The sequence below is a fragment of the Pseudopipra pipra genome, chromosome 3 (assembly GCF_036250125.1).
Source record: "Pseudopipra pipra isolate bDixPip1 chromosome 3, bDixPip1.hap1, whole genome shotgun sequence".
Classification (NCBI taxonomy): domain Eukaryota; kingdom Metazoa; phylum Chordata; class Aves; order Passeriformes; family Pipridae; genus Pseudopipra; species Pseudopipra pipra.
Genome location: NC_087551.1, coordinates 27,967,560 through 28,039,648, shown reverse-complemented (window position 1 = coordinate 28,039,648; position 72,089 = coordinate 27,967,560). Strand labels below are relative to the sequence as shown.

Here is a 72,089-nt window from a genome sequence, read left to right as displayed (position 1 = left end):
AAGTAAACATGAAGATTATTAGGAAGTTTAGTTTTTTTTTTTCCCCCAAGAGCAAATTAAACAGCTGGAAGTTACTTTTTCTTTTTTAAATATTGACAAGCCATTACCAGGCGCAACATAAAGCATTTGGCTGCACACACAGCCCTGCAATGTTTTGCTGGGCTGATACAGCAAAATCAAGGAGCTTGTGCCTTGCACCCAGCTGCAAATGCCTGAGAGGCTCCTGAACACCACCAATTTTATGGCAACTGTCACACCAGAAGAGCTGATCCTCCTAGACAGTGGAAGTACACAATTAGGTCACATTAAACATTGATAAAATACCACAGAGGTTCCACATACCAACAACAAGTGAGTGACACACTGGAAAACAGCTCCTAGCTGGCAAAAACCAGCTCCCAGCATCAGTGCATATTTTCTGCTAAGAGTTTACAGATGAAGTCTGCGGGTGCAGAAGCGTGAGCAATCATCCGAACAGAGGGAGTCATAACATTTTCCCACTAGGCGGAGAAGCGAGACAGGCAAGCACCACAGACAGGTTTATTCCCCTGGGAAGTCGCCACTACCTCTGAGTTCACAGAAGTGGAGGGGCCGGGGACCACGCTCCTTCAGGAGGGTTTCCTTTAGGATCAGAATGGACAAAATGAAACAGTGGTGCTCATGGCTGAGGCTTCAGATTTGGGCAGGATTTTTTTTTCCTGTGTACAGCCACAAGTGCAACAACTGGAGCTCCTAGCCCTACCACAGAAGGAAAAAGTGTTTGCACTGTCTTTTATCATTGCACCCACACGCTACAAAGCCTGTCCTTGGCCAGAAGTGAACTAGCAAAAAAAAACATAGCCCACTCGGCTTACAGAGAGTCTTTTGCATCCTGTCAGCATCACCTAATTATGTTCAGATGAGTCCAGACTTTAAAAGCCAAAATGAAAGTTAGTTGTCATTTTGGCAATCAGCTCTGCCACAGATAACAGACACTCTGTTGCACAACATTTGGTGCTCACCACAAACTGCACTGAAAGACTTCTATGCCATTGTCACACCAATCATAATTATTTAAAACACTAACAAAAGAGCTCTGTGCAAGACCTCAAAAAGAGGGCAGTGCTGCATGGGGAGAGAACAGACCATAAAATATAAAATTCAACACTGTGAGAAGAGTCAGTCTATGCCTTTTTACTCCCGTGTACCTTGAAGTTACTTGTGGAGCCCATTGATTACAAAATATGTTTAATTTTGCCTGTGATCAAACACATGCCCATGATGCAGCAGCACACCTCAGGGAAATGTCACGCAATTTTTGGGATGGTGAGTGGGCAGCACAGCTTTCTCAGCACATGAATTAACACCTCAATTCTTTAAAAGTTTCCATTTTTCCATTTCTTCACCAGGCTTTTTCAGTAGAAACACTAGTTGTCACGATCAGCACTCCTGTTGCAATATCTCCTCTGTGTGCATCCTCACAGAGCGTTCCCACAGCTCCCTGCCAAACACAAGAGCAGGGCTATTCTTCACACTTTCAAGCCAGCAGGTGAAAAGTGCTCCTTAGCCCATCTCATCCCAAAAGCAGCTGTCAGAAAGGTGCAGGCAGAGATGCATGCAGGAAGCAAGCTCCTGAGGTTTTGCTGCTGCTGAGGTGCTCATGACCAGGGTCTGATAACAAAGCCACACGCCAGCACACACTAAAAACTAAGCTGACCACTTAGAGGAAACAACCAACCTCCAAAATATTTTGAAGTGGGAAATTTAATCTAGGTTCCACCTCAGAACAAAGATGGTCAAATTATGATACCCTCACAAATCTGATTTGGTATGGTCTGTCATGGCACAAGATCACAACGTCACGCTTTCAGAGGATGGTTAAGATTTGAAAGGGACCACTGGAGTCATCTAGTCCCTGTCAAGCAAGGATCCCCAAGAGCATGTAACTGAGGCTTGCATCCAGATGGCTTTTGAATATCTCCAAAGAGGGAGACTCCACAACCTCTCTCGACAGCCTGTTCTAATGCGCAGTCACCCACACACTAGAGAAGTTCTTCCTCATCTTCAGGTGGAACTTCCTGGGCATCAGCTTCTGCCCATTGCCTCTTGTCCTACTGCTCAGCATCCCTGAGAAGAGCCTGACTCCATTCTCCTGGCACTGCCCCCCTTCAGATACTTATGGACATTGATGAGGTTCCCCCTCAGTCGCCTCTTCTCGAGGCTGAACAGGCCCAGCTCCCTCAGCCTTTCCTCATCCATGTGGTGCTCCAGTCCCCTAACCATCCTCATAGCCCTCCGCCGGACCCGGAGCTCCATGTCTCTCTTACTGAGGAGCCCAGAATTGGACACAGCGCTCCAGACGCGGCCTCACCAGGGCCGCGCGAAGGGGCAGGATCACCTCCCTCCACCCGCCAGCATGGCCCCCTTCCTCGTCGGGAAGGAGGAGGAGGCCTTTGGGCGCAGCCCCCCGGTCACGGCCGGGGGGGCCAGGCGGGAGCGGGGACGGCGGGCGCTGGCTCGGCTCTGGCTGCTCCCTCTCGCGGCTGCCGGGCCGGCAAACCCGGGCAAAGCCTGGCCCTGGGCGACCCTCCGTCCGGGCCGCCCGGGGCACCACCGCCGGTGTGGGAGGGCCGGGGCTGGGCTCGGCTCCCGGGGCACAGCCCCGCTGCCGCCCGGCCCCCCGCCCCGGCTACACCACAGCAAGCCATAGCTGACAGCTGGGCTCCGACACGATCGGGGAGCGCAGCGAGCTGGAAAAAGGGAATCAAATCGAAACACCCCCCTACACACACACTCCAAAGCTGTGGGGTGGTCTGTTGAGAACAAGAGCTCATCAAAACGGGCCCAGCCTAACCTGGGGGAGACCTGGGACAGAAGAGCTTGGATATCTGACACCTGGCAAAAGCAACAAAAAACTATAACCAAAACAGATTCGTTTTTCTTTAGCATAACCTTTCCTCCCTAACTCCTCACGCACGCCATCCCCACAGCCCCAGCCTGCCCTGGGTTTCGTGCAGCAACTTGTGTGCCCCATGTTTCTGACCAGATCTCCTCTACTGTAAGCACTGCGATATGTTAGCATAACCCAGCGAGAGCAATGGCTCCAGCCCACAGACACCCAAGAAAATCTAAAATTTCTTTGCTGTTCGTGCAGTTCTCTCAGACTGTTTGTCAAAAGTTATTGGTGGCTATTTTTTAAATGAAAGGAGTAGGGAGAAAATAACTTTGCGGCATATTGGGCTAGCAGATTGTTCAGGCACTGTACAGTGACAATAAAGCCTTTAAGATCCTTTGATTGACATATGTAATGAATGTAGCTGTCAAACTTTTGTGCAGTAATTTTACTTTGTATTGACAAGCTATTTCACTGGCCAGGGTTTTGCATAAAGGGAATAATTCACATTGTTGTGGTGCTGCTATTTACAGAGCCCGGAGGACAGTGGCATTGCTAGAATATAAATATTAATATCCAAATTTCTTTTGAAATACATAACTCTGTATGCAACCTATACTACGTGCACATCTTCATACAGGGAAAGAGGCATTGTTCTGCAGAGAGGAGGGGGCCTGGAGCTGCTGGAGGTTGTTGTTCATTCACTGATTCATTATGTGGCCCTTGAAAAGGCACTTAGTCATTCTGCAGTTTAGTGTTTCTCTCTGGGGAGAGGATAACAAAGCCCCAACACAAACTGTGCTTATTGTTATCAGTCAGAGTGGCAGAGGGCATAGACAGCGTGGGGTCAAGGGGCTGCTCTGAGCAGCCCTTGTGTGCACAAAGCCTAGGATGGCTGTGCTCTTCTGAAACAGCTTCTTTCTCCTTCCAAAACAGTGGCAGGGTCAGCTTGGGCTACCTAACACAGCAGTTGCTGCTTGCCCATTACCTTACTTTGGTTATGAGCAATAACTTGCCATGAAATCACTAGCCTTGGAGAACACAGGCAGAAATCAACTCAGAGTGCAAAGCAAAACAAAGGAGAGAAAAAAAAAATCTACGTAAGCAAGGATGACTTCCACCCTGCATTTGCTACACAGTCAAGCCCACAAGTGGGTTGTGTATCTGAAGGTGGAAATACAAAGACATGTCCTGTTCCCTGGGGAAAGGTAAAGCAACTTCTGAAATTATTTTTAGAGGCTATTATTAGCCCCACACTAACACTGATGTATCCTGTGCCCAAAGCCACAGCACATGAACATTGTCTCTGTAAAAAGAGATATTCACAGCTCTGCAGCTCATAGAAGTGCTGGGCCCATGCTCTGGTACTGGTATAATTTGAGAAAAAAGGCTGAGTAGCAAGTGAGGGCATGGAAAGGACTTGCACAGCACAAATTTGGAAAGGGCATGATAATCCAGCTTGGGATGCTGAGTTCAATGGGCACATCATTTTTTAAGAGTGCAACAGCTTTGTTTGTTCAGTCATTCTTATATTCATTTTCATTTTAAAATATCATGAAATTTTAGAGACAGGAACTTCATCGTTTCATCTCTACCCCCAAAATAATAGTCTGAGACAAAGCCAACTTCCCCCAAAACTAAGGGGAGCCACAGCTTTTCCCACCTCATTTATTTGCCAAAGCATTATATACAAGAAGGAAGGAGAACAGGAGCTTCTTGTTCCTGTTCCTTGGGTCCTAAAACCAGAAAGGAGCCAGGGCACAGAGCAAAGAAGAGGGGGAGCCTTGTCCTCATTCACTTCACAGACCTGTGAGGCTTTAACCCAAAATATACAACTATATGGTGAAACATCCATGGGGGACACTTGTTTGTCACAGAATGATTCTGCAGATGGACTTCCAAGATGGGAAGTGAGCATCAAGTTGGCAATACAAATGGCTTCAGGCCAAACTCCAATATACACCTATAGATTCCACATATAGATCCAGCCTTAAGCCCAATACAGGAGCAATACAGGTGGAGAGGAGGGCGTGTAGGTGATTTAAAGGGCAGATTTAAGTAAGTAGCACTGATGCCTCTGGGTTGCTATGTTCATTAGTTAAGATTAAGGTAAAAACCACAGAGCACACAAGCCCAGGGATGTTCCTTGCTGGCTTCAAGATGACAGTTTCCTAAAAGAAGCACTTGTTGGTTGGTGTTGGTTTGCTGTGCCACCTCCCCTTCCTGCTGCCATGGTGCTCAGCCTTCCCCAGTGTCAACAACAGAAAATGGTACGTTATTCAACTCTGGCAAACTGTAGCACTAAGAATTTGATTCCAAACCATTTGGCATCTGCATCAGCCAAAACAATTCAGCCATTTCCAGGAATATTATTAAAGGAAAAATATACTGCTTGGCACATGTTAAATAAATCCAGGCAACTTTTTATGTGAGGATCTATAGCTTCAGAAGGGGAATTTTGAAATTTGGCAGAGAGGTGGCTTTTGTGGTAGAAATGTGTCTATCCCTATTAAAATCTACCCAACTTTGGCCAGATTACAGAGCAAGGAAAAACTGCAGTTAAGGGCTCACTAAAGACTTCTGAGAATTGCAGTTACCTGCTATTTCTGCTGTGGGCAAGATGTCCCTACCTCCTGCAGAGCTGCAGGAACGCAGCTTGTGCTCACGCAGTACCTTGGCCAGTTACGTCTGCACAGTTCCTCCACAGCTGGATGGTGAAGGTACGGAGCCAAGGGTGGTCTGGAGAGACCAGCATTCCATCTGACAACTCCATATATTTCCATATTTTTCTGAGACTACACAGCCCCATCTGCCACACAGCCAAGGATCAACGTCAGCGTCACAAGTGCTTAGCAGGCAAGGGGATGCTGCAGAAAACAAACTGCAACCAAATAAATCAGGGCAATTACAATACATAGATGTACAGCTGGAAGAATTAAATGTCAAACAGACAATCTTATTGCAGATATCCCCTAATAATGAAGCCTTAAACGTGCTGTCTCAGTAAAACTCTCTAAATGAGGTGCGTGTGCAGTATAAGGAGAGTTTCTGGAAGAAATATAAATATAGGCTCTCATTCTGCAAAGTTTCACAGACCCAAACCCTTGCATTTAGGTACCATCTCACTGACTTTGCTGCAAAATCAAGGCCATTCACCTTAAAGGTGAAGACAAGAACATCTGTTCAAACTGATGTGTTTTAACTATATTAGTTAATTTTCCAGAAAAGTCTTCTTATGTCATGTTTGAACACTGGCAGATAAATGCTTTTGCATCGAAAAAGAAGAAACCAGTATTTTCATTGTATCTCTGGCATGAACAGGAGTGATGGTCTATGATTGGAAGCCCAGCAGCCCACCTATTCATCTCTTACAAGTAGGGGTTAAGAGGATTTACAGATTTACAATGAAAACACTCACCCAATTGATAATATTGAAGCATTTCAGTAATTCTTCAGTCTTGGCTCATGAAGAAAGGACAAAGCCAGTATTCCTCCATCTGAATTAGCTTGTTAAGAAGAGTTTATCTAGACCATGCTGTTCCCTCATCATTGCTCCCAGGGATTTACAGCCCAGCACACCAAGGAAATGGTTTCAAGGCAAGCAGAAAGATCTGTGGAGGAAACACCCAAAGCAGCCATCAGAAAAAAACACCTCACCTTTCACACAAGGGTATCTTCTCCCTCATCTTCGGCAGACTATGCAGTCCTTTGGCATGGGATCTCAGGAGTAATTTACCATATATTGAGAACTGGCATGTCATCATCATCCTAGAGAATTATTTCAGTTCATTAAGTGCTGCTAGGAAAAGGATTACTATTCCTTTTACCAAAAAACTCAAGTGGCCAGAAAGGAGGAGTCCAAGGAAAAGTTAACATACCTCTTAATTCCTCTCTTCAGGATATCTCTGTCATCCTCTTTCTTCACCCACAAAGCAGAAGCAACACAGAACTTACATATATATATGTATATATATTTCAGTATAGATATATACATATATATACACACACTTCAGGTCTGGCTAAAGCACGGCGGTGAGCAGAGGGACTCTGGTTCTTCCATTCCAGGGGAGAGGGAAGCCATACCTTCTGCAGAAGACAAAGTATCCATACAGACTGCAAAAAGCACTCAACAAACATTTTTGCTTTGTCAGACTCAAGTGCTTGGTTAATGATTCACCCTAAACAACCAAGCAAGGAATAAGTGAGCTTGTTCTCCGTACGTGTATTGGCTGCATTGAGGAGAAACAGCTCAATGTGGAGCCAGTGCAAGGGAGAAATTTCACATCCTGCAGTGCTCCAGTAAACTCTTCCCTGGAGAATAAACTAGATTACATATCACACCAGCAGGTATAGCTGGACGTTTGGAGCCAATCTAGCAACACACGGACCTTGTGTTACGTTTTTCATTAGCCAAACCCAGATCATTTACACAGTAAAGTTTTCTCCCACATGGGAAAATAGGCATAGAAAGCACATTTGGGTGACTTCCTGATGGGCAGAGCCACAGACACAGCTCAGATCTCCCCCAGCCACATGCTTAGAGTGTCTGCAAAATCCTTCTTTCCTCTTACAGCTCTGAAAACTGTCTGCATGGTTAAGGCAACACGGTTAGCCATTTTACAAGGGATTTCACGAAAACAACATGCTTGTTGTTTACATGTTTATGCCCATGAGACAACTTTGATATGCTTTGTGAAACACATGCTTTCACAGAAATCTGAGGAGGAAAACCACATAACCAAGAAAATTAAAGTATTGTTCAGTTTGGAACAGACAACTCTAACAAGACTGTTTTAATGGGAAGAGGATTTGGTAGATATTTTAAAATGCTGGCAGCAGTTTTTGCTAGACAGAATTTTATGATATCATTCATCAGATAGATTTCTGTTATGCAAAAACCCAGCAAAGACCAGGTTAAGGATACAGAAGTCGCCTTGCACAGATTTTCATGTGCAGTTTCAGAGACTGTGGCACAAGGTCAGGCCATTTTTGACTGTAAGTTCTCCCCAGTACTTAATTCTTCCAGGTGACACTCATTCGTGCCATTTGGCTGCTTGAAGGACAACTCAGTCTATTACGATGCTTCCACAAAGGACTACACAAAATAATTGTGCTCTCCTTCCCCTTTAAGAGTTGCATAAGAAGTTAAGTGATTCCATGTTCCATAACTAATACTAAGATTCCCTCTGCCTGTAGCCTCCTTCAAGAATGTGGCTAGTCTGCTTGAGAAACCACATCCTACTCTACATCCTATGTGGATGTCACTCTGTCAATAGAGAGAGAAGGTTCAGCAACCTTCCAGGACTGCTGCTGATCTCGAGAGTCCACAGCAAACATTTCTTTACAGTCCAACAATCTGGATCAGATCTGATGAGTTATAAAATCTCACATCACTCAGGAAAGTGTATTGGACCCAGGGGTGCATTTATGGGCCAGATATACTCAGCATCCTCTAGGAAAAATATCTCTCTTTCCTAGTCAGAGCTTCTGGACAACTATTGTCCATGTTTTCCTAGGACTTCTGTGTGTCCAGAAGTGGCTGAAACTACCATGCAGTAAATCCACTCAGGCTTACCAGGAAACTGGGAATCCAAGGCACATATACTATAGTGCATGTACCCTGCCTCTGCTACAGGTATTACAACAACTTTGGAAAGTCTTACTTGAGATCTTGTTCAGGGCTGCCCAGTGGATTTGCCTGAGTCTGATCCTGCCAGATCCTGTCCTATTGAGTAGGTACAATTCACACACATATAGCCAAGGACCTCTCAAAGCATCAGATAACCCATGTAGCACCTAAGCCATGGTCCCAGCTTAGGCAAGGGAAATCTAACATTTCTTGGATAAAGTCCTGTATTTGCAAATTCAAAAACATATTAACACAGGCAGTAGTAGGACTATAGAGTGCATTTCCAGACCCAGCTCCTTGAGATACCTTCAAACTATTCTTTCTCCACCTCCTACATGCCTCAGCACATGAGAAAATCAGATTGAAGTGTCTGACTTCTGCCTTGGTTTGCGCAGACCCAAGTGCTCTGCCATCAAGAACCTCCCAGAGCACAAGCAGGTGTTCTCCAGTGTTGCTGACATGGACAGGCAGGCAAGGTGGGCAGTTGTGTTGGTACTGCAGTGACAGATCCACTGGGTCTCACCACGCTTCACTTAGAGGATGTTTCATGGGTGCTTTGACTTGAAGGTGATCTTCACCCAACCTGATGAGACCAGCAACAAAGCCTGTACAAACATCTCCTGGGAATCAGTCAAGCAGGTTTTTACTATGGAAAAGAAGCCTGATTCTGAAGTCTGCCCTAGCATTCAGTAGCAGAGTGCACCTTCGATGCACAGGCTAAGGCATCACGTCATGAACAGTCTCAGTCAAACATGCCTATTTATGGTGGCAGGCTAAAGGTGCTATGAGTCAGGTGCCTGAACAGGGATCTCTAATAATACCTTCCAACTACGTGTAATATGTAAATATGCTATGTGGGCAGGAAATGTATGAAATAAGAAGGCATTTATTATAATTATTTTAAAGTAGTTTTAAAAATATTCAAGTATTTAAACTTTATTTACAGCATGGTAAAAGCTTCTGGGAAGAGAGCTGGAAGTGGATAAACTTTTCTCCAGCTTTCTTACTGGTCACTTGTCAAGACAAAGTGAATGTCACTTTTCTGTCTCAGTTTCTTTATTTTTTACAGCCATACCAGGCAATACTGAGCTATTCAATAAACTGATCTGAGTTTTGCTGATGGAAAGGAATTTATAGAGCCTGGTGTGATTTATAACAGTGTAATACAAAGGTATTTAAACTGTGGCTTCTCTGACAAAGTGGACAAATTCCTGGAGTTCTTGATTGGTGTTTATAGCAAATTAACCTACCAGGAAAAACACTGGAGTGACAGCAATGAGGAGCAGAGCAAAAAGGCTGCTCATAGCTCTTCACAAAGGGGGTGAGCAACAGAGGTGGGATGGCAGCTCCTTGGGCTGGCACGTGCCCTCAGGAAAGGGTCCAGGACAGTGGTGACTCACACAGTGGCCTGCACATGACATACACTTCTGTCCACTGTGCTCTGGGGTGAGATCACCACATGTGCCCAGCACTGGCTGGGCCACTGGTCCCTGGGGACAGCCTGCTCCTCTGTCTCCAGCTCTGACTTGGGAGCCTGCAATGTAGGATATGCCTATGCAAGCTCCAGGAAAACCGTCGAAGGTGGTCACAACATAGCGGCCTGACCAGAAGGGGACTTCCCAATAATGGAGCTGAAAATATTCAGGAGTATTTTAGAATCATCTCTATAAGAGCGGTGCAAACCTAAGGGATGGTTTTGGACAGTGACTCATGGTGCCCAGTACACAGCTGGAACAGGACTGCACATACAATTACAGTTATTAAAGTCAGCCAGCTATAAAAACCCACTGCTTCAAAGTGGGATATGAGAAACCAAAATTATTTCCCTTCCAAACTGTAGGAGAAAAATGTGGTATTTTTTGGTACCAGCATGCAGCACTGTTTGCAACAGCTGTACATGTTCAACTGAAAGAGAAATTATGTTTTCCGACATTAAAAGTCTAGTCAGTACTAGAAGATCCATCAGCCATGAAACATAAGTGTTATAAATGCAACTGTGAGTCCTTCACTGTCTGGGCAGGCTTTGGACCAGTGATGTATCCATAACTGTGCTAAAGTACCATTTAGCAAACCTGTGTCATTTGTCCCTTCCTTTCTAATTTACAGGGGGAATAAAACTCACTGATACAATTACAACTTTCTAAAGGATAAAATAAATGCTCAGAAGTTGGGAACAGCAAAAAATTTGAGGAAAACAACTGTTGAGGTAAACTCTCAAATCAAGCAGAGAGAACCTTTGACAGCAACTGTCGCTCAAGGCTCCCAAGACACTGGGAGAAGCAGTGAAGCAAACAGTCTTGTGCTTGGCTTATTTCCTGACATGCATCTGGGAACTCCTTGGATGGGGCTGGCATGAAACCTTCATGGCTCAGAGACCTTCCAGGAAGCACACTACAGAGAAAAAAGCTGTCCTGTACTCACTGCATGGATCAGATGGACCGGTCAGTCCGGAGGGATACAGAGTCCTCTCAAGGGAGAGGATTAAGAGCAAGGAGCAATTACATCTGATGTCCTTGGGCCAGCTAAGCTGCAATGCTCCTTGTCTAGTGGGTAACTGCCCCAACATTTTGGATCTTAGGAGTTTTAAACAGTCAGTTAAACTGAGGTGGGGCAGGGTAGAATAGCCTGAAATAACACTTAAGTGTATATGATGCTTTCCCGTTCACTCTGATAGCAAAATGACCTCTTTGGAAGGTTTACTACTTCTACTAGCTCAAAAAGCTGGCTAAGTACAACAGCTACCAAGCTGGGTCATTTCCCCCCATCAAATTTGTCCAGAATGTGACTTTGCCTTGCTGGAATCACACAGCTGACAAGCAAAGAAAACTTGGAGCTTTGAGAGAGGCTATTCCAAGGCACCAATAGGAGATGAGTTCCTCAGAGCCTCTGGACACTGTGGTAACACACTGACTTTGCTGGAGCAATAAAATCTGCACCCATTCAGCAGTCCCCAGCTTCTGTTAAGGTTTCTCAAAGAAGCTTGGGTGTTTGTGGATTTGAATTATCTCTGAATTCAGAGGGAAAAAAAAGCAAGCTGTTGACAGCATTTAGATCATGTAGCCACCATAAGAGAGTCAACAGCAATCCTACACCAGCACTGTATCTCTGCTTACCTACACATTTAGCATTCTCCTCTACTTCAAAGCATTCCAACACATCTCTAAGGGTATCTTTTAATTTAATCATTCAGATTCTGCTCTTTAAGGTATCAAGCCTGGAGTTAAATACAATTTTTACGTGATAAATTCAGTATTTTCAGGCCTCTCTTGCTTCAGGAGAGACTTTAAAAATCTGCAAACAATGCAGATTGCTTTAAAAAAATTTTTAAAGCCCTCAAATCTGAAAAATATACTATTGAGGTTTGGTCTCCTCAGAAGTAACCAAAGTTAGATCAGTCTGACTTCCTTCATTATCACAAACAAAATTCAATATAAATATGATACATATCTGACTATTATACCTAGCTCTGATAACAGAAAGACTGTTTGGTTAATAGATTTTTCTTTTTTACCTTCTACAACACAAGGCACTACAGTACTCTCACTAGTTTTCATGTGTCTCTTTACAGATTATAAACCTTTCAGGTGTTGCCATTGAGGGACATTACTGTTTCACATAATAAATTGAATTTATGAATGGGAGATTCCATCCCAAAATGAGTAGTCACATTATGAATGGGAATGTGGGTATGTCCCAGTGTGCAGTGTAAAGCTCTAATGTCACGATGTATACTAATTTATAATATTTAAAAAAACAGTTTCTGAAGGTTTTCCCCTCTGTATCCAGGCAAAATAACTTCTAAATAAATCTTAACTAAATAGATTAAAAAAAAAAAACCCCAAACCAACAAAAAATCCCAACCAGCAACAGAACAGCAGATCTGGTCTGTCTAAATTTCAACAATCATGATACGAAAGAAAAGGCAGTGAATTACTTACACTGTTTGCCTCCGTGCCAGCTTCAACAAAAAAAAAAATCCAAGTTAGTTTTTAAATATGTCTACATTTTTAGTTGTAATTACACACACCAAGCACACAGACTCATAGGACCTCGTTCAAGTGACAACATGTGTGAGCGAATTCCCACGCTCCATGTTTGTGCAACCCATTTTAATCATCTTTGAGAAGATGAAGAGCCTTTCCATTGCACAAGTGATTGCTGGGATCATGATCAAAAAACTCTTTAAGGTATGTCCTGAGGGAGATATTTATACAATGAACAGTTACCTGCCACATTCCCTGCATCTGGTTTCCCTTCCTGGAACTTTTTGCCATCTCACTACTGTCACAGCATGAGCTGAGCATGAGGCCTTTGCCGTGGACTAATGACTGCTTTTGACAAACATGCTCCAGGATGACCATGTGTCTTATCCTAAAACAGTTTGACTGTAAATACACACAGAAGACCTGGGAGCAACGGGGACTGCCGGCTATCCCAGCTGGTTTGATGAGAACAAAGAGTGAGCTGAGTCAGCCCACAACGTGATAATATGACAGAGGATGAGTACACAGCAGTGTAACAGGCCACCAAATAGCACTGGGTCCCAAGCCAGATGTGGTAAGCAAGGAATAAAGGAGACTCAAACTTTCCTTCAGCAAATACATAACAAGAAATCTCTTATTTGGATGAGTGACCTAATGTCAGCAGGGAACAAAGCACAGCTGTGTTCCTGAAAGACTGTGGCCTTAACAGAGAGGGTCCAGTGGAGCAGCTGTGACCTCACATCCGTGCTGTGGGACTTTCTGAGGAAAGAGGTGGGTCTGCACCATCTGTGGCCACCTTCTCCATGTTGCAGCTTCTGTGCAAACAACACACAAACACACAGCTCAAAAGCTGCAATAATTTGACAGGCTGGCTGACTGGGGAGTGAGGGCTGTGGGGTGCACTCCACAAGGTAATCCATGAATGCTTCCCAGCCCCACATGGATCAGCAGTGCTGCCTAACTCAGTCCACTGTTTCTGAGTCTACTTACTCAAGTTCCTACAAAAAAAAAAAAAAATAAATCAAAACAGCCTCCACAGCTTTCCGTAAGGTTCCCATTGTAAACTCTTACTAATTTCTCATCTCAAAAAACAGCATTTAATCACTGTAGAATAAAGCAATTAAGTCAAGACAATACAAAAGGTTCCTCAATCTCCAAGAAAAAAATGGAATGATTCAGATATGTACATCTGCAGTTTTGGGAAAAACAGCAATTAGCATAAATGAAACTCACCTCAGATAAAACAGTAAAGCAAGTGCAAAATCGAATTTTGTCAAGAGAGACAGTGCAGGGAGGGCCAGCTATAAGGGCATGTATTGCTCACCCTTGTCATCGATTTGACAGCCATCAGAATGGTTGCTATGGGCTCAACGATGTGATCTTCCTGGATGTCTAATCCAGTTTAAATATCCCCCAAGGAAAGACATTTTAAAATAACATAGGGAGAGGAAAATTGAAAGAGAACGAAAGGAAATGTTTCCAAATCCTTTAAGTTTCTAACCGTTGCAGGATGGAGGAGAAAAAACAGTGTTTCAGCAGCAAAGATGATCACAGACAAAATTTTAACTAAGAAGCTCAGACGCCAAACTGTGTGCCAGAATGAAAGGGAGGAATATGTCCCTGCAGAAAAGCGATGACTAAACTCCAAGTAGAGAATCTAATTACTTGGCTCAGGCATTCATTCCTACTGTTAATTAGGGTATCTCCCAACAGAAAAGCAAAGTCATGATTTAACACTGAGGACCATATGACTGAGGGCAATGAATGGAGCTTTGAGTGGTGATGCCAATTTAGAAGTCTGTGAGCAGGTCTGAAACAGTGTTGATCAGCACCTACTTGATCGACTGGTAAATTGCTTAGTTATTTTTGGCAAAACTTGCTGTAGCAAAACAAATTATAAGCTATTACTGACTCAAGTTACAATGGACATGAAGAGACTAAAGTGTCTTGAGAAAACCAAGAGGAGCCCTTTAAAACAACCTGAAGAGGACAATAATACTGCAGAAATTCTCCTTATACAAAACTGAAGGCAGCTCATTGCTCAGAGTGCAAATTTTTCACAATATAGGTGCAGAGACATTCTCTCTCTGTACTCTAGGAAAAGGCAGCCTGAGGAGAGCCCTGTTCAATTAACCAAGGCAAATGGGCAGAATCTCTTACCTTGTACGTGACAAGAGGGATGCCAGAACTGGCCCTGCTAGGACAGAGGGATTTGATCTGCAGACGTACTCAGGCAGGAGCCAAGCCAGATTTTCTCCTGTCAACCTAAGACTTCTGGCTACAGGAGGGTAGTAAGAGCTCTCTAATCACAGGAGATGGGGATCAACTCTTGTGGCTAGTTGTCTCTTTTCACCTACAATAGGAATCCCCAAGAAGCAAAGGAAGATTGAGCCACATTCAGAGCCTCAGACCATCTTAGGCTGTTTCATGAGGTGGCACTCGTCCTGGGAGAAGCATAAGGATTAGAAATGGAACCTTTGTGAAAATGTCTAAACTGCCAGAAACCAGGACCTAGGGTGAGCTCTGGAGGGCACCACTGCCTATGAAGCAGTGGACTAAGCGATGACCTGCTGGAAAGTGACTTCCAAGGCATCCACCAAGGGCTGCAGCCAAGTAATGTTTTAGGGCACTACTCAACTTTTCTGGGCAACTGTATCTCTGGAGCTGGTGCCAGTCCTAAATTCTGGTGAGAGATACCAGACACCTGAGAATTTAAGGAGGTCTTAAAGTGACACAGATACCAGCCTTGGAAATGGCTCTTTCAAAGTTTGTGCTGGAACTATTTACAGGAAATTTTTCCCTTCTTTTCCTTTTCCCTCCAATGTAAAAAAAATCTAGGTGAGGTGACCTGGCAAAAGGATTAAGACTCCTTGAAGTATGGAGTCAAGACGAAACTAAAATCATCCAGAAAAAAATAGCTGAAGCTGCTGATGCTTCTTGCAAACTCTTGGCTTAAAACCTTTCTCACAAAATGCTTCCCACTGGCTTTTTCCTGAACAGCATAAACACTGGCAGTACTCATCTGATGGTCAGTGCTGGCTCCAACACATCTGGAACAGCTCAGAGCCACAGAAAGCCACAGCCCTTATGCAAAGCCATTCACAGAAAGTCAGGAAAGCAAATCTGCAGCTAAAAAGAAAAACTGGATATCCGTGGCTCAAGTGGACAGTTAGAAGAACAAGCGTGAAAGCGTCCTCCAACCATGAGTATACACCACGTGCACCAGGCAGGAGGGGAGGGAAGGAGAGTACCCTTACCAATAGTGCTAGGGCAAAAAAGTATTTGGCTTAAGTATCAGGGTGTCCCCATGCTCGTAGTCTGAATGGTCACACAAGCCACCACTTGAAGGAAAAGTCTGTCTTTTTTCTTCTTGGCACATAATGAAACTGAAGATAAACAGTGTATAAATAAAACAGTGTGCTTCTGTAGTACAGAATGATAACAATCTCAACAATTCATCGGCTCATGCCAGGAAATTCTTCTCACACACTGCTTGCAGGTTTATCAGCCTTATCAGATTGGCTACAAAAAATAAAATGACAAAAGCAAGGAGCCAAAAAACAGTGTCTCCACAATAGAGCTTGTAAAGAGCAAACAATGCTTTATGTGGGGAAACCCCAAACTATGACTTGACAGAGGGCTGCGTTAGGAAATAAGGGGCGTGTGGCAGTCAGTGCCATGCCACTACATACCTGTGCATCATATATATCGTGTCAGTCATTCCTTGAGCAAAAACACCGAAACAGAAATACTGGGGGTGGACACATACCTACCTCAGGTCTTACTGCTCATTGAAGGAAGGATGTTAGACATGTGCTGCTCATCGCTAGAGCACAAAGTATTTCACAGATGAACCAAGTAGCATTATTCTTTTTTTCACTAAAGGGAAACGCAAGGTAGCGAGCAGCAACGCATCCAACTTACCCCACAACTAGCAAGTCTGATTCCATGCAGCTCTTTGTGACCTTCTTATGAAGTCTGTGTCTCACGCTTGAAACTGCAATGAATTTACATATTCCTAGTAATTTAACAGATGAGAGCGACAACTAATGCTATTCTGAAGATTAGAGATACTATAAATAACAACTTTTATCCATTTTTGTAAGTTCTAAGGAGAGACTGTGAAACCCCTCCTGAAGGTTTACAACCTTGACTTCCCAGATGCCCCAGGACACCTGACGGGAGAGCAATGTGAGAACAGTCTCACAGGTAGGTTGTATATTTATTCTCTATACCAACATGTTCTATTCTAAATACCTGCACAGTTACAATACAAGAGTTTTCTGAGATAGAATACTAAAATTCCCTCCCTAGGAAAGTGACACAGAAGCTTCAGATCACCTGGTGTTTTGAAACCTTTTTGAAATATTACTGTGCCTGTATCTTCTTTACCTAAACAATAAAACCATCATACTATTACATGATTAAGCATATCTGCTATAAATTTAACAGTACTTGCACTTCATATTTCAAACTCACCACCATAATAGGAAAGTCAATGTCCATTACTTTTATTTATTAATCAATTATGGATTTATTTCAGCTGAATTTAAGGCACTTAGGCTTCTGCATGTTTCAATGAAGCTAAAGCTAGAGAGGCAATCTCTATATAAAACAGCCAAAACTCAAGTTTGTTTTCAGGGTTTTCATTTTCTATTAGTTCACTACTGATGAGAGATAAATACTTCAATGGAGCCTAGACTAAATGTATTTTTAGGAGCAGTGGTCTAGAATATATATATAATTAACAAATTAAGAAGCCTGAAATAGTTCTACATAGCAGCCCACGATACTTCTTCGGCTTGTCACACGTTTGTTGCTGTGCCCAGCTATAACTCCTCACCAGCAGCATTTTGCTCAGTTTTCATAATTATCTATAGAGTTTGCACTAATTTGCTTTCAGAGCAGCTCCCATCAGGCACAGAAGAGAAACACTCCCAGTTTATGGGATGACATCTACATCTGTTCCTTAGTTTGTGCTCAGGGGGGCTGTGCTCTAACAGACACGTTTATGTCAGAAAAACACATCTTTAACCCAAAACTCAGGAGAAAAACACTTGAGATTTAAGTGAAAACTTGCTAAATTCAGAGCTTGATGGAATTTCACAGTGAGATAAAACTTCTAGAGGCATTAACTGTCAGTCTGTGGATCTCTTGTCCAAAGTATTTTAGATGCAACAGAAATGGACTGGAACAAACATGTGTTAATGATTACTTTAACAACTTACCGCTTTGACATGTACAAAAAAATATTTGTAAAACTGTGTATTTACAGTATAGACTTAAAATAAACTCATTAAACCCACAACTTTTTTGCTCCCAAACAAATATAAAAAGAAAACAATATGGCAGTTTATACCCCGTTTATTAAGACAGAGCCATCTATTACTTAATACACTGGTTGGGTAGCCATAAATCACATTATTTTCTTACTCTATTAAGATGCAAGACAGTTTGGCAACCAAATAACAAAGACAAATTAGGCAGGGTGGAGAAACATTTAAGCTGCAGCGAATTAAAGAACATCTAGGCTAGGGAGACCTAAACCAGCACAGTTATACAAGGTGCTGGCATCGGGTGACGCTCGGCATGGTGTGCTTGCCAGCCTACTCCTCGAGTGCCCAGCGGGCCTGCCAGGGCCCCTGCAACTGGAATGTCGGAAAAGGTCCAGGGACCGTCTGGATGCTGCTTTTTTGGCCACCTACCAAAGAGCGCACCACCAAAGCTACAGTTTCTGTGCAGGGATCGCATAGTTCTCTGGAAGAATGAAGGCTTCTGGTAAGAAAGTTTAGTGCAATCTGAATTAATTTGTGCCCACAGTGTCATTATTCATTTTCCCAAAACAGTTTAAATATACTTGCCGTAGGAATTTGCAATCTCTGTAAAGATATTACAAAGCAGTGCTTATACAGTTGGTGACTACATAGATTCAACTTTAATAAATACATCTCTTCAAGCTTTTGCAAAACCACAAGTATGAAAGCAAGAAGTGACAAAGCAGCCAAGTGCTTCTGTATCTTCCAGACGCTATTAAAACTGCCATGGCTCTAAGAAGTTGACATACCTTATCGCACAGGAAGCACACACTGTGTTCAGTTTAACAGCTGCTCAGAGAAGAACAAAACCTAATTCTGCTTCCTCTTTGCCAACGTGCCACCAAGTTACAGCTCCTGCTGAGAAGTCAGAGAGGTTGCTTTACTCCAGACAAGCAAGTTCAGATATGTTTCTGCTTGTCAGTGTAGCTGTATGCTTAACATGGAAATCTGTAAAACGAGCTATATCGCAGAGTTACATACTTTTCTTCCTACTGAAGACAAAAAAGGGTCAAGCACCGGGAGCTTCAGCTCATAAATACATTGTGTTGGCCCTAGAGAACCCAGCTGGTAACAGCTGTAGCCTTAATGCAAATTTACAAAGTGAACACTTACTCAGCTTGAAAAGCATACACACAATAGTTACCTTGATAACAATAAATACAGTATCAGGTTAACATCCTGTTGATACACAATTTTTGTAAATTGAATATTTTATAAAAATAAGAAATGGCAATGCTTCCTTGAAATTACAGATTTAATTTGCTTCTTGAAACAACTGCTCTTAAATCAGTCTGGCAACATGCAAGCAAATTAAGTAAAAGCACCAGATTTCTTTTCAGTCTTGAAATGATTGTAAGGTTAAAGTCATCAAGAGGTTGTTTGGCTTTTTTCTTTTTTAAAGAGTCTTGATTTAAGATACAGTGAGAGGGGGGAAATTTCTAAAAAGCATCTTCAAGAGATCCTTACCTCATTGCAAAACATTTACTTTAATGTATACTGGCATAAAAACATCAAGCCTTTTTCTTTTCAAAGCCCTCATCAGTAGCATTTTCAATTACAAAAAATAAAGCTTAGAATTCAGACGTTAAGTCAAATGCATTTGGCAGACACACCCCATGGTCAAGTAAATGATTCTCTGTACATTGATATTGCAAAAAGGGAGTGCAATTAGCAGTCTTATACCATGCTCCATAGGAGTTAACACTTTAAAAGCCAACTAATTTGATTTCTGTCTATTTTTAAAAAAATAATGATGAAAAATCTCCCTTGGTCACAGTTCAGAGATGACTGTTTAGCAAGCATAACAACAGCAGGAAAACGCACACCAATCAACTAGTCATAATACATAAATATAGATGAAGATACAAATAAAATAGTCCTTTTATTTGCAAAGCATGCCATGCACAGAGAGGAAACTGTGAAAGAATTTTTAGAATTCCAATATATTAGTGCTCACCATATTGGTGTACTTCAGTAGCTTCAAAAAAGACCATGAATGAAAACCTGCTAAGAGGCATCTTATTAACATATAAATATATATGTGCTAGATTCCTGCAGACTAAGGTTCAGCACATGTGCTCATTTCACAACAACAGTTTAGGAAAATGAGGCTCAAAAAGCGCTTTCATAATTTTAAATGTGAATGGTTTTAAAAGGAGAGACATTGCTATTTTAGAAAGAATCAACTAAGATTCAGTTCATATTTTTCCAATAAATACTGTATTTCAAGATAGCTTTGAAAAAAAAATACCTGCAGGTACATCCCTCTGGTACTTCTGACATGACAGCTTCTGTCTTACATGCAACTCTGCAGCAGAGACAAACTTTATAGCATTCTGCAAATATTTTGGCTTCCACAAGGATACTAAAGTAAACAGTTTTTGTATCACAGAAACAAGGAAAGATCCTGAATTTCTAAGTAGTGCAAAACTTTAAAGTTAAATATGGACTTCAGGATTTGAGTGACTGACATGTAAGAGGCTTGACTTCATCTTATCAAACACTGTGGATACACAGACGTCTTTCAAAGACTATGCTTCTGATTTAAAGACTAATTTCGTAAGCAACAAGCCTCCAAATACGCATAAAATTTAAAAGTAGATAAATGCAAAACATGGATTTGCAACTTATTTTCTTCAGAAGTTCCTTTCTGACAAGTAAATTAGCTGGACAAGTATCTACTTGCCTTGAGAGTATTTTCAAGAGTTATGCCTTTAAAACTGATTCACAGACCCTCCTATACACTCAAAATATAGTATATTTTCTTTTCTCCAATTCCATGGGGACATAAAATATCTGTGTAAGATTTCTCACAAAATCCTCCTACAGAGTAGACTCTTCCTATAGCCCTTTCTGCAGAAATGAGAATCACCTCAAAAGAACACTTTACAAGACTGAGGCTCAAAAACTCAGGCATCTGTCATGTAACCAAATTAGATGAGAATAATACAAGTGTACCTTATTGCACTAAATCCTACTGTTAAATTAAGAAAAAAAATCTGTGCTCTGTGCTCATCTGTAAGAAGACACATGGAAGATTTTCTAAACCAAACCAGAAGGTCAAACAGAAACGGAGAAATCAATTATTTGCATTCTCCCCACACTAGCATGTTAGTGCCTTTAGAACTGAAAATGCATTCATTCAGAAATACACTGCAACTTGAGTAGTCAACACTCAAGTCCAGCATAATTTAAAGTGATTCATTTTAGCATAACCACATCAGCAAATTATTCTGTATATTTCAGTGAAGCAAAGCTTTAAAAAAGCTGTAGAGAAATAGACCGTTCCTTTTGTGTGTGTTTTAAGGGAACACTAAATCTCTCCGTAAAGATTATTTACACAAAGGCAAGAGCAAACTTTCTGAGATAAGGGTTTGGGGTTTTTATTTTTTTTTCTCCAAGGATTCCACCACATGATAAAAAATTAAACGAATGTGTATTCCTGACCACATTGACAACGTCACAGCTAGTTTATGACAAGCAACTGCAACAGGTGTAAACAAAAAACAGGTCCCTACACCGGGACAAAGCTTGGTTGCAGGCTGACTGTATGATACTATTGAAAGCAAGATTTTAAGTAAACTCATCTGGCATTCAGATCTGACTGAGGGAACAGTGAGAACGACACAGTGAAGGTACACTTAGGTGCAATTTCATGCTGGTGACTTTTTCCTCTTTTTATGCTTAGAGCAGATTTTAAACCAGGAGTTGCATATCCAATGACACACATACAATTCAAAACTTAAGAGACCATTAGCACAGTTGTACACATAATTACATAAACTTAGTATTTACATATTCTAAACAAAGTTCCATTTTAACAGTGGAAGTCTTTTAACACACGAAAGAAGATAATCTACTACAAAGAATGCATAACGGGATCACAAATTTTCCACAAGCATATAAACACATGTTTTAAAGTGCTTTCTGGGTGCTTCAGATTAACCCCTCGCAGTACGAGCTTTCATGTAGTGCTGTTCCAGTCATTACAAAATTATTTAAATCATTCCTCTTCAGGTGCATTGTGAGTTCAGGAAAAATGACGACACCATTGATGTAAAAGTTTTAAGCTCTACCAACATAAACGTGTACATTACTTAAGTTTAGATGAAGTTGTCAAATACTTTGGTTTATCATAGCTTGGGATAAATATTTGATAGAACAAAAATTGCACCTCTCCACTCTTGAGTTTTTTTTACTAAAAAAATACCCCAACATAAATTGACAGTATTCTTTGGTAAAAACAGGACATTTGGCCAGTTTGCGTGTACATCTATTTAATAAAATAGCCTAAAAGTGAACAAATGCCACTGCTGTACTGTCAATTAACAGGAATAAGCATTCCTTGCTCAGTGGGGAGTATCAAAATATTAACCTTAGCAGTTAGCTATATAACAAGCTGAAACACCTTCAGCAATCATTACAGGGGATCAATTATGTTTTAGAACACTTTTTGCTTAACATTTATCCTTTACATTACAAAAACCTGTAAAATGCTCTATGCCTGCAGACAAGTCCACTACTTTGCAGTGACTACAGAAACGTTATTCAGTGGTGTACACTGTCAAGTTTCTGTAACAAAAACCAGGAATACGGTGTGCTGACCAACCAATATTCAACTGCACAGTGCTTGTGCATTACCTATACTAAGTACTAAGAAAAGCCTATTAAAAATTCAGTTAACTGCTACAAGTTACGTGAATATATAAAAACAGAGCAGATATACAAGTATAACACTGAACATACTGTACTTTATTAGCACAAAGAGCCAGAACAAGGCACAGCAAGCAGAAAAATTCATCAATAGAAGGGTTAGTGTAGCATACAAGAGTAACGTTTATTGTACTTGCAGCCAAAATGTTCCCTACCTCACACAGGTCACTGCCCTAGAGAAGTAAGAAATAACATACTGTAGCAGCTGGTAAAGAAACTAGGGAGCACTCAATTGGTACAAAACATTAAACAGGGGTCAGGGCATTCCAACAAAATTTTAGTGCAAAATGTCTAAAGACAGAACTACTTTAAGTTCTATCTCCAATTAAATAAGCAAACAGAAGTTAGAATCTTGTTTCTAAGTAATCTGTTGAAACTATAATCAGTGCATATTACTTTAAAACATTTTTAAAAGCGCAAATGGAAATATATTTACAAATAAAGTGTAACAGTACCTTTGAAACCTGACATTTGTTTCAGATATGTCAGATTTTGTACTCTGATTATAATAATTCAACCACTTGTCATGTTCTCCATAAAAATATCAGTCAACTTTAAATAATAAAATTTTTTTCTTGTCACTATTACCTTCCATTGTAAGTTACTAGCAGTGAGGCCACCAAGTTCTTTTTATAAAAAACCCACAACCTTATGTTTTATGGCAATAATCTAATCCTGTGTCCTGCCACTGAAGCAGCAATTCACACTGGAAGGTATTTTTAACTGTCCAAGACAGTATTACTTTTGCTAACAATGCCACTTAAATCTCCAAGTGTTTATAATAGAATTACAGTACTGAGCAGGCATATTCAAGTTTCAATGATTAGGAAACCTTATACACTGTGAAAAGCATGATTCATCTGTTAGCATCAAAGAACCATTAACTCTTAATGGACTGCTTCTAATGAATTGCTCTTCATTAAAAGAAGATATTCACTAGTATTTGGAAACTTGTTTGTGAGCTAAATTAGTACTTAGAGTAGTGGAACGTTTTTCAGGAAGAGAATTTTAAAAAAATACTTCAAATATTAGCAAAAATGCTCCTCTGATAAAGCCTTTCTTTATTAGCATTACGTGAATGCCCCATGGAAAATGCCTCATAGTTTCTTCATCCAATTACTACAGCTATAAAAGGGAAAAAAAATATTTAGAAATTAGCAAAAATAGTTTCATTACGCCTTAATGAAAAACGTGCAGAATTTGTCTGCTTATTGTTTCCAAGAGGCATCACAACTTAGTTTGATTAACAGCAGGCAGCATCTGACAGGATACTAACACTTAGCTTAAATAGGATATTGCAGAAAAGCTAGACGTCGTCGGTGCGCTCGCTGCAGTTAAACTGTAATACACAAAAAAAAGCATATTCCAGAAGCTTATTTTGATTTCCATTTACTTTGTTTTTATAGGTTCCCGCTCCAGCCATCGCACCCTGACTTTTTGTTTATAGTGATACTCCTTTAGAAAGTCTTGCAACATTGAGGGTAGAGGAAGGTCATCAATCCCATCATACGTAGTGCACCTGCAGATTACTGCCCGGCAGATATACTGCAGACTAAAGGGGAAGGTCCTGTTCAGAGATACAGTAAGTAATGGTTCAAAGAACATGCAAGAGCTGGGGTCTTTGTAGTGCTCCAGAAGCCCTGTAACAGTGGAGGAGTGAAACACACAGGGATCGTGGGCATCGAAACTAAAGTTGTGATTCCACTGCTCAATGCGTGCGTGCAGCGAGCGGTTGTAGCGACGGAAGCTCACGGAGAAGAGGTAGTCCTCCTGCGCAGAATCCCTGAGCAAAAAAGTGCCTTCGGGTTTACCCTCCAGAAGTGCTTCTGCTTCATAGCGGTCCATCACCCCCCAGTAACACGGGTTACCTGTAATCTGAAGTAGGTCTGGCACGAGGCAGTGGATGTAATCGATCTGAGTGTGCACTTTCCAAGCCCCCTGCCTGCTGATATGGCCGTGGCTCTCTCCAGACATTTGACGCTGCTTCTGCCTCCGTGACTGCAGGCAAAGCGTTGTTGTGTCCTCTTCGGAGTCACAGTTCCCTGGAGGTGTTATGGTTTTGTCCCCAGTCAGCTCAGTCATACCAGGGGCTAACTTTGGTCCCAGTTTATACAATGGATTAACCTGTGCTGTAGCTTCAAAAGTATGTATTTGGGCATTGGGAGGGGGATCAACCCCTTCTTCAATACTAAGTCTACGTCTCTCTCTGAGCCTATCTTCTTCATCTTCTGTGGAAACCAAGGAAGGATCAAATGTGTCAAAGAAAGTTGAATGAGGACTCACAGGCGCTGTGTGTTGTTTAATCAGATGCCACTTCTGAGCCAGATCGGAGCCTGCAGGAAAAGGGCATTTCTCAAGCATTAGTTCAGAGAGATGGATCTTTCTTTTGTTAGAAAACAGAGGTTTGGACTGTTTGCTGTAAGTTCTCATGGGAAAGCACAGCCCAACAGTATCTTGTAGACGCTGTCGCAGAGAACGGCTACCGACTGTCCTGCTGGATACTGCATCCATATCATGGACTGAGCTCACCCCGTACCTCCTCTCTCTCCTCTGCAAGCCACCTCGTGTTCTACCAAATCTTTTTTCAGTATCCAAGGAGCTCTGGGTTTTGGTAGAGCAGGAATGCTTCTTCTTCCCACCCCAGGGAGCATGTCGAGAATAAGAGTCCCTTCGAGCAAGCCTGGCTCCCGTGGTGACACACGAGTCATTCTCTTTCTCAATGCTTATTTCAACAATCTGAGGAATTTCTGTGACACAGTTTTGGTTCCGCCTTGCTGAAGTCTTTGAAGGACTTAAACCTAATTGCAAAGCAATGTTTTCTCTCAAAGGGCTGCTGGGTGGTTGTTGTTGAGTCAAATCAGTTACCTGGATAGCTTTCTCTTTAGCAGATGAGCAATTACTGGAGTTCACAATTATATTTTCATTTTGGCTTCCACCCTCATGACTAAAGAGGTTCTGGCACCTGTATTTGAAATTGTTCCACATCTTTCCCACTTTATCCATGGATTATGTTATCTAAATTCAAGAGGAGAAGAAATATTGAAATAAAAATATAAATTAAAAACATGAGGATACATCTTCAGTTATCAATTAAGTTGCTGTCAATTAAGACACAAGATGACTTAACTGAACACAGTGCATTTGAAAAAGTGCCTTAGTCTTTGTAGGGTTATGTGGAAGCAACATGCATTACACCACTCTGATATTTAGAAAAATCACTATGAAGAAAATTTTTGGGAAATTACAAACATTTTATTTACAAGCAAGCCCTCCCATTTTTCTGTAGGCGGGTCTGCATAGTTGTATCCATATGTTGATGGACAGGAAATACAGTCTAAAATTCCTCCTTTCAGGAAGAATTTGTAAGTCATATGTAAGCTATGACTGCCTGATAAGCTTCCAATAAGCAGCAGTAAAACAAATCCTAAATAGGAACTGTTCAAGTCACTCCAAACTATGACAGCAGTTATTGAAATCCAACAAGTGCACTGCAAATGTTCAGATATGTCATCTAAAAGCAAAAGCTTCAGCTGCAGGTCAGATAAATTTCCAGCTATAACTTGACAAGTTTAAAAACAAATAGCACAAAAAAAGAAATTTAGGGGGGGAAAAAGAATTTATCATTCTTAGATGAGGCAATCACCAAAAGACAATTTTAGAATTATGAGGTCTCTGACACATTAATATAAGCCATTTGAGACAAATGAAAAAAAAACCAACCAACCACCCAACAGTCTGGCTTTATTACTTAAGATATAAATGAATGAAAGAGCCCAAGGAGCTTTTCTGTCTTTAGTAAGAACACCTAAAAAGAAAGCAGGTCCACAGCAGAAACATGACAGTGAATCATGAAGATACAGTAAAAAGATAAAAACATTAGCAGTATATATTCTGAAACTACATCTTCAGAAACAGTTTAATAATTGGAACAAGACTGCCAAAAACACAGGACTGCCCTAGGACAGAGAGAAACAGGCTAATTCTGTACTAAATAAAGTCAGGCAATGCCAAGCTAAATTAGATCTAATTAAGTTCTGACAGAAGTGCTAAAAGTAAAGGACTAAAACATGTCATCTCATCTAATTTAACTCTCTCTGGAAACTGCTCCGTTCTTTGGAAACATTATTTTGAAGCAAAACTCCTCTGTTGCTGCAATTCTTTTCTGTTCACAACTAGAAAGGGATCCAAAGCAGTGCTTGAATGCACTAGGGCTCGTGAAATAAAGTGGATGATCAACAAGTAAGCAATACTCTAGCAGTCCAGCCTAGAAGTCCCTTAAGGTAGAAACACAGCTGTAAGCCCACGACTTTACAGAAGAATCTACTAAAACTGGGGAAGAGTCAGAGGCATCATTTACATGAGAAACATGAAAGCAGAATGAAAGTGAAACACCTGACTGTTACAGGATCAGAAAGCAAAAGTTTTCTTCCTCACCCCGTCATCTTATGATCCAGCAAACCCAGCAAGGGAGGTATCCACGTCCAACTGCTTTAAATGAGACCTTACGAATTTAGTGCAGATGAGGAAGGTGAGGGGGAAGCGGGGAGATCCAGCCCTAAATAGTCTTTGGAGATTACTGCTGCAAGTTACTTAGAACACTGTGCTAATGACAACCTGCACAGCACCCAAGCAGTTACTAAGGAGGGAGACACTTGCAGAGCAATGTTACACATAGAAGATGCTACAGAGTTTCATACTGTGTAAGCAAATCAGCAAGGAATGTCTTCCCGATTAAAAAAAATAATAATTCCTAAATTTGGGGTTGTTTCTGGAGTTGTCTGGATCAAACTGAGGGACTGGGGGAGTTGAAGAGCAGCAGAACCAATAAGTCAGATCACATACAGATTTGTAGGAACCATTCAAACACATATCCTGCCGTGGCAACAACCATAGGTGTTGTGGTGTCTCAGAATATCCGTGCTGACCACTGCAGAGCACATGTTTGCTGGCTGCCAGTCTGTCAACACAGTATATATAAGGTGGACTTCTACAGTTTTTCCTCATGTTGTACATTTTTTCTTTCTTCCTCATCAGACAGATGTTTAAAATTTTTGGGAAGGGAAAGGAATGAGAGTATATAAACTCCAGTCCCTTGGCAAATCAGGCTAGAAACAGTACACATCTTTGTGACAACGAACTGGAGTAACTTTTCTAACCAAACACATACTATTTGGCAACGTCTTTTATTCTAGAATTGCTCTTTATTGCTCTTCCTTTGCACTATTAGTCTAAAATGTCTTAAGACTGTTTGACGGGTGGAAAGTTCTCTACATGTTCCCAGAAAGTTTCAAGAACAAATAAAATAAAATAAAATTAAAAAAAACAACAAAACCCTCCACTGACAAAACCACCACCATACTGGCTTGACAGACTAATTTTCAAAAGTTAAAGTTAAATTTAAAAGGTTAAGTACTTTTTTCACACTCAAGAGAATATAGATACACTTCTTACCCAGAAAAGCATATGAGTCACTGTGTCTTGTCTCAAGTATACACCTCACCATGAACTTGCTACATGCCTTCTCTGAGTTGTAGACATGGTTACTACAAAGGAAGAAAGAGAAATTTTGTTAGTTGTTAGAATTTTTTTTAATTTAGATATTTACTATTAGTCACAAATATCAAAGGGTACTTTATTTATACCTGAAATGTGGGCATGGAACTGCCTGTTCACTATATATTTTTAATGCATATTAACAAACACAAAGCTTCACAGAACTTTTTTTGTATTCATTAACAACATTTGTGAAATAGAGTCATGGGGAGGACCCTCAAATAAAACATTTGATAACCAAGAGCAAAGCCACAGCATCTGGATCATTGAAGTGCCAGGCACAATGGGCATACTCAGGCCTGTGAAATGGTTTCCCCACATGGGGGTCTCAAGTCCAAAGCAGTGGTTCCCAAGCTGTGGTTGGCAGTGCTGTCAGATCACCTCCTACTGTCTCTCTTCCTTGTTTCCAGCTGCCACATCACATCAAAAGGCAGCTAAAAATACACACTTTTCTAATATTACTTTTCCAGGTAAGCAACTGCTGTACTTGCCACAAGGATGTTATATGATTGTGAAGCAAGAGCAATATGAACCATGATTCTAAAAATGGGAAAGTGGAATGCAAGAGAAGTTCTTTATTAAAAGAGCAGGTCAGCACTTCCCTGAAATAATCATCATTGTTTTTCAGAAATCCAAGAAGAGCTGAGGGATTTAGCATGTTCACACCACTGTCAGACATCTAACAGTAACAGAACAGAGGAGAATAGTTTGCTTCTTCATGCTAGAACCAAGCCCAGGAGAGCAGTAAGAATCAACAGAAAACATTGGGAACTTATGTTAAAGCTTTACATGCAGAACAGAAAGAAAAATATTCACATAATGCATATGTACTAGAAAAAAAAGCGATGGGGTTGAGCAATCACTAAGTGAATTTTATAAGTTAGTATTCCTAGGCAGAAACTCCAGAGCAGTGTCAGAAAAGTACAAATATTATTAGTTTCCATTCACCTCTGGAAGCACTAAAATCACTGAAACATTTTTAAAATTAGGCCACATTACTGCTATTGAAAGATTCCATAAAAGTAACCTTTTCAGAGAGCAACAGTTACAAGTACAAAATCTTTGTACAAAATGAAGATTAAAGCAAAAGTACAGTTCTTTTGCAACTTTAACATTTACTCTCATTTCTTTTTTTCTGTTCCTAGCAAGCCTACAAACACAAGACACAAGTAAAATCTACTATAACTGGTTGAGAGCAAGGCCTAAATAGAGCAAATGGAAGGGAAAGTAACTAGAATAAGGGCTATCCAGTTTTCAACAAAGCCCTACTTAAGACACTAGGCCACTCAGGCCTCTGAAGAGACCTGCATTCCAAATAAAACCAGTGATGTTGTTTTACTGGGTACAGGTGGCAAAGGAGCTGCATGCTCACCATTCTACCTCATTAAAAATACAAAAAACCCCACATGGATGCTTACCTGGAAGTGTCATGCTTAATGGTATTAGTGTTATATACCACCATCCTTCCTCAGTTCTGGTCAGAAATGTGAGCAGTCAATGCAGCACCTATCTATCACATCACCATTGCTATCCAGCTGACACAGCCTAGAAAATCTGCCCCTGTGGCTCCAAGAGGGAGTGGTTGCTTTGGGAACCAGCCTTTCCTAATGGAAAACAGCACCTTGATTATGGACGACTGTCTCAGTCAAACCTCTCAACCTTGTGTTAGATTTAAACTTCAGTCATAGGTAAAGTATTTCATATTCAATCTAATAATTTTAAATTAGTTTAAATCAATGTGCAACAGATGTGTGGTTTCACAGATTTCTTGTGGCAGCACTAAGCTTGACAAAACACAATTGCTTCTGAACTGGTCCTAAAGCCATCCCAGTTGTACAAAGAAGCACTGCCAATAGTTATTCTAACCTAAAAAGGAAATAAATTTCATTCCACCAAAATCCACAAAGTGAATTCAACAATTTGTAGATTTCCTAAGAAAAAATTATTTTAATCATTTTTCTAAGAAAAATAAAAGTTCTAGTAATGTTCCTGAAACAATCTCTTTTCAACTAAAAATTATTCCTGCCTACTTTAAACTGGCATTAGTTGTCTTAAAAAATAAGAGGTAATAAGCACTCTACAGGGACTTCAGAAGCAATGAACAGTGGTATCTTAGCACTATATTCCCATCTGCAGTAAGTTTAGAGACATTCAAAGCCATGAAGTTTGCATGAGTGTAGTCTTCAAGTATTCTGAGTGCACAAATGATGAAACCACAAAGAGAGTTAGGAAAACCATTTGTGCAATATGATAAAGCAAACAGCTACAACGTGTCTGTAGTCCTAAAATACCATATATTATTGGATTACTGTGAAAACTCAAGACTCTTTCCAGAAGTGTCACAAGATCTATCTGGAGTTTTTGCCTGTTACTGCCTAAAAAGAGTAGTCAAAGTCGAGGTCGTGCTTTCCATAACAGAATCACAGAGTCACAGTATATCCTGAGTTGGAAGGGGACCCACAAGGATCATGAAGTCCAACTCCTGGCCCTGCACAGGACAGCCCCAAGAATCACAACATGTGCCTGAGAGCATTGTCCAAACACTTCTGGAACTCGTCAGGCTTGGTGCTGTGATATAATACACTCATTTCACTCTCACAGCTTACCTAATTTAAAAATTAGTCCATGTGGTATGTTATATTCAAAATATTAACTCCTAAAAATGTACCATCTTCACAAAAGATGATACACTGCCCAAAGTATGACACCTTACAAAGCAGGTATACTATGATTATGTCACGAACAAGAATCTTCAAGATTATTTGTTTTGGTGTTTTCATAAGATGATAGCTTCAAAACATTAAAAGATAACAAGGTCAAAACATTGAAGGAAAACAAAACCAGACGGTTCTTCAAAAATCAATACCCTGAAAGGAGACAGAAAAGAGAGGAGACAGAAAAATATCTCTGCTCCTTGCACAAGTTTAGTTCAAGGCTAGCAGGCAAACAGGCCAACATTCTGTGACACTGGTACACACCACCATGGACCATGAAGGCAGAAGCAAAGTGATTGGAGGAAGACTATACTTCTATTTGTATCGTCCCTTACTTTAAAATTGTTCACTTAAGAGTGACGAGATTGTGTTATTAAAGATTTTGCTTCCATTAAGGGATGCTTGCTGAAGAGGTCACTGTTTATTTGCACACTGCCAAATGTCCACGACAGGCTCCTGTTCCTAGGGATGCACTAACAGAGCTGCTCACATCAGCACTCCTCAACCTTATTCGGTCAAAATGAATAAAGCTGGCAAACCCCTACCATTTCAAGTAACCCACTCAAGGAAGGAAGAAAGGTCAATACTAAGGATTACAAAGCAATTTCCTCCCTTCCAATACATATTCCAGAAATAATGAATTACTACTGTAATACTAGAGATAACATTTCTTTAAAAAAAAGGAATATGTTGGCTCAAGTGGAAATATATATTTTTCTACACACACAAAAATGTGCTCACTGCAGACAGCTCAAAAAACTGATTTAGAGGGCTGGAAGAGGTGGTTTCTATTTTTTTAACTAGACAAGATAAAGGGGCCAATAGTCTCAAGTGCTCATGAAAGCCCTATTAGGATAAAGTACAACTGTTTTCTTCCTAATAGGCTTTGATAAACTGGAAGTGCAGTTGCACAGCAAGACAAATTTGAAGGTCTGAACCCCCGAACCAAAAGTCAAACCTGCTGAGAAGAGGTAAAGGACACCAAGCTGCAATTCCAACAACACAAAATTGGCCTAAGTCAGCACTGCAACCAGAAGAAATGGCATCAGCCTCTTCCTGGCCACCTGTGCTGGTGCAGGAGGTGGTCTGTACACCATATGGCTGCTCAGTCAACCAGCTCAAGGATCTGATCCAGACTAAAATGAATTCTCAGAAAAAGTCTCAATCATTTACTCCATCTGGTTTATGACTTCTGTATAAACATTCAAGTTAACATACAGAAGGAACGGATGAGGAAGGAGGAAACAGCAGCCAGGGCAAGGCTGCTTCCTTCCACAGCAGCACTAGTTAGTTCTGCTGAAGTTATTAAACCCTTGGACGGCTACTTTGAAGAGAAATCTCCATTTGAAGCCTATATATTAATCAACTGGGGGGCTCTGGCTGCAAAGAGAGAGATTAAGACTATTTAAGCTGCTGCTTTGAACATTTGCATTGAACGTTCAAGCCACTGAAAACCCTTATTCCAAAAACAAAATGCTGAGTTGGCTTGATGGCTTGAAACTGCTAAAACACAAGGAATGCTACAAGTTTCAAGGACTTAAGCTGGCAGACTGTCCAATCAAAGAAAAATAATGATATTTTGCCATTGTTCCAACCCGAAGTAAGAAGTAATCTCCACCCCCTCCTTGGTATAGATTCACAATGAGCAAAATGCAGGATAGCTACTGTTCTGCCAGTTTCTTTCCAAGCAGCTATGTGTTGGTAACTTCAGTTCAAAAATACTGTTCCAAGACATTTTGAACAGTGGACTATGTCCTTGTAGCCCTTTACTAGGCTTTGGTATTCAAAAAAGACAATGTCAGGGCTACATGTGTTCACATTGGACTAGAAAATACTGTTCAGAAAATCTAAAACCCCTGAAGCAGATAAACCATCAATGGAAGAACAGAATGTGAATACCACTGAACCAAAAATAGAGACAACTGTTTCTGAAGTACTCCTTTCCCTGTACATGCACAAGTCTAGTGGGTAATGACAGAACCACCATGAACAAAGATTGTCTTTCTGATCATATGAGGATCACAGAGCTACACACAGCAAACATCAGTTTCAGACATTAATGCAGAAATAACCCTATACAGATCTACCAAGAACTCCACATGCTGGTAGATCTCTATGGTAGAAACTCTGGAAATTCAAGAAAATGGTACATATTCATTCCAAGTAAAGAAACCTTCAAATAATTTAGGCAGTATCCTGATGGCCACTCATTGTAATGTGTAAATCCACGCAAGCAACATTAAACAGAAGCAGTTTCCTTTAAGTTGCCTCTTTACACCCTAATCAGGCAACTCATAACTTCATCTTACCATTTGAAAAAAAATAAAAGAAAAAGCATTAAGTTAGCAAAGTACCTGCTGTGGAAGAGAACTCTAGGTGACTCGCTGTAATAATGTTTTGCTGCTATGTTTAACTCTGCTCAAACAAAAGCCGCCAATATACTTTTTTTTTTAAATTCATGTGGGCAGAATAAATGGTTCCAGTCAGTATTCAAGTTAAACCCAGCAGCCCTCTTGATGACCTCTGCAAAAGCTTAGGGAGCTCTCCCCTAGCAGGGTAGAATTTGCTTCTACCTAATGACGCTTATCCTGCTCTATAAAGTTCTAAAATATAAAGAGGTCTCAAATTGATACAAAGAGTGATCTGATGGTTATTCGTATGTAATTCTTCGGAGTTCTGAGTTAAGAAAAAGCGTACCTTAATAGCTATGCCTCACTAAAAGCAAAGGAAATTGGAAGCAAAGTTGAAAAGATGAGTCAAATCACATCCCACACCCTTGACTAGCTCAGTAGAAACATCCAATTTAAGATATTTTGTAAACAGAGCATTTCATTCAATTGCAAATGGCCTATTTTGCAAACACAGTTGTTCTGTTCTGAGATCAATTTATATTCGTTTAACAGTCCTATTTCTTCTCACTACATTTTTCAAAACCTCAACAGCCTGCCTAATGCCTCTCTCTCCCCACTGCAGCCTTGCCCCCCACCACCTTACAGGCATCTCCTTTGCACAGAGCTCTTCTCATGCACCCAGACATTTCCCATGTGTCCTTTCTACCTGACCAAGCAAAAGATTATATTCTCCAATACAAACTAGCCAGCTGCCACCTTGTAAAACTGACAAAACCAAAGCTGTACTTGTCTTTCTCTAGCGATGTATCTACAATGGCGACTGCATAGGAAAAAGCATTATTGCTATTCAGGTAATTAACAAGACATAAAAAGTAGCCCCCCCCTTCCTTCAAATTTCAGTGAAATGGACCCAAGAGTTCAACACTTTCTAGAACCACAACAATTGAGAAGAGCGACAGCCCAAGCTATGGTTTTGTAGGAATTGCTACTAAAAAAGTTAACTGAAGACTAGATGTTGGCACACGCACTTAAAAAATTTAAGTCTCTCACACTATGGATTGCTCAGAGCATTAATTCGCCATTTCTGATGAAAATAAACTCAGTGAGGTTTAATGGAGAGCACCTGTGTATTTTGTTCATTGCTAATACTACTGGAGCAAAGGACTTGATATTAGCAACAGCATACACACATGTAAAAGACAAGAAAATCCAGGAAAATTCCACAATTAAAAATGAGATTGTCTTTGTAGCACCATTAATTACTTGAAGTGTTCAAAAATATGAAACATTTAATTGTAAACTGTAGTTCAACTACATTAACAGATCACCTGGAACCTGAACAAACTCCCTTGCACCACTGCAATACTGGAGAGAGACTAAACTTGAAGCTACCAGAGAGAAAATTGTCGGAGCAGCCTGGTGTGTTATCCAGCTACAGCTATGCTCTACAGCAAGGAGAAGGTGGGCTGGCATGGACGGCTCCAATAGCATCCACAAACTTATAAAGTGACCTTCATAACGACTTAACTCCCAACTTACATTCTTTCATGACAGAAGTTTGGCACATGAACTCTATCACTACAGCACCACTGGAAGTCTAGATCACTTTCTGTATAAAATATGCTTTCATAAAATAGAAGCATATTTGAATAACTGCAGAGTGAGACCAGGGGATTTAACCTGCAAAGCTTTTGGCAAGCAAGGAGTTAAAATCCTGCCCAAGACTACCCCACAGCTGCTGTCAGCAGTCAGGCTTGTCAAGAGAAGCTCTGGGCTGTCTTGACAAGACTAATTGGCAGCAAGCACCTGGTTCCCTAGGCTGGGTCCGGGTAGGTAAAAGAACATAAACCCTGCAAAGAAGGAGAAGCAGCTGGAAGGCTGCCAGTAAGTCTAGCCTGTTTCATGCTGTTTTCACTTTGATCCATAGGAACTTTATCCTAGACTATACCCAGTTAGAGCTATCAAACATTTTTCTGCAACTTTCTAGCGGAAGAAAACCTGTGTTTTGTGGTTCTTTGCTTGCAAGTTCTGCCACTGAGCACCCACCAAGCCTTGCTATGCCGGGTCACACTGCAGCATAGCCAAATGCAACATCAACACTATTATTAAATTGCAGTGGAATTGAAATTTTGGTTTTCAAATGCCACCAAAAATCCACTTAAAGGTGTTACTGTAACTTTAAAATTACAGACTAATATGCCAGAAAATCAAAACTAAGACTGTCCTGGTTATTCTGTATATGGAATACAAAGCACGTGCAATGACAGCTTACAGATAGCAAATTACAGTGCAACTTAAAGACAGTAAAAAAAAAAATAGTTAAAAAAAATCCCCAACATTCTGAAAACTAGCTAGAAGTAGGATGCACGAGGAACTTTGAGTGGGAGTTCCAGAAAAGTAAAAAAGACACTTTAAACATATTTTGACCTCTGCTAAGAATTATGAATTTCAGTGAATGTGAAGCTTTCTGAAATTCTGCCCTTGTTTTTTTTCACATTATTAAAACTCAAGTAGAAAAAGTCTTAGCCTTGCAGGCTCAGCCCCTGAGGTAGGGAGATCTTTCTTAGGAGTAAGGGACTGTAGTGGTCCAAAACAAACAAATCCCTTTGTTAGTTAGCAGAGCTTATATTACTGAACCAACAACTGTCTAATTATATATACACAAAAATGAATACATATAAAATATATATAACATCAATATACTTCAGATTTTTTTGTACAAGATAGTATAAGTATAAACATTAAAAAGTCAGAACTAAATTTCTTCAAAGCAAAGTATTCAGAAAATACATTAACTATGCCTCTGCCAAGTTTCATGTTTTAGGCGCTTTAGTGTTAGCTTGCTAGTCAAGAATTCCAACAACATACAGTAGCACCAACATTTCCATATCTTAAAAACTTGGAAATTTAGAAGTGTACTTGTACACAGTCTCAGTATGAAAGACATCTCAATCAGTAAGCATTATGGCAGAATTATGGTGTTTGGGAGAACAAGAGATTGCAATGGAACCACCAGACAGTCAAACCAGCAGTATCACTAGATTAAACTCACCCCAAGTGCCGCAGAGCATGCCACTCTGGTTTTACTTGGACACATCATATAAACAATTGCAACATTCCTTTAACTAGTAGTGATGCTAAACAGTACCAATACAAAGATCCATTAGCAATCTTTAAAAAGAAAAAGCTCAGGCTGATGAGATTATAAATTCTCATGTTTAGAGTTACTGCTCTAGCAACAACAAAAATGTTTCTCTCTGTGGAAGCACAGTAAAGGATCCAGCCCTTTACAACACCTGCTCTCCATTTGTATTCAGAGACAACTAATGAGTAAATCTAGAGGCTCTCTTGGTCTCTACTCAAATCAGGGAACCTTTAGTGTTTTTAAATTAAAAAAACAATGAAACAAAAAAGCCCAAACCCACCCAACACCACACTCTCCTTGTGCCATGCAAAACAGGAATGCTCATGATTCAAAACATAAGATCAGGATGTACCATAGAAGTTTCAAGCAAAAAATCTGACTCTTCACATGCTCAAAAATGTAAGATTGACTAGAATATGCATTAGAGACACTGAACAAAAATTGATAAGAAAATCAGGTCTGTCTTCACTCTTAAGAGCATCTACTGCCTGAGTCCATTACAACTGAGGTGTTAACTGGATTATTTTGTTGCTATCTTATCTTTATGGAGTTATTGCATAGTAAGATGAAATAGTAAGATTGTCAAGATGTGGCTACATCTTTCTTCTTGATCTTACATAATGCTATCAGTTACATCAAAACTATTTGAATGAAATGCTCATTCTAGCAAAGAATCACCCGTGCATGTTAAGTAAGTGATACCCCACAGGATGAGAATTTTTTGAGAAAAATATATGTTTTAGGTTAGCTCCTAAATTCTTCTGAAAATAAAATATATAAATGCTTTGTCTTATGAAGTCATCTATCCAATCGAAAAGCTGACTCTGGTTTTCACTAATGACTGTTGTGCCAAGACCTAGTCACAGACAAATAACCCACTGGTTAGCTAATGTGCATTCCTATTAATCAATAGGAAAATGGCTTATCTAAAAAGACAACTCACTAACCTGTGATACCACTCTAATACCCACACACTGCAGCTCATTCAGTATTGGAAAGCTGCTAAGTATCCAAGGGCTCCTATCTCATATGGATAAATATAAGTTATAGGCTGCAGGAACTCCAAGAAGACACAGCAAAAGAACAGGCTAGAAAAATGAACCTTTACAACAGCATTACCAGCTGCATGCCACTAATAAAACTAATAATGCTCTTTTGCCCTTCATCAGATCTATGAAAGCAGAGATTCAGTTGTATGAATGGTTTACCCTGCTTGAGCAGGGAGGTTGGACCAGATTACCCACTGTGGTCCCTTCCAACCTTACCATTCTGGGATTCTGTAATGGTCTAAGACACTACATTTCATGCAGAAAGAGCCTGCAGCACCACATAAAACTGAGCAAACCTAAATCAGACAATGATTACCAAATGATGAGCTTGTCAGAGAGCAGGTATTTTAAAAAAAACCCACAAGCACTAAAAGCCACACACAAAACCAAACAAATCCCAAGACGCAACAGAGACAAAGGGAGCAACTGGTGCTATTTCACCATATCAGTTTGAGATGATAATTTCCCATCCTTTGCACTAAAGGTACAGAAGAGTACAGTTCTTTCTAGGTTGTTTCTCATTAACAGAATTTAGGCACAGACAGGACACCCTAAGTGTGACAGTCCAGGATAACTAATCTACCATTACTTCGCTGCTATCAAAAGGGTTATTCTTGCTTCCCTCCCATCCCTTTGCATCAGTTGCAACATTCATCTGACCTCCATTTTCACCATAAGCTAATTAATGGAAGCACCAGAAAGACAAACTTCAGCTAGGAAAAAGAAGCCAGAAGAGACAAGTGACAGCCTGAGGGCAGGAGAATCTCCTGGGTCTTATGCAAAGAGGGAAAGGGAGAAGAACCTCGTCTACCAGTAGCAGCGAGCTGTTAATCCTGGTTTAGCCCCCTCTGTGAAATCCACTCCTTAATGTTAACCTAGGATCTCCTTATATTCAGAAACACGTTTTATTAAATGAAAGATTAAATCAAAGACATAATTGTGCAGCAAAAAGATAAAATGAAGCTTTTAGACTAAGACTCATCTAGAAAAGCACTCTACACTTCAGAAGGCCCTGGAACTGTAACACTGTTAACAGGAAAAATTATTAATGTAAAAATATAAGAACTATTAATCTTCATTTTTTCAAAAAGATGGTTCAACTGGTTACTTAAAATACCAGATATTTTCTGTTATTTTCATAAATATTTTCAAGAAGACAGGGACAACCTGTTCACTAAATGATTTCAGGAAGCTGTGATCCTTAAGTATCCTCCTTGATGAAAAAGAATTTGATTCTTGATGTAAAAAAATAAAATTGTCATTGGGAGACATGGCAGTTTCCACATCTAGCTACTGTCACACAGTGATCAGGGCTTCCTGATGGAAAACATGCGTGGTGATCACAAGAATAAGAATTCCAGATTCTCATTCACAGATGAAAACTAAGAAACTTTCTTGAGATACCCATGATTACTCACAGCTCGAGCACATTTTAAACCATCATTTAAAGCTGAAGGGTCCGAATAACTAAAACCAGTAGTGCAACTTCACACGGATCTCAAACTCTTCTGCTGTAGATTGGCAGGAGTCTGCCACTTAGGCAGGGGGAGGGAGGGGAAAACCAGGGAACACTGTCCAGTGTTCAAGTGTACATAAGGCTACAAATTTCTGGTAGCACTGGCATCAGTGGCACACAGACATACAAAACTAACCTGTAAGTAACATAAAATCTGTCATTATCTGAAGATTTAGCTTCGCAAGAGTTCTGATAATCAGCCAGACTGGAACATCTTGCAGCAAAATCTGTCTGTTCACTCCTATACTGAACAAACATGGAAAAGAAAATCCTGATCCACCAGGTACTAACTTCACAAGGAGTTCACGCCGCACAGGGGCTCTGCTGCTAGTTCAGAGAAAGCACAGCAATGAAACTCAGTGAGGGTTATCTCACAGAGCTTCAAGTGTCTACATAATTGACATGGATTTTGCTACAGGGGAAATGTATTTTAAAAACTATACTTTCAGCTGTACAGTGTCAACACACAAGGCCATCTTTCTTGAAGTCTGAACTAGCCACCTCAAAAACTGCAAAGAAATTCAGCCTACCTGGTGGCCTTATTCTTCTTCCCAACAAAAGGGACATGCTTCTGAAAACATTTTTTTTCCTTTTTTTCTTCTTTAAAATAATTTATTTATTACCATCACCTAATGCTTCCCATTATCAGACCACATTCAATGACTTTCAGGAGCTTTCTGATTTGGTCTGAATTTCATAGGCTAGGTAGTTACCTAAAATAGTTCTTCAAAGTCGAAGTAGTTGTAGAAAAAAATGTCAAAAAAATTACATTTTTGCTATCTTTAAAAAAACCATCTGCTCATCTTATAAATTCAGGAAATGTGGACTTTGTGTGGAACACCTTCTGTTATCCTTACAGAAGTTCAGCCACATTTGGTCTAGCTTGGAACTCCTGAAGAAAAAAACTGTTTAGGTTCATTGTCTCAGTAGTCTTTTGAGATTTTATCTGTTAAGGTGTCTGAGAGATCCCATGGAGCTTTTTCTGGCTTTCACAGCAATCAGTACTGAACTAATGCATATACCCTACTTGTATGAAGTGACTGAGCACTACAACCACAGTTACACATTAGTGTGATGAGTGACATCCCTGTGATGCTCAGAAGTAATAAATCTGTTCAGATACAAGAGAAGCCAAACTTTACCCCAGCATGGATACTTCAACTTCTCTGAAAAACAGTCTTAAAACTGTCAAAGTCACAGTCAAGGGTACTGGTGTTGGTAGGAGTCTGAAGGTATTGCAGAGCTGATGGGACAGGAAAGAAAGAGGAATGAGTGCACCATTCTGGAGCTGACATGTGCCAGGGCTATCTCAGAGATTTCCCACCTGGCTTTAAGCCATAAGATCCCCCTCAGCCCCCTAATTAACTCGGGACAATTGTGTTCCCAGGCTCTGAACAGCTTATTGCAGTCCAGAGGTATTTCAAAGAAAAACCCTGCTGAGCACACACACAGTGCAGACAAGTCTCCAGGGAACACTACCAAAAAAAAAAGCCCAACCAAAAACCACTGCCATGTCAAGATCACAAATTTTCAGAAAGAGAACTGGCTCAATTCTGACCTATTTTCATGTAAAATCAAAACAATACAACTCAGTCAGAGGCTGCCCACTAACAAATTTCAAATAGATGTTCCAGTTCAGAGGTGCACTACAATGTTTCAAAGAAGAGACTGACATAAAAAAATGGCACAATTATTCTAGTTTTGTTTATGAAAACAGAGGAAGAACTTGGGCTGAAAAATTTACACAAAATTAAACTCAAGGCAAAGAAAAGGCATAAAGTATTTCAGTCCAGAAGATCAGAGATCAAGAAAGTTATAAGCAACTGAACATACCATCTCTTAAAATGTTTTTACCACTTCCTGTTATCTACAGAAGAAACAGATGACAGAGGAACACCAGTGGGAACAACGAGTCATGTTTGAACTCCCATTCTCACTTAAGCAGCAATACATTTCTCTACAGAAGTTTACAGCTGTGCAACAAAATAGGACACTTTGTCAATGATACAGAACCAAACCATTCAAATTGTCCATTATGAGTCTGCAAACTGACAGGTGAACAACTAGATCCTCTTGGAGTTATTTGTGTAATGGCCGATGTCAGGTTCAGTGAAATGACAGAGCAGGATGATCCAGCAACACAAATAAAAATATTTTTCTTTCTAAAAATTCCCACTATTTGTTTATTCATTAAGATCAGGTAACATTAACACTCTATGCCTTTTCTGTTTTCTCCAGAAAACATTTGAAGGTAAATCTGGGTGACCTTTAAGAGCCTCAGAGATATTACAGTCAACTGAAAACTTCACAGCCTTGACCTTGTACAATGGCATACTCCATTCTAAGAGTACCAAGTGGAGGTAGTGAACAAGGAAGTGAAACAACATGGACATATACAGAAGACAATATTCTCTAAAGTTAATACTGAAAATAGAGGACTTTTAGGCCCATAGTAAGCAGGAGTTAAAGTCCATAAGGACCAGATAAGATCCCTCAAAGAGTCTGAAGAGGGGGAAAAAACCCACCTCAACCATAAGAAAATACAATGAACAGGAGAGGTTTTTCCTCACTCTTCTTACTCTCTTTCAAGCAGTCCTGGACATTCTATTTAAATTCAGATGATATATAAATAAAACCCGAAACAGCCATGAGCACTAACTCTTTACATCCAGTTGCCATTTTTCAACTCTGACTAAAGGCAATTTCAAGCTATCTGAAGTATCATAAGAAGAGCACTACATGTACCCAGCTTAAAAATCGAAATACCTTTGAAGACAGCTATACTTGGTACAAAGTCACACCTTTGTCTAAATACTGGTTGGTTGTTGTTGGGATTTTTTTTTAGCTTGTTTGTTTTAAAGAATAGACTATTTCAGTTGAGAGGGAAAACAGTGATCATCTAGTCCAAATACCTGACCAATTCAGGGTTGACCAAGTTAAAACACATTGTTAAGGCCATTGTCCAAATGCCTCTGAAATACTGACAGGCTTGGGGCACTGACCACCTCTCCGGGGTGCCTGTTCCGGTGTTTGAAGAAATACTTCCCAGTGTCCAGTCCAAACCCACACTGGAGCAGCTTTGAACCCTTCCTACACATCCTATCTCTGGATCCCAGAAGAAAATCTCAGCACCTCCCTCTCCACTTCCCCCCCACAGGGAGCTGTAGAGAGCAATGAGGTTGTCGCTCAGCCTCATTTTCTCCAATCTATATAAGCCTAAAGTTCCTCAGCTGTTCCTCACAGGACATTCCTTCCACCCCTTGCACCAGCTTTGTTGGCCTCCTCTGGACATGTCCAAGGACTTTAACAAGCTCCCTCAACAGACCTGCCCCACAACAGATTTCCATGGTCATATGTCCTTTCTACATGACTAGAGGGGAGAAAGATGTAAAAGCAAAAATAATTATTTTACCAGGCTGGCACTATGTTACAGCCCAGGGATCACACACAAGTTTGGCACCACAACCACCTGTGGCTGTGCTACTGCTGACACGCTGCAGCTTCACTCGGCAGAGTGCACGCACAGAACCCACCACCCTCACTTTATTATACACTCCTTTGCTGCTGCTGCTCCTCACCCAGATGGCTCAAGTCTATTTTCTTTCTGTTCACTCCCACAAAACAAGCAGAGTGCATGAGTACACGGTTTACTCCATCTCCTTGATTCCTGCACACATAGGACAGGTATGCTTGTGCAAAGCCTGAGTAACAATTTTATATATGTTTATTTGAGCCCCAGGCTTAGTTCCTGCATAGAGGCATTTGACTACCTCAAATGTTGAAGTACAATCACTTCCTATTAGAGCTAAATACATGGTTCAACTCCAAAATTAGTAAAAAGATAAAATACACATGCAAAGCCAAATGAGTAGGAAACAAAGATCAGGAGCACTGGACTCAGCTATACTTAAGGGATTTGCAAATGGTGCTGATAGGCCTACCAAGTGAGATTTTGTAACAGAGAGGTACCTTTGTACATTGACATTCTCTTCCTGATTTGGCTTTCATCACTGTCCCAAATTAAAGACCAGAATTTTTTTCTACATAATTGTATCTGTAACACCATAACTCCTGCTATATGCAAATCACACGGGTTTCCAATAGCAAAGACCTAGACTATTTTTCCATGCTAGTAACAAACTCAGCTACATTTGCAAAATGTTTCCCTCTGGATCATTCCTTGTATCAGTACTGTGATGTATTTATAAAAGAAAAGTGCACCCTGAGCATCAGGAAAACTTACAGTGATTAATGAAACCGCAGAGCTAAACAAACTTCAGAAGAGAAGTATCAGCTGAGTACTATCACACGCTATGGAATGACTGAAGTGCGTCATCCTGATGCCTCAGAGCACCCCTGTTGCCTCTTCAGCCCCTCCAGGACACTAAAGGAATATGCATAACCTAGCAATGCAGAAGAGAAGAAGTTCTGTTAGGTATGTCATCTATGATGCCAGTGCATTCTTAAATCAACAACTGCTGACTTACTGTCCTCTCTGAAGTCAGAATAACTTGAGAAAAGACAGGGTACCATGCTTTAGAGATGACAGCCTTACAGTTGGCAGGAATCTTGGAGGCAGTAGACTTTAAAAATGCCTCAACATTGACTCGTTTCTAAGAGTGAAAACTAAAAAACTTACAGAGAATTGCTATCTATTTTACAGGTAAGCTGTACCCCGGTAACTTTCTCACTAAATTAAATCAGTTTTACACTTCTTTGGGCCACAGCTCACACTACATCTACAAATTACCTAGGTAACAGAGTTTTGAAAACCTAACTAGCACCTACTCCTATGTTTGCCTTTGGCAGAAAAAAGTTTTTGACTCATTTTTACGTTCAATTAATCCACAGTCACATTCTTCATAGAAAGGCTTCTGGAAAAACTCAACTTGCTGGAAACTGTAACTATAATTACTGACCCTCTTCAAGTCAGCCAAAATTAAATTGCAAAGTATATTTTTTGGCATTAGAGCTATAACTTAATGGTACAAAGAAAAGCAAGTCTATGAGTAACAGAAGAAACCAAGCCCAGCATTTGTGAGAAACTCAGAAAATGAGATACAAGCAGTGAGTGTATGGGGAAAAATTGAGAATGGACCCTGAACGATCTTTTTCTAGATTTGTACTGCATAACAAAAAGGACAAAACTACTGCTTTGTTCATCTTTGTGGTATCAAACTTTTGTCAAACTCATTAACATTAAAAAGGAAGAATATAATTTTATCAAATTTCATAGTAAGAAACAAGTTATAAAGTGTAACTGCATGGCACTTTTTCCTCCTTTCATAACACTATTCATTTTTCTCTACAGTTTTCAGGTTTGATTTACTCACTGCTCTCTGGGACTATGAGGAAAGGAAAACCAAAATTATTAGTGACTCTCTCATGAAAATGGAAAACACCATGGCAGGTGTCCCATTAAGAAATTTAAGTGAAATTATATATGCCTCTGTCAATGAAACTGGAAAATCAATATTCTTTTCATTTATTACAGGCTTTAAAGCAAGTGCAGGGATGACATACTCCTCCACCATGCATAGATACACTGTTACTGTGCCATAGTAACTTTATTAGCATTGAGACAATTGGCTTATTGTGGTGCAAAATTGACTAATATCTCATATTTGACTAAAGTTTTAAAAATATAGAATTCATGGGCTATGTAGATATTCTGCAGCATTTGTTTGTACTGATACACAGTCAAAATAAGGGAATTATTTGCATGAGTGAAACAAAACGTGATTTTGTAACGTGATAATTCTTGAGCCTTTAAGCATAGTAATTTCTATCTTAAAAAGCATTTACAAAATAAGCTGAAGATTTGCAGCTAGTCCTATCTATGATACTCTAGGAGAATATTTTCTACCTAAATAAACCATACTGCTGAAAACAGAGCTGTAACATTCCTACAGAGCTCACCACCAATAAGGATTTCCAAATATCACAAATGTAGACAGCCTCAGAAGAAACAACTCATGGTACATTACTGTGCTATTTTTTCCATTCTTAAAATTCTGATCAAAACTAGTTGTGGAAAAAAAAGCTAAACAGCAGTCACAAAACAAATACAACAGGGATTATCAGATGTGGGGAAGTGACAAACCAAACAACACTAAGGAAGAAGATTTCAAACTTTCAGGCCACTGAGGAGTTAGCCCCTGGAAGCCAGCTTTTGAACTAGTCCTGAAAACAAGTTTAAGTTCAATCAACAAAAAGTCAGTTTTGCCTGAATTATATACAATTCTAGAACAAAATGTTTTTCCAAAACCAGTGCCATACTGAATCTAAGTCCAAATCTTATTCTAAAATACAAGATGACTACTACTTTTTCAGACACTAATTCCGCTACTGGTCTGGACCTTAAGACTCCTAACCCTGTTTATTCTGTTCACAACTGTTTTAGACAAATACCAAAATAGAAGATTTGTTCAATGCAGGGGTCATCAGTCCCCCACATAAGCAACTCTGAGCTATAGATGAGTGTAACTACTTGATAGTTTTGAATGTTAGTCACATTCATTCCGACAAAAACCCTGAAAATCCTTTAATAGAGGCTTTACTCCCAAAGGAGTTTGAGAGAACAAAACCATGTCATATGCACATAGGGACTAACAGTTCTAACAACAAAATGCTAAATCCTCTAAAAGATGCTTCAAACCCCAAGGAATTTGAGAGAACAAAACCATATCGTCCGCAATGAGAACTGACACAGGTCAAACAGATTCTTGAGGCAAAGCAGTTTTTTCACTTCTTATAGCATAACTGTTTCAGCACTATAAAAATTAAAACTTCTAGCCAATTCCCAGATTTTATCTTTTTAGTTCCAGTAAAGGGAAACAGGAGATTAGCAGGTCAATCTGAAAGAGTCCTTGTATTTATTAAAATATTTTTTGCTAGAATAAAGTTCAATGGGCAGTAAAAATACCTCTGTAATATACACTACGGTATGGATTAACTGAACTTGGAAACATTTTAATTGAGACATGAAAGCCATAGAAGATCTAAGAGAATTTATTTTGGAATTGTTATACTGGAAGACTAATTGCTAAGTTATCTTTATGAGAAAGAACAAAAAATGAAATTTTCCTTCTCGAAGAGATTAAGTGAATAGGGATTTAAAAAAAAAAAAATCAAAAAAAAAATCAGTATTTCTACAATTTTACCAGAGCACATTATGTTAAGCATCCAGTATAAAGGCAGATTTTCTGCAAAAGACCATTTCAAACATTATCTTCTAAAGAGAACTAAGTTAATGAAAGAAACAATGTCATAACCAAAGATGGGACAGGATCTTGCTAATTGCCAAACCAGGCTATATGCTAATCATGTCAGCAAATACTAACAGGCAGACGACACGCTCCTGAAATACAGTAATGGGATGTAACATAAGAATAGTCCTGACCATCACAGGGTACACCTAATAAAAAGCCTGTCTTTGCTGCTCAGCAAAGAATACAATAACATGTGAACTATTTATTAACACATTCCTGATATCCTCTCCCAAAAGAGGGAAGGTTTGCAATTCAGGGTTTTAAGCTCAGAAATAGCACCTTTGAATTCTCCAAGATTATTCCATCAGTAATTTTAATCTCACAATTTTAACATAAATTATTACACATGATTTGTCCTACATTGGTAAAGGACCAGAGTTCCTGCTGCCAAATTTCTTGCTTCCATAAATAAGGTGTCCAGATCTTAAGGACAATAAACATAAGAAATTTCTTCAGTGGATAAACCACATATATTTTTGAAGATAAAGCAGGTCTGACAATGAAACTCCAATCTACCATCATTGTGACAATCTGCATTAAGACCTCAATATACTATTAACAAATAAAATTAAAGCAAAATCAAAGCAGATCATGTTTGTTGCCAAAGTTTTAAATAATGTCAAATGTCCAAATGGATTAAGCCACTGGCAAGAACTTGCAGAGATACCCAGGGAGATCTTGGCAGCAGAAACTTTGTTCTCTGTGTTCAAGAGACTTTTCTTACATTAAGAGGGTGGCTAGATGAGACAGACTTAAGAACAAATAAGTCACTGCAGTCTGAAGGGACAACACAACACCATTACCCATCTGCACCCCCATACTCTGTTACACATCCCAGTACACTCTTAGCACTCAGAGTTGGCCTCCCTTAACAACCCATTAACAATTAACCTAGAGAAGAAAAGAAATAAGAACACTGTGGATTAACTGAACCAGTTGAATAAAAACTGAGAAACTGTGTCAAAGAATCTGGGGACTCCAAGTGCATAATAACACAGGTGCAATTTAAGACAGGTCAAACAGAAGCTTTATTAACTATGATCAATTCACACCATCTTTTCTGGTTCTCTGCCAAGTGATTGCAGAGACCCATCCTATACACTGTTTCAGAAAAAAGGCAAGGAAAAGCATTCATTTCAATGTTAACAAAGCCAGGTACCCACTCCTGGGAGGGATGGACTCCTTAAGTCCTCTGCTAAACAACCACAATTCTAAGGAGGACTCAAGCAGTAAATAAGGACAATATGGAGAGACGGTTCTTGGTGGAACCCACAGGAGTGGCACACCCACCACCAGGTATTATCCTAGCTCCTAAGCAGAAAGTTGGAAACAACCACAGACTGCTAGCTTTGTGCTAAAAGGAATGTTCTTTTAGTAAAGAACCTCTTAGCCAGTCCTCTCAATCTTAACTGTTAAAAATTTTACCACCACAACTGTTCGACAGCTCAAAAATACGTAGTTATTTTCCTCTTCCAAGCCATGAGTAAGACCAACAAATGAAAAATTATATCTACCAAGTCTAAATACTGTAAGACACAACTGAATAGAAAATTTAACTCACTGAACAACTTTTAAATTAAAAAAAATGTATTTTGATAAAATTGCTGGGTTAACTACTCATCCAGTACATCTGAAGTAAGCTGCAAACCAGTTTTAAAATTCTTCTTGTATATTTAATTGACTTCCACATTCTATCCAAGTGAGATTTAACATATGCTTAAAAAATAGTACTTAATTCACCACTCCCCAACAGAAATGTAAAAATTAAAGCCTTAAGAAAACAAAGCATCAACTAAGCAGTGTGTTTAACCAAATCTATCACACAAAGATACAAGTCAACTAAAGATTAAAGACAATTTGCAGACCAAAATTAATTCACTTTATCCATATGCTACTTCAAAAGAATAAGAGTTTTCTTAATGCACTAGTGGAATGATCAAAATGCCTCTTCACAGATGACAAATGCAAAAACTCCTCTAAAACAAAGTTTAGTAATAGGTACTTCTTTCATAAGCAAATCAGTCAGTAAATCAGGCTCTGCTGCACAGGTCTTACTGCAAACCCAAAAACTCAAGGTATAGAGGCAGTGTATATAGTTAGATATAAAAGCAAATGTACCTAAGCAGACAAAATTCAAGATATCAGAAGTTAGAGACATCTCAGAGATGGAAGCCTGGTGTTCAAATTCTTTTCAAGAAACAAGGCACTTGTAGGTCAGCCCTATTAAATATGTTCATCCTTAGCCAGCCAAGCTCCATGAAGAAAAGCAATCACAAGATAAATTTTTGTTATTAAGGCCAAAAGGTCTAAGACATTATCTAGAATCAGCTTTTATCACAGTCTTGATCGAGCCTAATTCATTCAACTGCAGTCCTTGAGTCTCTAGCAGCCTAATGGGAATATTAGGTGGTAAGGGCCAGACATTTTTTATCCCAGAATTACAATTCTTAATCCTACGATTGACATTTGGGTCTTGAGCAACAAGGCCCAAGTTATTTCATCTCGGAGTCAGGCTGATTGTTAAATTACTATCAAAATTCATTCTGCTGAAGAAGAATATTATCAGATTTATCACTGCAGAAAAACTATTTTCTATTGCTTCTACCCTACTTAAGTTTTCACACAATCTTTCAAATTTCACCTCTGTAAATGTGCTCCAATCAGAAGTCATTGAAGCACTTACAAACACTGTCAAAGTTTCTGCCTTCGAGAAACTGGTGCTCACCGTAAGTGTTGCGATATGTATTGCAATACAACAGTATCTTAAGAATGCTCTGGGCTTCTTCAACAACAATGAAAATATTTGTTACAAAAACCTTGACTTTACCCAGAGTACTTATGTACTGCACTGAAATTGTTCTTATTCTGCTGCAGCAAAACAAAACCCAGATTCCTGACGACTTTGATTCTTCAACTACTGTAAAGACCCAAACTTTCACAAGAAAGGAGAACTGGTTTAAATACCTCAGCTGATAATGCAGAACATAATCAAGGAGTATCCAGCTAGCCATGAACACACCGTATACAGCTACATAAAGAAAATACTTCACAGTCCTCAAGAAGTATTACTTATCTGGGGCAGCCTCCACCTCCCCCTCCTTATCCCAATCTTTCAAAGATAGGCTTTAAACGTTTTGCAGCTGTCCAACATTAAGGCTGAAGAATTCAACAACCACTGCCGTGTAAAAGCACAGGGTGAAAAGCAACTACCACGTTATCCAAGAATTCAGGATCAATTACACAGCTAGAAGAGGTTCCTGACTGCAAACTTCTTCAGCAGAACCTGGATAAGGTCCTGAGAGCAGATAAACCTGTAAAATTATTCTTTCTTCCTTCCAGATAATTCTTCAAGTGAATTCCTATCATATAAACTAGTGCAGACTATGCATAACTGCATTGAGTTTTAGCCAGCCTCTCTCACAGCCAAAAATATCAACCACCACCACTGCACACATTTTCTTACTGAGATTTTCAGAAGGTCTGCATAATCTTATAACTACAAAGTTAGTGAGCCATTTCATATTTCCTGAAACTAAACTACACATTAGATGATTCACCAATTAGTGTATTCATGGAGCTTTAAAAACCAATCAAAATCTCATTTTTGTTGAAAAATTTAACAGAAATGTCCAGCTGTATGCATGGAGAGAGCATGTGGGCTCTTCTCCTTTATTTAACTAAACTAACAGCTATGTTAGCTGGTGAAAAATATTCAGTGTGTCAAAGTTAATTTATCAAGCTGACAAAGTATAAGGGCTCCAGAAGGTATAGCATACATTTACTAAATTTTAAATACATTTTAACTAGATATAGCTCAAAGATTAAAATAAGCTGTCCAACAACCAAACCACACAAATATGTATCACTTCAGGGCACTTCTTATTTAATGGAGCAATTGCACGTTTGTTTCAAACTCATGCATAGGTCAACATATCAGAAAAGTTGGTAATCCTTCAGACCCCAAACCCCATAAATCAAAATGCATTTTTTAAACTAGACAGGTAGCTTTGGAGGACAGATGGCTTGTCAGTACAATGCAGGCCACGATCAGATGGACGGGAGGCACTGCATGTTGCTCAACACAACCAAACCTTGTGCCTTACTGAAGCCTCTAGGCATAAATACCACAGCATAAAACTAAGTGCTAATTTCCCCCAGGGTTGAAGAAGCTAGGAAGCATAGCTCTTGGGGAAAAAAAGGCAAGGAAATCAGCCTAAAAGAGACAGCTACTTAAGGATTACTCAGCTAGCCAAGCTATTCCAATATTTTGGAGTAAGAATCAATATTTTAGGAGTTTATGATGGAGCCTTTACATCTTTCATTCTACAAAGTCAGGAATGTACAGTTTAGTAAACAAAAAGGTGTCCTGTTTAGATTTTACATTTCTTTGCACTATTTGTAGCAGTAAATAAAACACCACCACTTTAACTAAATCTTAAGAATAAGCTAAACTTACTGTACGAAAGTTACACGGAGTTATCTGAATCCATGAAGTACCAACCAAAAACTGAGCTATTTTGCAACAGGCTATCACAGGACAAGGTGGTTTGCAACTATTAACAGCAATCATCACTGTTGTTTGATTAGACTAAAACACATCTCTTAACCTAAGACATAATGAATGAGACCAAAAATTGCCTGCTATGCCATCTCGGGTCATTAGTCCATCACGGAACCATGGGAATTGCCACATCTAATTCGATGAACAGTCACTCATCTCTCCAGAACCTTGCTGCAGAGTGACAGGTTTCGCATGTTTCAAAGAAGATTAAAAAAAAAGCCCTTTCTGCTAGAACACAGTTGATTTCTAATCCTTTCCATCTGCTCTCTCTTTCTTAGATGTACCTGCCATCATTAAAAGAGCAATAGAAGAGAAATTCTAGATATTCCTCCAAGGACTAAACCAGGCATTTTTCCAATACTCTCATACATATGAAGTCATGTCAAGCTATTGCCACCCAGCTGTCTGAACTTACTGGCTGGTTTATATTGCTAATGCAATTCCGAAACGAGAGTAGATGGAGGATATTTAGACCAACTAGAAAATCAGAACAGATTTCACCAGCTCAGTCCATCAGGTCTCTTGTTTCAGTTTCTCTTTTTTGCAGTTTGCTTTGGACTGACAAAGAATTCACCCTAGAAGTACAGTTAATTCACTCTGCCATACTTACTCATGTACAAAAATGTAAAGAAATAAACCTCTTCTGACAGAGACTCTATTACTAAGGCTATTGCTTTGATACCAGGTCCACTTGAGTATCTTGGTTTACAGATTGACAACTGAATGAAGTAGGAGGTTGCTAACTTGGTAACTTGCCTCCTTTCAAATCTCTCACTGCAGCAAACTCATCAGCTGGGGATATTCAAGGTAACGGGGGTTATGCTTGGGCTGAGAGGTTCATGGCATCTTCAGCAGGAACTTTTAATGGCACAAACCTGCATGACAGGAGGTCTTGAGGTGCATGGACCATATTTCAAGATTTCCATGGATGTAATGTTCCCAAACCACACTGGCATTAGCTCCAGTGAAAAAGTATCTTTGGTTTGCATGGTACTGCCAGGGATCACACCTCACATGATGGGATATGGTACCCCATATAGCATAAAATTTACAGCTTACAATCACAAACACTGCAGAAAACTTCAAGAAGCTCTCAAGAGGAGACAGGAGGGGGAAAAAAATGAAAGAGAGAAGCATTCTGTAAATATTCAGGGAATGGAAACATAACTCCTGTACATGCTGCGTTCGTAAGAATAGATCAGATGATACACAACCCTGATGAAATAAACATATCAGAGACAGAAATGTATTCCATGGGATTAAGCTACTGTGGTTCAGTGCAAGTACTGAAGTACAAAGTTAACAACAGCAGCAGAAATAACTCGATTTACTGCTTCCACAATTCCAAGAATCCATTCATAACTCCGAGTCAGACACTCATAACGACCACTTCCAAACTTTTACGAACGCTCACGGGGGACGCGGCCTGATGCTCAGCGCACCCCCCTCCGCAGAAGGGGTTAACAGGAGCTTTTGCGCCCCAAGGGCTCTTCAGTGGCAATTCTTCCAGCGCGATTTCCATACGGACAAACGCGCGTGCGAGCCCAGCACGGCGGGAGACAGCCGGCCACCCCCCACTCCTGCACAGCCCCACAGTCGCCTCGGGAGCCGACACCGGCTGGGGGCAGGTCGGACACCCCCACCCCAGGGCCCGCGGCGAACGCTCCGGAGGGCGCGGGGACCGAGCGGGGCCGCCCCCACACACCGCCCCCGCCTCCCCGCCCGGGCGCCCTTCTCCGGGCCGCGGGCACCGCCGAGCCCTGCCCGCCCCTTCCCGCGGCTCCCTCGGGCCGAGACACGGCGGCAGCTCCCGCCCGGAGCCGCGGCCTCAGCGGGCGGCGGCAGCGGGGCCGCGGCCGCCTGTGGCCGCCGGGGGGCGAGCGGAGCAGGCGGGTCCCGCCCGCCGCGCCCGCGCCCCGACCGGAGGCAGCACCTACCGCTGCGCCGTCCCGGGGGGGCAGCGGCGCCTCAGCGCCGTCCCGGCGGGGGCAGCGCCCGCAGCATCCCCGGCCCGGGCCCGCCGCCGGTGCCGCTCCCGGAGCGACCGGACCGAGCCCCCTCCCTCCCTCCGCCCAATGGAAAATAGTTCCCCGGGCCCCGGAGCGGAGACACCGGGAGCGACACCTCGCCGGCCAATGAGAGCCGGCCTGGCCCCCCGCGGCGCCAATGGGAGCGGCGGGCCGGAGGGGGCGGGGCGTCACCCAGCCAACCGGGGCGCGGCGCTCGCACTGACCCGCTAGGATGTCTCCGGTAGCCTCCATTGACCACCATCTTGGAGTCGGGCGCGATGCCCGGCCTGGGAAGGGGCTCGCCGGGAGGCGGCCATTTTGGGTCCGGGCGGAATCACGTTGGGGGCGGGCGGGGAAAGGGCGGCCGAGCGGAGGCCCCGCCCCGCCGGGAGCCGGAATTCCCACGGGACAGGCGGCGTCAGAGCTGCAACGGCGGTAGAAAGATGATTTCTCCAAGCGTAACTCCCGAGGCGGCCGGATGCTGCGCTAAGCGATGGCTCCGAGAGCTGCGCAGGCAGAGACCGCCCCGGCACTGCGTCTGGAGCAGTCAGGAGGCTCCTTGTAGGATGAAGGGAGCAGCGAGTGCTCACGCATGGACACCCTTGGAGACACGGATGTTGTCGGAAGGGAGTAATTCCCCGTTCCAAACAGTTTCCTCTGCCTTACTCCGTAGCAAATCCATTGCTTGGCTAAAGTACAGGTGAAGTAACATCTGATCCCACCGGGCAAAGGAATCACTCGTTGCTGCACCAGGGCAAAAAGACACCCATTATTCCAAGTAACGGAGCACGCTGCAGCTTTCTGTATCTGGCAAACACACACTGGGACACCACAGAGCGGAGGGTGGACAGTTAGATGGGAAAAAATGTCCAGATGTCAAGTGGAGAGGGAAGGGACCTTGAGTGGTACCGCACTGGAAGGCTGCAGGAAGCAGGGAATGGCGGAGGACAGTTCTCTTTGACATCCTTCTCGGTGACCTTTGAGGAGGAGATGAAGTGTGTTGCTCAGGAAGTTTGCAGGTGATGGTAAAGCAGGAGCACTGGAGGACAGTGCTGCCATTTAAAGGGATCTAGACTGGTTGGGAGGAATGGCCTTACAGGAAGTCCATGAAACTCAGCAAGGACAAATGCAAGGGGATTCAACAAGTCCAGCACTTGGGAAGGGAGAGCCCTCTGCAACAGTACAGGGTGGGGACTGCTGGACTGGGGAGCAACTTTGCAGGAAAGGATGTGGGGTCTCAGTGGACAACAAATTGGCCATGAGCCAGCAGTGTATCCTGGCAGCAAAGGAGGCCAAGAGCATCCCAAATCATACCACGAGAAGCACAGCCCATAGGCCAAGGAAAGTGATTATCTGTTTCTGCTCAGCCACATGTGGAATAGTGTGTCCAGTTTTGGGTCCCCAAATACAACAAAAACCTCAAGAAACTAACAGTGGAGACTACCAGGGGAAGGTGCAGTGCTTATCCTGTGAGAAGAGTCTGAGGTAACCAGCATGGTTTACCTTGGAGAAGAGACAACTTCAGCACACAGAACATCCCCTAGCATATACATTACCAGCAAAAATCCCAAAGATGAAATAATACACTGTATAAGCAATTCTGCCCCTTGGAAGAGGATGAAAAATATAATGAAACATACATAATTGATGTTAGTTGCATTCAAAGTGATACTGATGAGGCCAATGTGTGAATTTACATTTGTAGAGCAGGGTAGCACTCATGAAGGATTCATGTGCACCCCGCACAAATGCAGCTAAATTGCCACTTGGCAGTCCTACGTAAACAGCACAAGAAAGAATGAGCTAACAAGTAGCAACAATAAGCAAAATAAATACAGAGCCAGCACAGCTAGCATCTAGTCAGCCTTAACAGTTCAACATGGGGAAATGCAAGGTTCTGCACCCAGGCAGCAGCAGCCCCAGGCACCTGCACATGCTGGGAACTGACCCAGCAGCTTTGCAGAGAAGGACATGAGGGTTCTGGTGGGCACCAAATTGAACATGAGCCAGCAATGTGACCTTGCTGCAGAGAAGGATAACAGTATCCTGGGCTGCATCAGGAAGAGTGTTGCCAGCAGGTCAAGGGACTCTTCCCCTCTACCCAGCACTGGTGAGGCCGCAGCTGGAGTGTGGTGTCCAGTTCCGGGCCCCCCAGTACAAGGAAGATACAGAGCTATTGGAGAGAGTTCAACAGAGGATTGCTAAGATGATTAGGGGATTGCAGCACCTCTCCTGTGAAGAGAGGCTGGAAGGGATGGGATGTTCCAGCTGTAGAAGAGAAGGCTCAGAAGAGGATCTTATCAATGTATATAAATACCCGAAGGGAGGATACGAAGAGAATGGAGCCAGGCTTTTTACAGTGGTGTCTGCTGGCAGGACCAGAGGAAATAGGCACAGACTGAAACACGGGATGTTCTGCATGAACATTAGGAAACACTTCTTTATAGCAAGGTGAGCACACAGTGGAACAGGTTACCCAGGGAGATTGTGGAGTTTCTCTTTGGAGATATTCAAATGCCATCTGGACATGGTCCTAGGCAGCCAGCCCCAGCTGATCCTCATCAGGGTAGGTTGGATGAGATGACATCCAGAGTTCCCTTCCAACCTCTACCATTATGTGATTCTCTAACATTTGCTATCACTGTATCACCTGAGAGCTTTTGCATCTAAAGCATCTTATCCTTGTGCTAGTTTTGGCTGGGACACAGTTAATTTTCTTCATAGTAGCAAGTATGAGGCTGTGTTTTGGATTTATGCTGAAGACAGTGTTCATAATACAGGGACTTTTCATTACTGCTGAGCAGGGCTTACACAGGGTCAAGGTCTTTTCGGCTTCTCACACCACCCCACCAGCGAGGAGGCTGGGGGTGCACAAGGAGCTGGGAGGGGACACAGCCAGGACAGCTGACCCCAACTGACCAAAGGGATATTCCATACCGTATGGCATCATGCTCAGCATATAAGGCAGGGGACCAGAAGGAAGAGGGGGGACATTTGGAGTGATTATGTTGGTCTTCCCAAGTCACTGTTATGTGTGATAGAGTCCTGCTCCCCTGGAGATGGCTGAATGCCTGCCTGCCCAGGGGAAGTAGTGAATTAATGCCTTGTTTTGCTTTGCTTGCACTCAGGGCTTTTGCTTTACCTATTAAACTATGTTTTTCTCAACCTACAAGCTTTCTCACTTTTAACCTTTTGATTCTCTCCCCATCTGACCAGGGGGAGTGGGGCTTAGCTGCTGGCTAGGGTTAAACCACAACAATCTTTTCTGCAGTTATCCAACAGTGACTCCACTTGCATAAAAGTTACATGAGTCAGTTTTAACTATAGGCCATTTCACTTTTTAATTAGCTCTGTAGGAAAATGTAGGATTTTCATTTCCAGTACGTAGTAAATAATTTTATGCAAAATACCTAAAATCTTCTCAGAAGTATAAGGTTTTAGTAACATAAACCCTTATCATCTCTTCATATTCATAGAGCAAGTCCTCTTGATGTTACCATTTTTGTCAGGATTAAGGTTCAATGACAGTCTTCATCTAATGAAAACACCTGGCATTCTGGCCTGCTACTTGGGCAAAGAACTAGTAACTGGATAGAGGGAAATAATCAACTGCTTTGTTCTTTCTACCATGTTTCATTTTGGGGATTTGATTATAGGATGGAGAAAAGAAAGAAAATAGTCTTGCTACTTGCTATAAACAAGAAGAAAAATTCCTAGTATCAGCAGAGCTAGGCTGGAGCCAGAGCTTAGCAGGATGGAGGCTGGGCAACTGGTAGTTATCATGCCCAGGCTTGGGCAGCCTAACCCACACAGTTGTGGGATTTACTTTGATTTTGTGAGGGAGCATTGGTGCAAGGGACCAGCACTGAGACCTCACGTGCATGACACTACTTGCTGTGATTTTTCTGTACTAGTGCCAGTGTGGACATCTGAAGAGCTCTATGAGTAAGACTGAGAAGGATATGAGAAAGCCGTGGGCCTTTGTTGGTGCTCCAGACTATGAGGATGCAATGAGCCTATTGGAAGAAATTGGATCATGTCCTCTCTCAGGATGTGCACCCCCTCTTGAATGAAAATCAATTCGCTTGGAAAATATTTGGGCAATTCCTTCTTTCATAAGTCATTTCATTTTCCCGATGGAGGGCAGTGGTCCATTCATCGTGGTAGGACAAGGGGTCGCTGTGAGGAAACACCACTTGGAAGAAGGTGATCAGAGGCTGGAAACTGAGCAGGCTGCTACCTCCCACACTGGCTTGCTTTCATCTTTCAATGTTTATTTCCCAGGCATGCTGCCAGCCTGGGGTGTGTGCTGCCAACAAGCAGCTCAGCACTGCTGGGCATGCCATGCACAGTGCCCTCAGCCTGCCACTCCTGGGGGACACTGCCCACTGTCCTCTCGGCCACCGTGGTTACTTCGCCAGCCCCGAGCTGCCACATTAACTGTGTTTCCTTAGCCCAGTTCTGCTGAATCGTTGCTTCCCAGTGTGTCCTTGGCTGATCTGCTTCTCTGTTGAAAATTGTCTGACCCTGGCAACCTCTGCAGCTCTGACCCTGAGCACTTTCTCCCATTCCCTTCTCCAGAGTTTATCCTCTCTCCATTTGATACTGCCTCCTTACTTCCAGGCTTTTTCCCTTCAGAGTGGAACTAGATGACACTCCTCTCTCCTTCAGCCAGGCAGAGAAGAATAATTAGTGATGGAAAATCTAAGATAATAACAAGTTAAGAGACCTGGAGCAGAACAACAACCACTTTCATTGTCCTGCTGAGGAAATCTTGGTGTCTGTGGATAAATCCTGTCAGCAAACGACACCTTGAAGCAAAAGGCTGATGAGCACTAGATAAACCACAAAGACTTGGGAACAAGGACTTGCAATAGGGACAGAGACCTCTGCAAAGCAGAAGCGGACAATCCTGGGAGAGGTAGAGCAAAGGCAGAGTCTTGTCTGTGTCTAATCTAACAAACATAATCCCAACATAGTACAGATTTAGGATTAGGAACAGAGGAACCCCCATCAGCAGACCAGCCAGCTCCATGTAGCTGGTTTCACCTACCAAGTACTGCCCTGCTTTGCCTTTGCTGACCTCTGACAGTTTTGCTTGCATGTGAAATCAGCCACAGCACAGTGATCTGGTTGTTCACAAACAGACTCATTGCTAATTTTGCAGGACCAAAAGTTCTATGTTGCCTAAATGAATAGAAGGCAAGTTAGCACTTAAAAAAACCTGTGAGAACCTAAGGTATCAGAAGAGAAATGTACTTTGGAAATATTGACCTGAACATCCAGCACGCCTGCCCTGTCCAGGGACTGCCCTTCAAAGAAAAGGCAAGGCTGCTAAAATGACTAGATCAAACTGGAAGACGTGGGTGCAAACGATTTTAATCTGGGCTAACTGAACATGACTAGAAGTAGAGGGGCGTGAAATAAGGATACCCTGGTGTAATCACTGTGGTGGAGGAAGAGCTCAGAAAGTTACTTGCTTTCTCATTCAGTCCTTTGCTTTCCTCTGCCTGCTTGTCTGCAGCTGAGCTGGGGAAAAGACCTACAGCCTTTCTAATTTTTTTCTGAAGCTGAGTCATTTGGGCAGATGAAATAAGAACATCTATGATTCTCCTTTCTCCATTGTTCCATACCTCGAATAACCATTGACACCAAGGCTGAAACATCACCTTTCTGGTTTGGTTTCAGGTTCCCCACTTTGCACAGGTGTTAATAGTGATTTGTCCTGCCGGAAAAAGGACAGCCAGGCTCCAGGACAGCTTCAGGCAGGCACAACGCATGCAGTGATTTTCAAAAGTACTCTGACATGTCCAAGCACCACCCAAGACTGTAGTATGTGGTCTTGATCTTTCTTTTACTGAGTAATACAAAGCAACTGCTAGAACCGGTCCCTAGCCTACCCTCTTTTGCTTATATGTTTGTTCATTAAGTAGCTTCCAATCATCCCAAGAGTCAAGAAGTCTGTTCTTGCAGGTGCAAGGAAGGTATCATTTAAAATTATTTTCCTTTGAAATGGATTTATTTGTGATCTACTCTGGTGCTCTATTACTAATTTATGAACTGACGTACTTTTGTTACCAGTAAACAGTAGCTACCATGATCTTAAAATGAAAGAGTCTGGAGGTTTTAAGAGGAAGGTAGACCTTTTGCAGAAAGTCAGTGCTTAGCATTTTCTGAAAACTAGATCCCTTTTTAAGGTATTTCAAACTGAACATATAAAAGCAAAGAAACCCCAAATCATTAGTTACTTTTGAAAATTTTAGCCAGGAAACATTTTTTTTAGTGCTGGTTGTGGAGTCATTAATTATCATTGCACAGAATGTAATAACAAACCAGAGCTCCCCAATGGGCAAAAGCAAACCACTTCTCTAGTTCTTTTTTTTTTTTACAGCAATAATAAAACATATTATTATGAACTTCCCACTATGAATGTTCTCCAAAGCAACTTGATATTAAACCCCAAATCATCTGAATGGATGAGTTTTTACAGATTGTTGCAGCAGGGCAAGCCAGGAATGTTATTAGAGTGGCCTGAGGCACAGTACTGTTCCATGGAAAACGAGGAACAGTTAAAAATTTAAAGTGTTCCAAAATTCATTTTCTCAAAAGGGATTTGTGGCACTGCTGACATTAAAGCTGTTCCTATTCAAGCAGCTATATTCCCGATGAGACCTTTGTTTGTGCCTATTTAGTCTGAAGGATCTGGTTTATTTCAGCAGGGCAGAATACTAATGTGAACTGGTGGTTCTGTTGTCTGGACTTGTTTCATTTTCCTTCCTTTCTTCAGCAGCAATGCATTTGCATAATTTTTTAGACTCCAGCAAAAGTATGAAAAGATTGGGTTGAAACCTAGTTAATGCCACCCAAATGCATTCCAGGTTTGTATTTTTGGTGCTCAGTCCCTGTGGCTGCACACTGTACTGCGGGATTGGCAGACCGCACCTTCCGTGATTCCACATGGAAGACTGTTTTTCAGCACCTGCAATAGCACTTTTCATTGGCAGAATTCACTGCTAGTTAGAAAGAGGCGAAGCAAAATGATGTGTAACTGATGTCTGACACCAGCATCAACAGGGTTGTGTTACATGGACCAGGGTTTTTGAATATAGGTATGAGCAACCTAAAAGTTGCTTTAAAATATCTCTTTGTTCTCCAGGTCACTTGATTGTCAGCATAATTAGAGTATAAACTGAAGCAGCTGAACAATCCCCAAGAATATCTGTGCAGGCTGTATTCTTCTGTGGCAGTGCCTCCTAGGAGGTGGTTTGGGAAACATTCTGGTCGGTGGCTTCACTCCACTTGGAGATTTCCACACTTGCAGCAAAGAAGTTTTGAACTTGTTCCGTGTTTTCAAAGTACTGAAGATCAGCAATGTAGGATTTAGGTCTTAGATCTCTTGCTCTCATAAAAATCTGATTTATATTCAGTAATGTTTGGTGTTAGTGGCTACTAATGTGATTTCTGAAGGCTGACAGCCAAACTTAAAGAATGGAAGAAAGTGTTGGAAGAGTGTATACAATGTCAAAACAACTGAATTGTTTATCTTAAATGATCTTGTGTCCGAGCATATGCATGTGGGTATGCATAAATATAAATATAGATTATCAATCAGTAGCAAGGTACTAAAAAAAGAGAGAACAGATCTCAGATTTTCTTCACTCTCAGTCAAGAAACATGGAAAATACAGTGTGTTTATTTCTTTGGGTTTGGGGTTTTCTGTTGTTGTTGTTGAGGGAAGAATATAAACTGGGAAACACAGCTAAAGCCATAATTGAAGAGAGCTGCACAAATGAGAATTATAAGAAAATGAGACTGAAAGGGATAGAATAATAATAAACATACAATTTATGTGAATCCAGTGTCATTTATATAAACTCGGTTTATGTTAAAATTAGTGCCTGTTTCCTGTATCAGAGTTGTCTGGATTTACTACAGATTGGATATTAAAAGATATTGTCCTTAGAGCACAAGCTTAATAAAGACTTGAAGCTTTCTTTTTCTTAAAACAAAGTCACAGAACAACAAAGCCACATAGTAGTTGAGGTTGGAAGGGACCTCTGGAGGTCATCTTGTCCAAGCCCCTGCTTGAGCAGTGTCAGCTAGTACAGGCTGCCTAGAACTGTGTCCAGTTTAGTTTTGAATACTCTAAGGATGGAGACTCCACTAGCTCTCTGGCCAACCTGTGCCAATGTTCAATCAACCTCAGAGCAGAAAATCATTTTCTTGTGTTCAGGTTGAATTTCATGTGTTTAAATTTCTACCCGTTGCCTCTTGTCCTGTCTCTGGGCACTACTGAGAAGGTTACCTCCTTTTTCTTCTTTCCCTCCCATTAAATATTTGTACACATGGATGACATCTCCCTTCACCTCCTTTTCTCTGGGCTGAACAGTCCCACGTCTCCCAGCCTCTCCTCCTACAAAAGATGCTCCAGTCCTGTAATTATCTCTGTGGCCTTGTGCAGACTGGACTCTCTCTGGTAAGTCCCCATCCCTCTTGTTCTGGGCAGCCCAGAACGGGACACACTACTCCAGTAGTAGGCCACCGGGGTGTGGCCTCACCAGGGCTATGTAGAGGGAAAGGATCACCTTCCATAACCAGTGTTCCTCCTAATGGAGCCCAGGATGCTGTGGAGTGCTGTTTTCTGGGCGCACACCTGCACTCTCAGCTACCTGTGGGGCGGAATCTGCCCAATGGCAGATTCTTGACAATAGACAAATTGACAATAGACAAATTAAAAAAATTGAGAAGGTTTTAGATGTTAATTTTAAACCTAGAAGAGAATTAGATTGTCTTAAACATGCTATATTTTGAAAGTATTTCAGCGAGGGAAAACTTTTATCACATGTTCAACTAACCAAATAGTAGTTAATAACCTTCTAAATTAGTTTTCTAAGCCTTGTCTCCTGGGTCAGAACAGGGAGAAAAAAGGGAGCATAGGTGACTAAGTTTAGTCAAGTTACCTGGTAACAGAGCCAGGTAAGACAACTCCTGGATCTCCTGCCTCACACACCCACATACACATACATACACACCGTGGTTTGTAACTGTAATTAGCACTGAACAAAGCACATCTGTCAAGCACATACCTCTTGCCAAGCCTGCACAGTTGGCAGCAAAACACCACCACTGTGGCTTTACTTGCTCAAGGTAAGGCAAGGCACCGCCTCATTTACCCCTGTGTCACCCTGTTCTGTTGGGGTGACAGTGAAAACAGTGAGCTGTGGGGCACTGTTGTTGTTTCCCACAGGCATACCACACTGTTGGGGATCTTTTCCAGTTGTTATTCTGGACTTCAAATGCATTGTTGGGATTGACTTCGGTTAAGTCACCCAGGTTGCAAAATGGGCTCCACGACAAACTGCGTGTCTCATCAGACCTTCATTTCACCAAGTATTTCCGTGAGTGCCATGCTTCATCGCCAGCTACACAGACCACTTTTGCATCCAGGATGGACTCTGCTTTCGGGAAATGTTCGGCAGGACCAACATGGACTCCAGGAATGCAGACATAGACATGTCTGAGAAAGCAAGCAGCAAGTTATGGTTGTTTTCAAGCCTCTTCTGAGGTGAGAGGAGGCCTCAGGGGTACATCTCAAAGTGTAAAGCAGTAACCAGATTAAAGGAGATTTAAAGCACAAATTAAAGGAGCCCTTATTAGAGAACACATTAGAAGAAGTAGGACAACTAGAACATTTTCTCAGGATGTACTCAGAACCACACAGGAATTGTTTCAAAGAGCAGTGGCTTATGACTAAAAGAGACAGCTTAAAGTGTTTTTGGACATCATATGTCTCATCTTTACCACAGGTTTAGCCTTGCATGGGCAAACACTCCAATTCCAGCACAAGGGGCGTTTCATTTCTTACTAAAGGATGCTATTTAAATGTTGACAGTTCGAAGCAAGGGTGCAGTGCTAGATTTTTATGCTCTGATTCTTATGACCCCTCTTCTCCACCCTTTTTGCGTTGAAAGCCCATTGGGGTTAACCCACATGTATTGGCTGGGTGGGAGCACAATTTATGGTCAAATACTACTGGTTCTAGTGCTTATTTTCCTAAGCAATCCTATTATATCCAGTCAGGCTATTTTCATTGATAAAGACCATTCTTGTTGTAAAGGAATGTACTAGTAGGGTTTTTTTATTTGTAACTGGCAAATACTTGGCCTTTCAGCTGGCAACATCCCTAAAATGTATGTAGCTGTATGACTAGAATAAGATTTAAAGAAACTCAAACATTCATGCTGATCTTGCCTTAAAACTTAAATATCAGAGTTTCCTGTCTTTGAAATATCTAACTCCCACCAATTCCAGTGAAATAGATATTAAGTACCCTTGAGAATTTGAACCTGGAGCATAGCAGAAGGCAAAATATAACTCACAGAAAAGCATAATAGAAAAATAATTATATTATAAAAATAACTCGTAGTGCTATTGCAGTGGATATTCTGCACTTGGATGTCTCCTTTAAAAGGATTTACAAGGTTTATAAATCTGGTTCTAAAATGTTTTAGAACTCAAATCTGAGATAGATCATGTTTTTTTTAAATTGCCACAACCACATGAATGGGTTCAGCTGAAGAGGTTCAACTTACAAGAATGAGTATGATTTTTCTGACAGGCTCTATTTTCTCCTGTGTATATTTGATAATATAAGCTACAGAATCACTCATGTGTTCCAGTTAAAGACTATACCTCTGCAAAGTTCTAAAAGTAGGCTCTCAAATCAGCTTGTTAGAGACAACAAGCCATATTGATTCTTACTGGGAACGAGATATGTATTAAGTTTTGATGTTGCTACCACCTGTGGGAAACATTAAAAGAAATTGGCAACAGTCAGAATTTAACTCTGTCTGTCAGGAAATGTAAGCCATTAGGCTAGTCCTAAAATCTAGGTGATTTTGGCCCACTAAGTCAAATTTTCATTTTTAGGCACAAAACACTGTAATTATAACCAGGCAGTTTATACCTGAAGACAGACAATGAACTGTCCAGTTGCCTAGATGACACATAACACTTCTTGTGTGCTTTTGAATGAGATGCTTTTTGATGTACTGAATCTGGACATGCTTATCTAGTGTTCAGTAGAACATAACAGGTTTTCGGATGCCTTGTAATCTCACTTTGTGAAATTAAAACATTCAGGTAGATTTCCACTTTCATCATCTGTATTATATCACTTATCAACCAACTCAAGGCTCTCTATTTTAATCCCTGGAAAGACTGCTACATCTTATGTTCCTCAGAATCTCCCCAGGCCACTCAGGTAAAATGTAGATGGTAAATCTGAGCTGCCCATTCAGAGCTGAACCCGGCTCCATCATTCCCTGGATTTGGCCTATGCTTATTGACTGAAAATTACTGTAGTGCCATCTAGTGCTACTCTGCTGATCCTTGCACTTGCTGTATAGTTTCCAAGGACATTGCTCTGGATTCATTACTTATAGCTCTAAATACTCTGAAATCTTGAAAATGCAATTAACTTCTTTGGCAACATTTCCCATCCCCCATTTTTTTTCTCAGGCAAGTCATTATATATATTATATACATTTCTATAACAGGCTTTCCAGCAATGCATTAAAATTGACTCTGAGTGTGGAGTGTGGAAGGAATTGGAGATCATCTTGCAAAGAGCATGTGTTCCTGCATCTTCCAAATGTGCAACTTTTAAATATAGGAATGCAGAAATTGCTCAGGAAATTATGCCTAGAGAAGGGGAGGAATCCTTGCTTGCAAAGATGATTTTGAAGCATAAAACCCAACCCAGTTGGTGAAGAAACTATTCTTTTCCCTGTATATATAGCATGCTATCTCTGTTGAAAAATCCACAGGGATTACCACACCCTAGGAGATGAAAAAGACTTCCAAGACTTTCTATGCAACTCTGTTAAGTAAAATGTCCCTTGTTCATGTAGCAATTGTCCCTGTTAACTCGAACAGGTCTCCTACATTTCTAGACTGGGAGCTCTAGAGGATTTTGGTACTAATATGGGACAGCTGCCCTAATAGAAACTGCAGTTGAAAACCAGTTACCCAAAAGGCAGCATCTGGCTGTCTGCAGCCTGAAGCAGTGTGCCTTGAGACACCTAATGCCATATTTTCAAAGTATTTTTAAAGTATTACTACAAAGACAGTCCTAGTGGGAAACCAGTGGGAAATAAGCACTTGGGGGCTTGTGAAGATCCTGCTGGGTTCCTGTCTACATCTGCAGAAGTTTTTAAATCTGACCTCAAGACACCTTGTGGTCAAGTAAATGTGCTTTGCTAAATGTGACGCCGATTTTGTGAGCCGTGGTACAATGTGACCTGTGGCCTGTGTGATTAAAAAGTAGCTGCTGTTGCCAGATGTTCCACGTGTCTCCCCAGGCCACTTATTTAGAGTGTTGGCAGCATCTACCCTCAAGCAGTCCAGAACCCCCGGGGCCAAATGGCTATTTCTGTTTTCTTGAAGAGCTATAATGTCAAAACATTTATCTGAAGTAGTTTGAGGCCATGCCCATGATAGCAACTGGGGAATGAATAATTTCAGGTATGTAACAGGTTCCACTTAAACCAGTAAAGCCTATTCTATGACTTCTTTCATCTCACAGTCTTTATATAGTTCAAGAACTATACTGGGCTTGTTCTTACAAAGTACTGGGCTTGTTCTTGAAAAGTCCTACTGACACTCCCAGCCTTTTCATCACACCTTCAGTACAGATCTAAAATTAGACTCTGTTCCTGAAATTAATATATTGCTCTTCAATACACAAGCTACACATTGAACAATAAATTCTTGTCTTAGTGTTGCATTAGCTAAAGGTAAGATAGGAAGTTTTAAGTTTTACCACACCTAAGATAATCAAATAAGTAATAGAAATTGTTTTTCAAGTAGTCTGCTTGAAAGTTATAGCATCTTATTAGCTAACAGAGCAAATTTTGTCTGATAGCAGAACTATAGGTAAGAGAGTAAAATAGGTAAGAGAGGGAATATTATAAAACTCTAAATAAATATTTATCAAGAATTTAACCCAGCATACGAATCTAGAAGCATTATTGCTATTTTATATAAATGTCTAGACCTTATTTTTTTGAGTGAATTCATGCCTATTTAATAAGCAGGGTGGTGCCAACAATTTTATAAAAAGCCCCACATGTATTTTTCCTCTGGAATGTCTCCAGGCAAGTCACACTCTTAAAAAACAATTTTTAGCTCTCATCCTGCAAAGGCTTTGTGTATGTGTCAAGTTTTACGTGCTGAGAAGAGCCTCATTGATTTAAATGGAGCCACTCACAAAGTAAGATGTTAAGCCTCTGCACAAATTTCACCAGGTTCAGGTTTTCTGTTTGAAATACATTTATGTATTCTCAACTTTCCTTTTGAAAGGGCCCTTACTGCCTGTTGTTCAGTTTTTGTGTTTCCAACTGTCAGAGACTGAAAGGGTTAATGATTTATGCATTCTAGGAGACTTTCGCAGGCTTTTGACCTCTGATGGGCAGCTGGGCCCATCCCTCCCTCCAGTGCTGAAGGTGTCAAGCCCTGAAAAGGCAGGAAGAGCCGAGTTTATACCTCTGATGGCCCATCAAAGCCCATCCCTCCCTCTGCCAACTTGAAAGGCAGGGACCAGGCCAGGCACAAAAACTCTGCGCAGGCCCAGGGAGAGGTTGGAGGCTCGAGGCATGGCCCGTGACACTAAGACCATGGATATAATAACTCATAACTTCATGGAGTGTGAGGGCTTCCCTCCTTCACCCCCGGCAGCTAAAGGCCACCACTTCAACTGACAGAAGCGGCAACTACCAAGTGTCATCGCTGGACCCCGTGGGCGGTGACTATATATGGTTTTTTCACTCTCATCTTTTCTTTTTCCTTTACTCTCCCTTACTCTTATCCTGTCTTTCTCTCCCCTATGTATTTTCTCCCCCCCCCCCCCCCCACCAGGTTATCTCTATGTCACATTGTTATATGACAACACCCAAAATGCCAGCATACCTGGTGGTACAAAATTGTTAAAATAAACCTTGCCAATATATGTTTTCAGATACCGATTATTCAGTGTCGTTTCACTCTAATCCACCCCAAGGGAATTATTGATAAGAAGCTGGGTTACCCCCCTCCCCTTTTTCTGGGGCGGGTCGTAACACCAACACTTTCTGTAGCTGTTCTAGTATTACTCCAGCCTGAATTTGCTGGAACATTTCGCAGGATCCTGCAAACTGTGCAAGAGGAAACTGCAAGAAGAAAACCTATACAGTTTATATTTTGCACAGATCAGGACTGCAATACATGATCCTTTGTACAGTATTCACAGATCTCTGTGAGTTAGTGAGAGATGGAATTTGATCCAATACAAAATGTCTCAAATACACTCAGCAGGAGTAAGCATGCCCCCACCCCACCCCATGAATGCCAATAACTTTGATTTTTTAAAAAAGTTTCTAGTGCTGTTCCTGAAAAAAAGTCAAATGTGATTTGGGAATGACACAGTTTAGTAACATCTTCTGTGGAAGGAGTCCACAGAAGGTAATTTCAGAGTCTCCACTGCTGTCCAACACTTTCTCAAATCGCAAAGGGGTAAAAAAACCTGATGTGAGAAGACACTTTTCAGATTTTGCCATGTAAGTTCCACAGAATAACAGCAAACTGAATATCTTCCTGAAGTCTTGGAGGTGACTGTATAAGCTATTTCAGAGGTATTCACTGTCTATCTTGGATCATGCTCAAGTTAGAAAACTTAAAGCGGTGATTTATAATTACCATCTGAGTGACATCCATTTGGAACATATCACAGGAACTGTGGGAAAGACTGATACAGTTTAATTTAGGAATTTTACTTTCCATTCTGTTAACTCTGATCAAAGACTTTCAATTTTAAGACTGTGCTAAATATGTCTTAGCAGTAAAATATACCAAATGTGCAAACGAACTACCTAAATTTTACCCTTTTTTAAAGGTTAGGATTACATTTCCATTTTACCTAGAAAGCATTTCACACATTTTGTGAGCACAGCATATTACACAAAATTGAGCTGATTGACAGTGTCACAGCTAAAGACATTACACAACTGTCTCATTCTTTTAAAACATCAAATTCTACTCTGGTATACTTCAAACTGTGTGAGAGATTTAGATATAATAGGTATAGATCAGTTTTTCACTGTCAAGCAATAAATATATCTTAAGAAACAATATTGAAACAGACACCTTTAAATACAAATATTACCTTCTCCTAGGAGTTGTACAGAGGATACCAATACATGACTTCTGAAGCAACATCTATCTTCACATTTTTACCACATATGATGTGGTATTTGGCATATAAAGTTCTCCTCTCTGATACTGTTCTGACTGCTAAACCTGACCTGATTTCTGTCTGAGGGACTTTTTCTTATCTACTTTCCTTTGCATGTTTTGTTTTGTTGGTTGATTGGTTGTTTTCTTTTTTCCTTGTTTTTTTTATCTCTTTGTGCTGCTTTTACCCTTGGGACAGAACTGGTCTAATTTGTACCTTCATGGATGATCCTGAACGTGGTATCAAGCAACAGAGTAGGGAACCCACCACTGCTCCAATTCAAGTCCTTTCCAAAGACCAGGTACCTGTGTGAATAAATGACCTCTCTCCACTCAACCTGATGAATGAATGTAACTAAACATTGACTTCTATATTAAGCATGTATTTAACATGTATCAGTCACATAATGGGTGTGTGCACATCTGCATGGAGAGGTCAAAACATTCTGTTCTAGGAGATATTGATGTTGGACATTAGACAGTAATGCGGGGAGGCACTGAGGTTTAAGGTAGAGAAAGGAAGGAGCAACTGTGTAGGAAGGAGGCTGAAGAGAGGAGGATGAGAGTGAAAACCAGGATGCACGAGAGTGAAGGGTGAATGGACTGGAAGAGAAGCAGCAAACAACAGCAATGGGCCAGGCAAATGGAGGCTGGTGCAGAAATAGCAGAGCCCGAAGTTTGGAGTTCAGGACATGGTTGTCTCCAGAAGGACGAGGCCCTTACCAGCTGTTGCTGTGCATCTCTTCAGACAATGGGAGAAATGAAGGTGTTGGAAGGCTATGGCTGTTACTCCCTGATCTCAGCCTTAAATGGATGCTTTGAGGAAGAGTAAGATTTTAAAATGCTGAGGGAGAGAGAAAGAAACAAGGGAAGGTGAGATCTGAGTCGAGCCTCAATGTGACTTGCGATTTTATTTCAGGCTGCTTGCCAACACATATTTAATTTATTTTTGTGATTACTATTGGATAATATTAAAATGTGTGTCAAGTTGTGACCTGTCAAAGGTGTTCAGAAGGTGTTTCAGTCCATAGCAGGGAAAAGATTTTGTCACTCCTCATTTAACACTCCCCAGGTTAAGTATTTAATGTGGCCAAGGGCTGTCTGTAAGTGCACTGGAGAATCCAGCTGGAGCAGAGAGGCGTGGAGGTGGTCTTTAGTAAAGAGACCAGATAAAGTGAGAGCAAACTGGAAACTGAGCTGTGCAGAAGTCTGTAAGTGTGAATGTCATCTGTAGCCTAACATCACACTGAAATCAAATACATTTCTAATGAACTCTTCCAGCCTTCAGAAAGATTCATATACCTTGATGCCCTTGAATATGGCAGATCAGTGCCTGGGATCCTTTTCTCAGCTGCTGCTGCTGCTCCCCCAGTGGGATGGGAGGCTGTCTGATTTGCACGGACTGGATAGTTGAGGCACAGAAGTTCAGAAACCCTACTAAGCCCCTGAGACCTTGACTACAGCTGTGATGGCAGCAGGAAGCCCCTTTCAAACTCTCTCACCCTGAATATCTTCTTTGTCCCTAATCCAGGACCTTTAAGAGAAGAGAAAATTGGTGAATGCTCACTAGATCCTGTCACTTAGCTTCAGGACTTAAGGCTCAGGTGCAAAGGTGCTGCAGCACCGGTCTCCTCAAGGCGTGGGGTCCTCTATCAGCCTCCACTGCTAGAGCAGGAGACTCTCAGAGTCAGTACTGCAAAGCAATGGAAGGATGGGGAGAGCCATTTTACCCGTTCTCTGTTCCTTATTGTCAAGTAATAGTGCACGGGCCAGTCAGTTTTCATAACTTGCTATGGGTTATCTGATATTTAGTAAGAGTTGCAGGGTTTGCTTTGAAAAGAACTGACATATTGCAGGATTGCTCTGGAGCCAATCTCTTGCAAAAGAGTATCCCATTTCACATTGCTGACTAACACACCCATCTCTCAGTGGCACTGTTTCCTATCCCCTCTGTTTAACAGCCAGATTCATTTTCATCCTTTATTACCATTTCTTTAGTTTTACACAGTTCACTGCTGTAACTCCAAATAATCTCCATCTGGAATATAACTTTGACTCTCTTTTTTCATATTACTCATTTAGTTTTGTCGATGTTTCAGTTTAACTCTGCCTTTTTTGGGGGATTTTTTTCAATTTTAGTAGTGAGTTGCTGGAAGATTGTTAGCCAAGTTTCTGGGTGGATTGCATTAGCTTCTCATTCTTATTTAAAGGTACCAAATGCTAAAAGTTAACAGATTGTGTCACAGCATAGATTTCATAATTTTTTTGAAAAACCAGGAATAATGCTTGTAATGGATTCCTTTTTTGTCCTCCTAATGCTTGCTGTATACTTGTGATGAACTCTACCAAGATAGCAAGTTCAGTTGTGTTCCCAAGTCTCTGTAACTCCTTCTTAGTAGTGGAATGCCTTTCCCCCCCTTCAATATTTATGTAGTTTCATATCTCAATAAGTCTAAATATATTTCTGTTTAATAGTAATAGTGTGGACTTCTATATGGTGTTACTTGTCTTTCTGGTAGATTGGTTTCTTTCTATTTATCCTTTTCTCTTTTATCCCTACAAATGCAAGAGGTGTGTTAGAACAGACTTGCCTCTTTACCAAGTGCTTGATTAAAATCAGTTAAAGGCTCCTCTTTAGGATTTCTGCACATGCAGAGCAGAAATCAATGAACTCATTCAGGACCAGGCTCTGTCCTCTTTTTCACAGGAGTAGATCCAGAGATCTCTGCTAACTGCCCTGGAGTTATAGTGCCTCAGTTTATGAGACCAAAATTTCGCTTTAATATGTAGCCAGCAGCATAGTTCTCTCATTGTCAGGAAGATGCTAATTCCTATGAGTGTTTAAACTTTGTTTTCAGAATGGTTAGAAAGTGAGCATATCTTTTTTCAGCATTCTCTGAACTTCCATTGATAATTAAGATGTTTTACAAAGTACTGCAGGAATTCATTACACCATGAATAAAGACAAGTGATTTTTTTTTCATTTTCCGTTCAAATTTGAATGCATTCAAAATCTCTGACTTTCTTGGTCATCCTTTCCCACAGTGTAGAATTATGGTGCTGTTGCAGCAAGCTAATGCCTATTGGTGCAGCAATTGAGCTCTCTCTGATCTGAGGGATTATCTGTAGATCTCTCTTAACATTTTTCCCCTTGCTTGGGCCTAAAATTTGGCAGATTCCTACTCTGCTCAGGGGCTTTCTGTAATATGAGTGAAATGCATTTTATGATGAAGTGAGCTAAGAAAAGGACACAGACATTATTCTTTTTCTTTTCTACTCATTTAGTACTGCTGTGTGATTTGATATTCTCTGGCAGAAAAGAAAAAAAATCCTCAGTTTGCTGCTGTGACTTCTGTAATCTGTAGTAAATATTGTCAAAACTGAAAAGTTTGAAAAGGAGTTTTCACTCTCCTTGAATATTCAATAGATTACCCTTATCCAATACTTAGGTTTCTTTCTAGGCTTCTGCATGTAAGTTAAAGAAATTCTGTCCCAATAAATGGAGCTTCCCTTCAGCAGGAGAGACATATAGAGAATCCTTCCCACACACTCCACATAGGTGGGAAGGATCCTTCTTTCGTGGGGCCAGAGCTCCTGGGCTTACCTTGGGGGTTTTGGAGAAACTGGAGAAGGCTGCCTTGTGGACCCCTTTGCATTTGCCATTTCAAAAGCCAGGCTGGGTATCTTTCTACCAGAAGTGGTGGGCTTGACTTGTGAATCCCAACTGCCTCTATTATGTCAGAATAAGACAAGATGATCTGCAATGACTCTTTCTGGCTGCAGGGCTTATGAATAAATGAAGTGTTCTTGGGGAGACCTCTCCGTCATGAGGAACAGTAAATATGTTCATGTGCACAAGAGTCAGAGAGGCTTAAATGACCATCAAATTATAATTTCTGAAGATCTGCAAACTTTGCTTTCTAGTTTTTCTAAGGTAAAGGTTTTCCATAGAATTCCTTTGTAGTTTGAACACATCTGATACCTCTTGCTACATTTAGGAAATCTGAAAATATTTATAACTTTTGTGTAGTAATTACCTTCTGCTCCTTTCAGAGCAGTACTGACAGCACTGTGACAGCACTGACCCTGTGGCTGCAGGATTCCCAAGTGTCATTCATTCTGTTGCAACACTTTTTTCTAC

At 41.0% G+C, this 72,089-nt stretch overlaps 1 protein-coding gene across 1 annotated transcript; it reads right to left on the bottom strand.

Annotated features, from left to right (window-relative positions):
• Positions 1-21,166: 21,166 nt before the first annotated feature.
• Positions 21,167-52,750, bottom strand: SOCS5 (suppressor of cytokine signaling 5). The gene is made up of 3 exons (XM_064648408.1): positions 52,610-52,750; positions 27,964-28,055; positions 21,167-25,527 (listed from the first exon to the last, which is right to left on the bottom strand). The coding sequence occupies exon 3, from the start codon at positions 25,513-25,515 to the stop codon at positions 23,902-23,904; it is 1,614 nt and encodes a 537-aa protein (XP_064504478.1). The 5' UTR covers positions 25,516-25,527; positions 27,964-28,055; positions 52,610-52,750; the 3' UTR covers positions 21,167-23,901.
• Between the last annotated feature and the right edge of the window lie 19,339 nt (positions 52,751-72,089).

Coding starts and splice junctions, on each gene's coding strand:
- SOCS5 (XM_064648408.1), bottom strand. CDS start 25,515: ATGGATAAAGTGGGAAAGATGTGGAACAATTTCAAATACAGGTGCCAG.